This window comes from Thamnophis elegans, chromosome 2, assembly GCF_009769535.1.
Source record: "Thamnophis elegans isolate rThaEle1 chromosome 2, rThaEle1.pri, whole genome shotgun sequence".
In the NCBI taxonomy this organism is placed as follows: Eukaryota; Metazoa; Chordata; class Lepidosauria; order Squamata; family Colubridae; genus Thamnophis; species Thamnophis elegans.
Genome location: NC_045542.1, coordinates 86727656 through 86787253, shown reverse-complemented (window position 1 = coordinate 86787253; position 59598 = coordinate 86727656). Strand labels below are relative to the sequence as shown.

Here is a 59598-nt window from a genome sequence, read left to right as displayed (position 1 = left end):
ACTGAAAGTAGGTGCAACCTTAAGGAAATAGAGTATTTCATATTTAGATAACAAACATCTGACAAGTCCACATATCTAAAAATTCCATTTTATTTCTACCCATGCAAATTTTATAAGGCGAAGCAATATTAGATGTGTCATGATTTATGATGGGGAGTGTTGGTCTTTTAGGATCAGCTATCAACAATAAGGGAACAGTAGTCAAGCAATATCCTACAAACTAACACTAGAGTAGAAATAAAGTAATGGCAAAAAAAGAAGCCGGTGAATGGGTCTTTGGAACTAATGTCCCCATTCATTTAACTAAAATTCTGATCAAGCATCTTATTGATACTGTATATGTATATCCTACTGATATAGTTTGATACATCACATCATATAGTACATTACAATTCAGTATGATTCCTCCCCTTACATTTGAAGTTGGGAAAGGATCAATCTGTAACAGCCTACCATGTATTTAGGAAAAACAAGGAATTTCTCAGAAGTAAGAAGTGAAAATTGATTAGTAAGAACCTCAACTACAATGTATGAAACTTTCAGTTCACTTTTCACCCTCATTTGATTGTCAACTTTTTGTTCAATTTAAAAAGGAGTGTGAAAATCTTAGTAAATTCTTATCTAGCATATAGACAACATAGAGATCCCTTAGGTAGCACTCAGAATTCAGGATTGCTGCCTGGTCTGGCCCAGAGTTTTTAATTATTATTCTAATCAAGCTGGAGAAACATCTCAATATTATACTGTGGGAACAGAGAAGCTATTGCAACTCACTAAGCAAGGTTGTGAGCTGTCTACTTTGACAGCTCATAGTTTCTGTGTTGTAACAGCCTGAGGCTAAAGTTCACTTGCCAATTCAGACTTGGTGTATATTTAAAACTTTCTCATCCTATTGCCCAGGGCATCTAATCACTCTATCTGTGACAGAGAAATATTTGTAATGGACATTGACACTCTGACCAAAGTAGGACTTGTGGTGACTTGTGGTCTTTTCCAGGTTGAACCACTTCATTCTGGGTTCCACCCTTCCCTCAGGTTGGGAAGCCATCAAGCAGCAGCTTCTGAGGTCTAGCACCCCTACAGCTCTCTGATATCTCCTTCATGTACTTCACATGCCTCAACATGCACATTAAATAGAAGCATAGGATTTTCATTTAGTTTTTTACTTAATGAATTTATACCCTGTCTTTCTATTTATATAAACAGGTAAGTCAAACAAATGGAAAAGCCCATAATATAACCCATAATTTTTAAAATAACACAATTAAAATCAGTGAGTGAGTTTGGGGTAGTGGTTAAAGTGCAGGACTAAAAACCAGAAGAGCACGAGTTTTAATCCTGTCTTAGGTACCAAACCAACGGAGTCACATTGGGCCAGTCAGCTTCTCTTAGTCCTAGGAAGGTGGCAAGGAAAAATGTTGCCAAGAAATGTTGTCCAGGCAATTGCCTGGACTAAAAAATTCACCTGAAGGCATAAATATATAAACAAGAAAAGAAAAACATAATTTAATTATGATATCATTCCATTAATTCCTCACAAAAAGCTGGGTGAAGGAGAATTTTGCCATTTTTCCAAAATAGACAAGGGAGGCCAAACAAGTTTATCAATTTGCTTATTGGTTTATTAGATTTATAGTCCATGTTTTGTGCAGAAACTGTACTAGAGGTCTACAAGGGCTGCCCCAAGATGACAGAAGGCATTTCTTTTTCTAGGTAAAGTCATAATTAGCACAATTGGCTGGTCATGGCTAAGTCTCTAATGACCAAATGTCTGCCTACTTTTTCTGCAGTGCTATTGGTTTAAAATTACTGCTATTCCTTGGGGAGCACTGCCATATCAAGGGCCAAAGGAAGTATAACCCGAGATTCAGTGAATCTCCTCTGAACATGTTTTACCCTAACAGCTTCAAGACATGAGGTCAGTACTTCCATTGCTTTTCTCATTCAGCTCAAAATAGAGGGATAAACATGAATATCATCCGCTTGTTGATTGTTTGGTGAGATGACCTCACTAAATGGCTTTAGATAGTTATGAGACAGTGCAAGTTTCTAAATCTATCTATTTGTATCCATTTCTGTATTTTTATTTCTTATTGATAAATCTACACCAATAATCTATACATACTGTAGAGTCCTATAAACTATTTCTAAAAACTTAATTTTATTAGCTATACTTACTTAAAAACTAAAATTATGAGTTGCTTACTGGTGACTACTCTTATGAATTAGTTCCTTATTCCCTGTTCCTTTTTCCAGCACATCTTTGCACTGCCCTTTGCTGAAACTCTTCTAAACTTTAGACATAATGAGTAACTGAGTTAAAAGGTCATTTCCTGGCCATTTTAACTGCTGGACCTACTCTTGTGATTCACCTCAACCACAACTTCCAAGCTAACTTTTTCGTTGGTAGCACGAATAGACCCAAGTATCTACTTTACAAAATGACTTTCTTCCTTCCACATTAACCCCACACATATAATGTTTTTGCAGTAGATAAGACAAGATGTAACTAAGGAACAAATAATTATTGACTCAGGAAATAGTGTTCATTTGTTACTTGCTACTATCACCACCTCTGAATACAACACTACCTTGAGGAGCGTAAATTGAAAAAAGTGTGGTGCATTTGGGAGAGTAGAAACTGTGTTCATTCAACTGTTTCCTTACCATCGGCATTTAATTTCAGCTTCTTCTCCCTTGTCATCCCATTAAGCAGTATTTAAGAACACAATATGTGATTAGATGATAAGGAGTGGTAAAGATGTTTGTCATCAGTATACAGTGTATATCTAGACCTGCAAATGATCTCCCCTAGGAGTTTCATCAAATTTGAAACCACATAGGAGACATCACAAGTCAACAACATAGGAGTTGAACAGTATCTACCAGCATTACATACATTACATATATTTTCTCTGTTCTGAAAGAAAGGACTGAAACCACCATGTAGTAGTACCAACAATAGAATGCCAGATGGAATTTCTGATCAATGAGATGGCATTTTTATAGACTAATGCTACAAGAAACTGGGATATGCTTTTTTTCTCTTCCCTGGCCTCTTCAGACCTAAAAGACAAATCAAGATAAATCTAGGTATGTACCATATTTTTGGAGTATAAGACACACCTTTTTCCCTCAAAAAAGAGGCTGAAATTCTGGGTGCATCTTATACACTAAATACAGCATTTTTTGCCTCATGAAACCCTGCCCCCTTCCCCAAAATGGCCGTATATAGCCAGAAATGAGCAAAAAAAGGTCTGTTTTTTGCTCAATTTTAACCCCTCCCCCCAGCCCTCAGGAGCACTCTATAAGCTTCCTAAAGGCTATCCATGCCCCTTTTTTTAAACAAAAAACGGGCCCATTTTCACAAAAAACAGGCTGTTTTTTTGCTTGTTTTTGCCCCCCCCCCCCGGAACATTCTGCAAGCCTCCTAAAGGCTATTCATGCCTTTGGGGGGGTGAAGGGCCCATTTTCGGGAAAAACGGCCCATTTTTGGGAGGTTTGCAGAGTGCAAAACCTTTTTTTTGTTTGCCTCTTCAAAACCTCTGAAAAATACAGTACTAAAAATTGAAATATGTGAAACTTTTATTTCACTTCAGTGGATTACTTATTCTTCAAGAACCACGAATAGAAGTTAAAATAATCCCGTCTAACCTATCTCACTGATTTCAGTTGGTGTCACTAACTCTTAGTTAGTACCAATTTATTAAATGTTTTCACAGTACTATTATGTTTATTTTAAACTAATTGAGAAACAATCCTAACTCTAATACGAGAGACAGCTTGGGGTAGTGTTAAGGCACCAGGAGACCATGAGGAGTAATCCGGCTCTGGCCAAAAATCTAACTAGGTGACCTTGAGCCATTCACTCTCTCTCTCATCCCAAGGAAACCCAAATGTGCTTTTTTTTTTCAAGAGGTAACTGGACTTTTTGGTTTTTCTTTGAAGATGTTTTGTTCTCCTCTAAGAAGCTTCTTCAGCTCTGTGGGACAACCATGACCTGGACAACTGAGAATCTCCATAGACATCCCAAGGAAAGAGGCAAGAGCGAACCACTTCTGAAATTTTGCCAAGAAAACTGCAGGAACTTTTCCAGGCAGTCACTATGAGTCAACACTGACTTGAAGGTCACCCACATCGACTTGAAGGCACATCCCAAAGCTGCTATACTAATTCCAGCCATAGTCTTAGATTGTTACCTAGTGAACAGAGATGGGGGAGGTTGACTCTCCCCTTTTCTTAGCCAGCTTCTCCATTATATATGCCAGGACAGCAATTTACATCCTGGATGAGTAGCAACTTATTTAACATTTTTAAAAAGCCAGACCTTTAGAATATAGGGACCAGCTAAGAAATCATCTATGATACTTTAATTGAACTACAACTGAAATTAAAAAAAGACCAGACATTATTGTGTCATCTCTTCACGGCACCCACAATTTGATCGTGTTTCTAAACTGCACATGGATATGGAGAATGGAACAACTTATAGCTTCACTACCCCTTCCTCCATTGGATGATGAAACATGCATTGTGGCACAAAACCTTCTCCTTACATTCTTGAATGAGGCAGAAAAGGGTAGGGCTTGCTTTGTGACATTACAATGCATTGTTCAGGATTGGCAGGATCATTCAGAGGTTAAACATAGGCATTTACCACAATGGGTTAAGGCTATCACAATAGCTTGCTGAATCAGATCAGTCAAGATTCTTTTCTCATCCTAACAAGCCAGCTGCTGTAAATATATAAAACCACTGTCCTACTTACGTCCCCAGAAACTTGCCTTACAAGATACATTGCTTCTTTTGGCTAGCACTTAAGTCACTTGATTGAGCTAACCAAATGCTGGTTCTTTCTATACACAATATACTGAATGTGTGTTGGTATGTGTTTATATAAGAATTCTTTCCTTCCTTGTCTTTTGCGCTGCCTAAGGCCAGGCAACAAATTATTTCCACTTAAAAGGACAGAATGGGCAATTGATTCACCAAGATTATTTTTGGAAAGTGAACACTTGATGACCCAATGTGGGTTTTCACTTGAGTCTTCTCATGGCCAAGAAACGAAAGGAAACTGATTAGCATCAGGCCTTGTTATGGGGTGTGTTAACTCTCCTAACTGGCCATATTTCAACCATTTCTCCATTTCCGCTATTTCTACCTGGCCTCTCTTCCATGAACTCAAAACAGCAGACACAGAACTTCCTCCTGCAGCATTCCCTCACAGCAATCCATGTGTAAGTAGATTGGGCTGAAAATGTGACTGGCCCAAAGTCACCCAGCAAAGATCTATGCTTTCCGAGCAGGGGTGGGTTCCTGAACTGGTTAGTACTGGTTCGCTGTGCGTGTGCGCCTGCTACATGTTGCATGTGCATTGGACTAAAAATTGCTCTATGTATGTGCAGAACCATGCCGGCAATGGCAGAAAACACCAGAGAACTGGTTTGGGGGCATGTCAGGCCTGTCGGTTCTGCGACCCAGGCCTGAATTCTATTACTGGTTCAGCTGAACTGAGCCGAACTGGCAGCAACCTACCTCTGTCCCAGAGTGAACTAAAGAGTATTGCCTTACTTTATTGAAAAGGAGCACAATGATTTCATGATCAGTAGTCACAAAGAAGATTGTATTCTGAGCTGATGGAAGAATAAAGTTTAACGCTTATTTCAAATATATAAATACCTGCTCCTTTTTCAAAAGTCCTTCTTTCAGTTCCCATAAGAGCTGTGCACTGAATTTTGTCCTGCTAGATCTTCTTGTGGTTTCTTAAGCCTGGCTGAGGCAATAAGGCTTTTCATTCCAATTGTACAGCAAAGGTCTTTGGCAATCCTGCTTTTGGACAATAACCTTACCCAACCGGCTATTGCTATCCTGACATTCTTTGGCTCTTTAAAGGTCTATTTACCCATTTGTGCATTTGTTTTCTAAATTACTTAATTGCACATCTGTTTCTGCTTCTTGGATTGCATAGAAGAAATTATAGTCTCTAGTTCACTTATTTTTTTTTGTGGAAGAAAGTTCAAGTAATTAAACCATGTAGAAGTAGCTGTAGAGTTCAAAATTTACCTTTATCTGTAGTGAAAGAAATTTTGCTATACGTTTTAGCTTAAGCTGACTGGTGTTAAACCTTCAGGTGAGGAGAAAGGTGTTTGAGTGTTTCCCAGGTGATGGAGAAGGAATTGGTACCTGGCCCAAATTACATGTCAAGATGAAGGATTCACTTTTATATATACATAGTGCTGGTTCATTTTCAATCAAGGAAAAGCAGTTGGATATCACCGGATATTGTATGAGATTGTAATAATAAAGAAATGAGTCATCCTTCTACATTAGGTAAGGAAATTGTTCTCCTGAGAAATGAGCCATTCCTCTCTTATCAATGGAGTTAGGAGAAAGTAATGTCAACCTGCACCTGGGGCTGGTTGGACAAGGCTCAAGAGGACAGCATTCACATTTAGCAAGATAATAATTTTATTATCTTAAAAAGTTTTTTTAAAAAGCAACAACAACTATTTCCGGCCAAGTATAAGAGATACTGAAATTTGGGCCAAGAGATCTAAAAATAAAAATGTGGCCACTGGTATTTATTTTGAGAAAGTATATCCCTCGTGGTGACTATTTTTCACTCCAATTCATCTTATAAAGTTGTTGGTGTAATATAAAGGGGAAACCTTGAGCTCCTTGTGATATATTTGTGATACTAATGAAATTATATGACAAACCAGTAATTTTATTACATGTTATATTTCCAAAGTTTCCCCCCAAAAGTATGGAAGGTATAATTCTCTAGATTTCTTTGAATTCTAATCACTATCAACCTCAAAGAGGCTAGCCAGTTATTAGAGATATAGGAACTTGGGAGCTAAACAATAACTGTGGAATCTACAGATGTTTCCTCCTTATTCTAAATATATCAATACACCAAAATGAAGAGTGTGAAGTCTATATGTGGAGTTTCTTCCCCTCACCAACCTATCACTTTCCTAGTTTTCACATGTAAATTCACTTGTTTGAATTTGAACATTCATAAGTACGAATTCAATTTCTTTTACTTAGGTCAAGGTTTCCTGGTGATTTAGGGAAGAAAGTAAAGGCTGTAGCTTCATTATTATAAAGACAATGGTGTTGTTACATATGTCTAAAATAAAAATCTTTATGTCCTCAAACTCCAAAACATGCTGGAATCATCTGTAATAATTATGAACCAACCACATCCACATCGCCAAGAAAATTACATGGCTGTGTTCAAAGGTCAAGTTTGTCTTGAAAGAAATTTTACCTTATCTATTTAAGTTCAAACTCAAATTTTATTACAGATTGATTGTTGACTCCAAGGTTTTTAATGAGGGAGAACTCCATGGCTTTTTTAAAAAAAATGTGAGGGTGTATTTTCACATGTGGAAAGAACAAAGGGTATTAAAGTTAGAACCATATGTGTAAATCAAAGCTAATCAGCAGCACTGATCAAATTGTGGCTTGCATCATGCAAAGTTCCTAATTGTAACAGGAGAGAATATGTAGCTGAGAGTTGAACTGTGGAATCATTGGTGATCTCTGAGATTGGTTGTTTTGCTTGCACTGATTATGTTTTTTGGTTGTCTGCAGGCAAACAACGAAGCTCAGAGAGCACTAAAAATTCCCTGATATCAACAATGGATATTTTATTTTTTTTAAAAAAGTTAAAATGCAGAATTGCATGGAACATTTTCAAAGCACCAGGAAGAAATTAAAAACCACATATTCTTGCTAAAGAACTTGCTTATGGTTATCATACAGTATAAGATTATAGACCATCTTTCAGAATGCTTATGTCGAAATATGCAACACCTTGTGCCTGCCAAAGTGGCTTTGGATAACAGCCCCTCACATGACATCACAAAAGCATTTTGAATTCTAATCTTTTTAAAAGGGTTGTTGTTTTTTAAATCAGATCTGGAGATGGCACACTATGAGAGAGAGAGCAGAAAGAAACCCAGATTTGGATTGTCACTGACAGAGCCACATTCAATTGACAAAATTCAATTTTACTTTGCATAAAATATGTCTATACAAATGTAATTCCAAGTTATTGCAACTGAGAAGAAAAGGGTATGATTATCATCATGAAGTTTCAGGCTTCCTTTTCATAACATAACTAGGGCTGAAAATTCAAATGATCCCTTGGAACGGCACAAAGAGGGTCATTGAGATCCTCTACCACAGTCAATGGCAAAACTGTTATGAAATGTGTGTAAGGTATGTAAGACAAAACCCATGAGTTGTGCATCATCAGGTCATAATGCACATTTTGTCATTTTTGCCCCTCTTGCCTCCCTTCCCCTATCCAGACACCTATGAAGAAGGTCAAATTGTAGAGATGGGAAGATTGTGAGCCTCAAACCAGAAATAGAGATAGAATCTTAAACCCAAAGTTTATTCTACAGTATTTTTGTTTAAAAAGAGTGCAATTTTAAAAAGAGCATTACAATTTAAAGATTCCCAATATGTAAAGAGAAAGTAATGATTCCGCCAGTATACAGTAAATGTACATGAATGGCTCTCTGACTCTATCCAAAAATATTCCTTGACAAAACTATATAGAAGCAAAATCCTATTGTTTGAACCTTACAAAAAAAAAAGACCATTCACCCCATTGGACTTAAGAACATAAAAATAGTTTAGGCTCTTGATCTCTAGCAATTGTTTTAGAAGTGAATATGAAAGTATAGTTTTAAGGATTGCAATTTAGTCTCCAGAGAGAATATAGACAAACAAAATGGAAGCCAACCTGAGAATTATTTAGACCAAGTGCTCAATGTCTTCATTTTCTCAGCTAAAGTCCAAATAAATCGTAGAAACCACTGAAAAAAATAATTTATGGAGGAAACCTATTCACTGGAACTGAGCAAGGTTATATACATAAGATCTAAGGCACTGACACTAGTTCTATCAGAAAACACAGGGAAGCTGTTCCTTTGAAAACTAGGGCAACTTTTGTCCAGTGAAGCAAAAGGCATTGGACTAATAGTTTAATGGATGAGCTTAGTATATGATACCTGGTTTCTTTTCTTGATAGCACCTACATATACTAGGGTTTTTGCTTAAGCTCATATGACCTAAATAATTTTGGAATAGATATTTCCTAAATTATCCGCTACTATTGAGGACAAAGTAATCTTATAAAGTGATGGGTGTGTTTGGCTGTGTCTGGCTATATGGCTTTTATTTTCTTTCTTTTATTTCACTTCAAAAAGAAGATAACCTCTGTATTAAGATACATCCCACCTACATGGTGGCGTTTTGTTCCGTTTAAATTTAGGCTTTGCTTTCCACAGTAAAAATCAACTGAACCCTTGATTGTGCTTGACATGTAGATTTGCTGTCACTTTACTGTTTCATCCTGGCTAACAATCTGGAATACGCAGGAGCTGAAAAAAGAGACAGAAAAGCAGAAGCAGCTTTACAACACAAGCCACAAGTTATTTGCACAAAAATTAAAATCAGCATTCAGGTATTGTCTCTGTTCCAGGCAAATTGATACTTCTAATGCAATAAATCGAAGCTCCCATAATTCTCTAACATAGACTATGTTGTTAAGAACATGTAATGGGCTGTGAGGATAACCTTGAGGGAGACAGGAGGAATTGCCCTGAGCCTAGACAAACAAAATCTGAGTGAAAAGGAAAGCTGAGGGTAGAATAAACATCTTAGAAAGAACAACCCCTCAACTATCTGGAATTTAAAGGGCAGGGAAGGAAGTACAGTCAGATGTACAAGATTCTGTTACTATAACCTTATAATAAAGTAGTATTAGTATTTATAATGTGAGTTTCCTTGTCTGCACTATCTTGAAGAGTTAACAGGGCATATGGAAGTTGTAAGCTTGCAATAAGGTTTTTTTTTAGTTTAGCTTGTCTATTTATTCAGAAAACTATTCAGCTATAATGATATCCAATGATCAACAGAATGTTCACCGATCCACATTTTAGATCAGGTTTAGACATGGAATAGAATTAGGAAGGAATAAAATTACAGAATCAATTATACTTACTACAAGTGCAAGTGGGGGAAATATATGTTTTTTTTTTAAAAAAAATCTAAATGAGTTTAGAGCTGGTTTCCTTGATGTAGCTTTTAAACAGCTTTTTAAATAGCAAAGTCAGAACAATATACATACTGAAACTTCTTGTTAGTGCTTCTATGAAAATGTATCTGGCGAATGTTTTTTTTTTCTCTATCAAGAAAATGGTGGTAGTATTCAAACTAGGATGTTTATTTTATTTACTATTGATAGTATTTATAACCTGCCCCAATCCCAAAACTCTGGGCAATGTCTAAATTCTACAAAACAACATTGCAGGACAAGTTATCAAGTCAATAGGTGTGATAAGAGCAATGGAAGCTTCACTAAAATAATATAGCTTATGTTTGTTTATTGAAAGTTTGCTGATGCTTAGGGAGCAGAAAAGAAGTTTCCAAGAATGAGAGGCTGCTATCCTCTATGCTGCCCATGAAGGCTGGTGTCCAATCCATCTGTGTCCTTGTGGGCATGGGGAAGACATTGTGTGTGTGTTTATGTAAGAGAGTATGTCTAATGAGATTCTCAGTCATCTGGGTCATGGCTGCCCCAAAGGTGCTTTTTCAAGAGGCAATTGGACTTTAAGAAGAGCATTATATTAGCTTATCTTTTATCATTGTATTGCGTTTCCTGATTTAACAGAATTCTGAGCAGACTGAAGAATGTAAACTCTTCCAAATAATAGTTTAAGAAAGGTGTCAAGTAGCCGCAGTCTGAAATAACATAATCCATTTGGCTATTTAACAATTCTACTCTTTCATTCAGGTACATCGCTAAATCAAGTTTACTCTTAGGTTCTGGCAGACGAAAGAAACAAATTTGTTAAAAGTTTGGATAGGGAGAATCTCATCACTGAATGACAGTGAAGATTAAGACTAATGATTAAGTCATATAGATAATTAATTTATAGTTATGATATTTGGCCTCAGGCAGTTATTGTCATTCCTTTCTTTATGACTGTGGATTCAAATTCTATTGGGAATCCTTTTATTCTTTCATCAGATGCTGTCTAACTAATCAGAGAGGGATTTTGTTAACAGCAGTGAATGAAAACCTGTCAGGTTATGCAATGTGGAGCTAATTGGTGGAGGTGAGAGAGAGGAAATGATACTTGAACATAAACAAATCTATTTTTATAAATTATGACAAACAACTATTTTGAAATTTGGGTAATGCATTCTATATCTACTTTCTTGGCACACTACATTCATTTGCAGATATTCATGCCAGTGTGATATGATCATGATTGGTCTTTGCCCCAACTTTCCTTGAATATATTTACCAAGTTGTATTTGACAAAAAGAGAATTAATAGTGTATTATCTCTACAACACAAGCTAATGCTGAGATTTTACTTTTTGCTGATTGCACCAGAGGCAAAAGTCTGCATGTATTCCTGTTTGTGTAAAAATTATGCAAGACTATAAAGAAGATCCATGTTGAACCCGACTGAAGGTGAATTTAGTCCAGCTTCTGTCTTCACAATGGTCAGTTGAATAGCAATAGCACTTAGACTTATATACTGATTCACAGTGCTTTTCAGCCCTGTCTAAGCGGTTTAGAGAGTCAGCATATTGCCCCCAAGAATCTGGGTCTTCATCTTACTGACCTCAGAGGGATGGAAGGCTGAGACAACCTTGAACCAATGGGAATCGAACTGCTGACCTACTGGCAGTAGCCTGCAGTACTTCATTCTAACCACTGGACCACCACAGCTCTTTCATGCAAAATAATGCCTCTAGCAAGAACATAAATTGCATAAAATAAGCACCATCCTACTTATGTTTCCTAGCACATGAATTTGAGACCATTCAGCTCTGATAGAATTATTATTTTGCTTAGGCATCTATTCATTATCTTTCATCAGCTTACAAATTGAAATATAAAATCATCTCAATCAGTGCCCCTTCTTTCCGATATACACTGTTTATAAATACAGCCAAACTTTGGGCTACCATGTGCCAATATGTCTCAGAAATTATTGCATATCTCAATCTAAGGTTAATGAGGATTAAATGAAGGCTCTGGTGCTGTATACAGAAGGATTTGTGTTGTTGTAGAGATAGCAACTTCCTAACACAGTGTTTCTCAGTGAGTCTTCTGAGCTAAACCCCATTCCAGTCATTTCTTAGAAGATTTCCATCTGGCTGCACAATTAACGGCGATAAATATTGTTGTACAAATTATTGTAGCACAAACTGTGATTATTATTTTTTTAAAAGATAAAATCTGTGTTGAAGTATTGTGACACAGACCACATTATAGCCATAAGTTTTTGTTTTGTTTTCACTTCAAAAACATAGGGTTTTTTTTTTTTTTCATTCCTCTGGGGATTCCTGTGTTTGTACATCCAAGAAGAAAGTCCATTATCTTATTTCATATTATAAAAGTACATTTAAAGAATCCAGAATATGTCACGTACCGAGTCGAGCATCCATTAGCGAAATCTGTCAGGAACAAAAGAGAAAAATATCAGTGAAGAAATAGAGTCTTCTTCACTCAACTCTCAAACAAATTCAGACTGTTAGGAAAACTTTCAGTGACGCTCTGAGCTACACAGAGCTTCCATTAGAAAAGAATTCTTGCAGAACAACAGAGCATCCAGGGGGGATATTTTGGATTACAGGCTCCATAGCTCTTGAAAGTAAGGTTGGAATGTATTTAATTGAAATTTTAGCCTGCTACAATCCAGCAATTCTCAGAAGCATACTAACATAAAACATCCATGGCACAATTAGTCAGTATATAATAAAGCAATTATAAGGATTACAGGCTATCTCTAAAACCAGTTCCTGTAATATTCTTCAACTAACAAAGCTCTCTGAAATAATTTGGCTTCTGAAGGGCAGGAAGTGGTCCAGTCAATCTGATTACTCAAGGAAGACTTGGACACTACAAATGTTCCACTCGGCAGAAGTCCTTCCTCTCAGCCTCAGCCCCCCCCCCCCCCAATGTTGCAAGAGGGGGAGGATAGAATCTGTCTCTGATGCTGTATATAGCCCAACTCAAATCTCGGGGTTGTCACAAGGAAGACAGAAGGAAAAAGCATTATTTAGCCTGTGAAAAGTGAGATATAAATCTAGCAAAGGAGACAAACAGGCTGGATGGTTTCCTCGAAAGCTACAGTGACCTTCTGATCTATGAAGAAGCCAGTTCACTTACAAGTTTAAGACTGAGATTGTAGATAAAGACTAAAACAGATAGGCAACAGGCTATATCTTGGACATGAAAGCTGAATGGATGCCTTTGGGCCAGTCACTCTCTCCCAGCTCAGCCTACCTCACAGGGTTGTTGTGGGGGAAACAAAAGGAGGAAGGAGCATTAAGATATGTTGAAGAAAAAGGTGTAAATAAATAAATAGTCACAGTGTAATAATAAATGTTCTATATGCAGAAAAATTAAAACTGAATCTGAATTTTGCACAATTGTCCCTGATATCCTCACAATGCATATGTGTATGTAGGTGTGAGGCTGTATGTCTGGACACACAGATGAGGGAAATTGCATTTATCGGTTTTATCAAAAAAAAACAAGCCTTGATCAAATAACCATAACATCAAATGACTATTAAAAAATGGTTATATGATGATTTAAGCATTATGAATACCTTGGATAATGCAGAAGCATGCTTGAAGATTTCAAGAGAAGGATCTGCGGGTTCATCACCTCTTTCATTATGCCTAGAAGCTGAAAGGACAACATTCAAATATATTTAGTTTTTTTAAAAACCCTGTATTCTCTAATTCACAGATCAGAACTTTTATTTTATTTTATTATTGTAATGGTTGTTTTTTTTTTTTTGGAATTTCTGCAATGTGCAGTGTTGACCAATGCATATTTTTACAATAAAATTAATGGAACAGAGGCAAAAAAAAAAAATCAACAATGCTCCTGGATCAGTACCCTGCTTGGGCTAGCAAACACCAGGTTAGCAAAATTGTCCACACAGATTACATAATAGCTGCACCCTGATGTCTGCCTTTTAGCAGTATTTCTGAGTAGCCACTCAGCAAGGCCTGCCATTATAACAACTTGTTCCCAGGGTTTTAGCTGGAAGTCTTCTCCAGATGTATCCTGCTGATTTGGGACAGATAGAAAAGGCAGATAACTTTTTCCTAACCTGATGCCTATCCTTCAGAGGAAGCTACAATTCCATTAATGTCAGCCTGTTGGCTGCAGAAAGCTGTAATCCCAATATCATAGATTTTCATTAGTGAACATAAATATGATCACTCTGTTCAAGAATTTGCATTTTTTAGTCTACTTATTCAACAAATGAAAGGTTTGCAGCTTTACAGCTTGATGGAGTATCAAAAGGTGCTGGCAGTTTTGAGGGCAGGAAAAGGGATTGTCACAAAGTAGATAAGAGCAACATTAGAGTTTGAATAGCTAATAATATTTTTTACAAGTTAACCTCTGATCCTTTCGTTGCCCTTTTCTTCCATCAAACATGTATAGGACCCACAAATCAGCAGAGGTACAACAGTAACTCAGGGGTGTCAAACTCATGTCATCACTGCAACGTTACACGGAGTCCTTCGGGAGTGGGCGGCATACAAGACCAATAAAACCAAACCAAACGATGTATCAGGACTTTTTTCCTCTTCGCTAAACCAGGAGTGTGCGTGGCCAGCGTGTGACACATCCGGCCCACGGGCCAGGAGTTTGACAGCCCTGCTGTAACTAAAGCCATATTAGAATCCATATAAAATAAGCTACAAGCCAAGCAGAGAGCTTTCAAGAGAGAATTTGCTAAAGGCCATTATGAAAACAGATGCAGTGTATAAAATGTGCTTTGGGAGGGAGGAGAATCACCGATAAGCTGCATGGAATTGCTTCATAGTAAAGTGACTGATCAAGGGAAAGGTTTCTCTTTCTTTTTCTAATCAATTAATTTCTGTCTGACAAGATTGTTTGTTTCAAATGAGCCTACAGGAATTGGTACAGATCAGTGGTGGGTTGCAGGCAGTAAGCCCCAGTACGGGCGTACCGGAGCACCGGGTACCATTCCGGTACGGTGCTCTGGAGGCCCCACCCACGGAGGCATCGCGGAGGCATCGCGGAGGCGTCGTGAGGGTAAGGACACATGCACACACTGCATGCGTGTGCACATGTGCTGTGTGTGTGCTTGTGGGAGATGCCGGGCCCCGTTGCACTGTACTGGTTGCAACGGGATCCGGAACCCACCACTGGTGTAGACAATGTATATAACCAACTTGAGCAAATTACTTGCTTGCTTGTAAACTTTTGTATACACCCTGTGATCAAACAGTTTTAGAGCCCTCTTCAGCTGATGTTTTGCAGTTAATTAGGCTTAAGAAAAAGTTCCCTATGCTTGACTGTCCTTTTTGAAGAATGATGGAGGTAGCTTCTGAGCAACTTCTGTGTGAGATTCTAGACTCACAAGCTTCTTAAGTTTGAAAGCCTTGTACTAGTCTCAACCTTACCACCCAATGAGTGATAGCAGAGACCGAATGTAAGGATGTTATTGTGAATTGCAAGCCCAATTTTGGCATATTGTACTTCTGCCAGGGACAAATGCTGAATGGAAAAAGGAAATAATTTCTGAACGATATGTGAAATCACTTTTTCCTCCTAAATGTGTTCTTCTGATCCACATGAAAGAGATTCCAAGAAGCAGACATAATCTGCCCACGTTCCACCATATCCAACCTCTATAGAGACCAATACAAACAAAGTAGGCACCTCTTGATTCTGAACCTAACAACGACAGCAAGACTGTTGGTGGCGCAGTACTGGAAGAACTACTATTCAAGAATGGACATTAAAAGTAACAAACTTAGCAGAGTTGGTAAAATATCAGCATATCTCAGGGATCATTCAGATGAGAAATATAAGCTGGAATGGAGAAGATGGATTGATTATATTCAAAATAAATATGGGACTAAGAAACTCCAGATAGCTTATGACTGAATGAGCAAGGAATGATATAACTTGTTTAAAGTTAGCTTTACAAAAGGGGAGTTAAAGCACAAGTGAGGGATGATGCTAAAGTCTGTTAGTTTATTTTAGAATATGATTATTAAATGTTTATATCCTGTATTTGCTCTGGGAGGTTGGGGGGGAGGTGGGTTTGGGTGGGGGAGGGGAGGTATATATTTGTAAAAAAAAATTAAAACTTTTAATAAAAAAAGTAGACACCTCCATCCAGTACTGACCTGGAGAATACCTCTGCGCATCCACAGAAGAATATACAAATGTTGTCAAAGGAAATGATTCACCATATTTTGTGAGCCCGTCATTCCCCTTTTCCTCCCAAAGCACCAAGAATTTATTATCTTGCTCTGAGAAAAGCCAGCACACAGTTTAAAATGCATATGCTTTGTTTGCGTGCCTTTAAAAAACAACAACACACAATGCTAATGTTTCTCTGGAAGATGAGGAACACCTGCTCGTTTCCTTCTGTGCAGGAAATGAACTTCCTTTCTGCGTAGAGATTCACTGGTGTTCCATAATAATAGCGTGCCTTTAACTACTAAAGCAAATCTAAGGCAAAATATGTTCTGCTTGAACTTCAGCTGACCTACCTGGGGGTTGTAAGATACTATTGACTGCATAAATCACACCATTGGTGGCCATAATATCGGCTTCAGCAACAGGCATCTTGTTGATGTTTATTATGTGGTTTCTCTGAAGCAGAAAAAGAAGAGATAATTTTGTAAAAACGTATGAAGAACTGAGTTGACAGAAGATAAACTAACTTGCAAAAATCTAATATAGAAGTAAATATTTTAGTATTCATATGGGCAGCTTTTTAAAAAAAAAAATGTAAGATTGCTTGTGCTATTGACTGGTTTCCGATAGTTTGATCTCACAAATAAAAGCTGGCACAGGCTATCCTTCAAAGAAGTAAAGTGTCAGTTGTACGAATGTTTTCTTTGCACAGATGCTGGGTAAGGCTGTGGAAGCTTGGCCGGAAGTAGGCACTCAGTGACAGCTCTCTGGATGATTCTGGGCCAATCACAATCTACCGATAGAGGCAGAGCCTGGGGTTAAAATGAGGGGTCCTTGGTGCACTCTGAGCTTCGTTGTTTTCTAGCAGATGTTTCATTACCCAATCTTACCCATCAGTGTACTGGTGGTGTTACCTAGTTTGGGTAATGAAATGTCTGCAAGAAAACAACCACCTCAGTGAACACCAAGGAACTCCCAATCACAGTCTCTTAACACAACTTAAGAAAATGAGAGCAAAAATATCACTGTTTTTGCCTTGAGCTCTAAAGGGAAAGGGAAAGTAAAATACAGTAATAACACTTCTCAAGAAAAGTTCTGCTTTGCCACACCATTATAAACCCATGCTGAAGCCCTTGCTTAAACTGAGAAATGGAGTAATTAGTGTTTATATAATGTGCATGCACACACACACACACACACACACACACACCTTGATTGGGCTGTGGTACATGCTAGTTATAACTCATTGGTCTTTCTCTGTAAGGCAGATTCTGGTTTTCAAGCATCTGTCTTTGGCTAGTCAGATGAACTAATTAAATTTTCAAGTAACACTACCTTGATGTGCTTTCAAGCAAGTTTTTTTTAATTGTTGAACTACTTTTTCTCAAACACAGAATTTACAAAAACATTAAAAAGTGCAGAGCGGCTTAACGTCTCTGGAACTGTGTGGGAGAATCTTATTTTATTTTCATTTTCCATAACATACAAATAAAGGTTTGCCTAAACCTTAAATAATTAATACAATATAAAAAATAGTTTTCATTCCCAACCATCCAGCAGGATTTGCTTTGAGACTACATAGCAGGAAGGATGAAAACAGTGGCAGGGTAAATCAATGCTAATCTTCAATAATAAAGACAAAGTCCACTGGGAAAGAAACAACATTAGACCTCCAGTCTGCTAAATCCTAGTGGCCATTTTAAAAAAAATTAAAGGTGATATAAATTTAGTAGCTGTTCTTTGAACTGCATTAGGACAGATTGAGCTACAATTAAAACAAAAAATCTTTTTTTTAAAAAAGGGAGGGAGAGATCATAAACTTACAGAGCTGACTTCCAGTTTATCACCCTGCAGAGACTTGATTCTTACAGCAGCACCAACTGCTCCACTCACTAAAATTTCATCCCCAATGTGGTACTTCAGGATGTTGGCAAGTTCTTGTGCATTACCTAGGACAGGAAGGGAAGGCAAGAGGAGACCAATAATATTTCAGGGTTATAGCTTATTTCCCATGTTCCATGGCTATTAAGAAAGGGAAAAAAAAATCATACTGTCAGTGTTCATAAGGAGAAAAAAAAAGATCAGAAGTGTTCCCTTTACAGTAAACCAAGCAGCTGTTTCCCCATCTAGTATTTCTATCAAGATTCCCCTAGACAATCATAGCAATTCCTTCCACCTAATAAACTTTTTCACACACTGCAGCTGGAGCACTTTGTGCAACAGCAGGAGGGATACAGTGCCCCGAACAGAAACACATTTCTTCACGTTAGCTGCAAAAAGTGCAAAAAGACTTGAATTTTGGGAAACCTATAAAAGAGGCCAAATTGTGCTCTCTTTTTAGATCAAATGCTGGCTTGGTGTAACACCTTCTTTTCCATTTTGTTTTTGTCACATTGACATAACTGGCTTCTCTTTCCTCTTCCTTGCCTATTTTTAAATAAAAGAGAATGGCGGCACATATTGACACCGAGTCCTTACATCTGGTGTGTAAAATTGCTTTCTGGCAAAAGTTTCTAAATGTGGCCAAAAATAGCTGGAAGACTAAGAGCAAACACTATTCCTTTTCTGAAAAGGTAAAACTGAATCTCAAATGGAAGTTGATAAAGTGTGTGTGTGTGTGTCTGTGTGTGTGTTGTATTTGTGCTGATAAATAAATAAAAGGAGACTAGTATAGATCTATTTCAAGCTATTTAGCTCTCATCAGCTAGCCATACCCTTACTGGGATTCGAACCTGTGCTGTATTACATCTTAGGCAGGTTAGCACAGGTTCGAATCCCAGTAAGGGTATGGCTAGCTGATGAAAGCTAAATAGCTTGAAATAGATCTATACTAGTCTCCCTTTATTTATTTATCAGCACAAATACAACACAAATGTAACAAAGGCAACAGTAAAAATATTGGGTTTCTGTCTGGATGGTCTCTTGTGACGAGCCGATGGACAGAGAATGGAAGCAATTAGCTTCCTCCCATAATTGGGGCACACCAGGGGTTGTGACACTAAATATATATATTTCAGTCCCTTTGGCCCAAAAACTGGTAGACATGGAATTATATTTAGCATAAAGAGCAGAATTCATCTTTGATCTCTGGGAAAATGTTGGGCTCAGAAGTAATGATTGAATTATCTAATGTATCATTATTGAAATATCTGGGCACTGTGAATTTGAGGATAATGATAGCTTAGATTTCCTGAAGATAAAATGTTGAGATCTTTAGATACAGAAGCAATAAGAGGCAGGTATTTTACAATACCATCTACATCACTTTTACATTGCTAATATGTTTAGCTCTGATTATCAGATTAGTCAAAATCCAGTCGCCCCAACTCCACTCAAATTATCACATGGACAGTCATTCTCTGGCCCAACTTGTTTCACAGAACTTTGCTGTCCACAGCTGAGAATGAAATCTAATTGAATGTATAGGTAATTGGATCACTGCTCTTATGTAGAATTATATAGGTAATCCTCGACTTACAACTGCAATTAGCCCAAAATTTTTGTTGCTAAGTGAGACAATTGTTAAATGAATTTTGCCCCATTTTACAACCTTTCTTGACACAGTTGTTAAGTGAATTACTGCAATTGTTAAGTTAGTAAGATGGTTGTTAAGTGAGTCTGGCTTCCCCCACTGACTTTACTCATCGGAAGGTCGCAAAACGTGATGACATGACCTCAGGACACTGCAACTGTCATAAATATGAATCGGTTGCCAAGCATTTGAATTTTGATCATGTGATCATGGGGATGCTGTAATAGTAGTGAGTGTAAAAAATGACCGTAAGTTACTTTTTTCAGTGTCATTGTAACTTCAAGCAGTCACTGTTAACTTTTTGCCCTCTTACACAAGTCTTGTTTGTCTTCTGTATTTAAATCAATACAGTACAATACAATAGCAGAGTTGAAAGGGACCTTGGAGGTCTTCTAGTCCACCCCCTTGCCCAGGCAGGAAACCCTATACCGTTTAGACAAATGGCTATTCAACATCTTCTTAAAGACTTGCAGTGTTGGGGCATTCACAACTTCTGGAGGCAAGCTGTTCCACTGATTAATTATTCTAACTGTCAGGAAATTTCCCCTCAGTTCTAAGTTGCTTCTCTCCTTGATTAGTTTCCACCCATTGCTTCTTGTTCTTGTTCTCAGTTGCTTTGGAGAATAGTTTGACTCCCTCTTCTTTGTGGCAACCCCTGAGATATTGGAAATTTTTCTACCTATGATTGATCACTTTCAGAAAGAGTAAACTAAACATTTGCTTATAAAGCGTACAAACATTTTGACTGTTCCTGGGATGTTTCAGCATCACAACTCTTATAATAGCTACAAATCAATTTTACAGTATTTCTAAACAATAGAACAAATGTGCAGAGTGCTGCTCTAGGAATGTATAAAGGATCGTAAAGTTGATATCTGCTTTACTACGATGTCTCAAAACTAGTTTCAATAAATAAAATGTAAATTCATATTATTTCAAAGCCATAATTAGATTTCACCGCACAAGCTTGAATGCTTTATTATTTGCACAAAAGATGACTGAAATATTCATGTCATTTCCTAATATGGCTTTATATTGATTATTTTCAAGTGACCATTTCAGCTAATACGTATGTATGATGATGTATGTATGAGCCTACAGGTTTTTGACCATATTAATATTGCTGGAAACTATCTGGATAGTGGCTGGAATTTTGGATGACTTCACAATCAGCTGTGCACGTTTAGTCTATGCTTCACTGGGTGAATCAGTTCTATTAATGGATGTGGATCGGTTGCAGGAAAATCTTACTGCATATAGTCATGAGTAATTATAAAAATATAACTTTTCTAGGTCATTATTTTACTGGAATTAGTAAAAGTGCACTCTTTTCGTGTGAGAAAATGGAAAAATACATCAGATTTTATAAACTTAAATAAATACCAATGTAACAAAGACTAATAGAGTATCAACTTGTAAAAGCCTCTGTCTATGTTTTAGTCTAATAATATTTCTGAACACTATTTTTTCTCTAGTATATCAAAGGGAAGCTACATATTTTTGAGGCTGAAATAAAATACAATATTGGAAGTTTACTGAGTAGTATAAATATAATTGATCAGTAAGATCTTGGGAAGTTACCCATAAGTCTGTTCAGCTCCCTCTGAGGCATGGATTGAAAAGCTTCATTTGTCGGTGCAAACACTGTGAAGGATCTTGGCCTATTCAGTGTTTCAGTGAGGCCTGCAGATTGGATGGCAGCCACCAGGGTACTGTTAAAAAAACAACAACCCACAAATGAACAGAAATCCTTGGTTAAGAAGTTGCAAGTTTCCGAAGGCAGTATGAAATATCACAGCTACAATGCAGTCACTGCATTGCAGTGGCCCCAATCTCTACATGAAGTTCCTGAGCAAGTGACTTCTTCATTCATTTTATTGTCAGAGTTCACACACCTAAAATAAATTGTTGAACTAGAGCAAAGTGGTTAAAGAAAATTAGCAATGACTTTCAAGACTTCCCGGCAGATCGTTTTATTTTTTGAGAAGCCTGATCTACAGAGTCTTTTAGCTTTGCAGTTCCCAAACTGCTTTCATTAGAACAAAAGCATCTAAGTGGCCTAGCTGCCAAATTTGCTGGAGATGTCAGAGATCCAAAAATGATTCAATGAACATTCTTGGTTAACTCCAGGGAGTCTGCGTGAGGTTTCCAAAATAAAAATAAAAAAACTAATATGGCAGTTGTAGCTCCAATATCAAAGTCCTGTTTTTTAATCTATGCTGTTGTACATAATTATGGGTTTAGATCATGTGGTTGTGACCACTATCTTGACTTCTTGACCGCTTGTAAAGATGTCACTGGTTGACTTCCTGTCTAAACACTGTGAAAATATTTTTTTAAAAGTCTGAATGTAAATCTGTAAGACCACCCAACATATTTTAAAAAGCAAAGTTTAAAAAGCAAAAAAGGAACTTCTAAGAGACCCAACTTCCATGGATCTTCTCTTAGCATAGGTCTATGAATGCAACAGGGAGAAAAGGAAGGTGGAATTATTGTATGTTTCATATTTCTTTCCAACTGTAGCCCTCCCTGCGTGCTCATGCATAGACACTCACTCACACACCCACTTGCAAAAGCTAACACAAGGGTAAAAGCTTCTTTATGTTAATCAGTTTGAAGAGGTGGGGCATAGGAAGATGTAGGAACTGTACACAGCTATCCTATTCTCTTTTGCTCTCATAGGACACAGATTGTATGTAAGTTTTAACAGGTAGCAACAGGCTTGGTAAGCTTACAGTTATCTTTCTGCAAATATCCATCCTCAAACAGAGAAGGAGTACAACTTTTGGTTGTAAGTTGTGTGCCAATATTTTAACACAACAAATGCCATTTAGGACTGCATTAGGCGCATTAGAAGAGATGAAACAGATTCCTCTCAGAAACCTTGGAGTGTTACTACCAGTCAATAGAGAAAATAATGAATCAGATGAGCCAGTAATCTTACATAGTTAAAAATAACTTATGTTGCCTACTTTTTTTTTTAATACGTGACAGGAACACATGCAGGTAGTCCTCAACTTACAATCGTAATTGAGCCCAATATAGAAATATTGCTAAGTGAGACATTTGTTAAGTGAATTGTTAAGCCCCATTTTACAACCTTTCTTGCCACATTTGTTAAGCGAATCACTGCAGTTAAGTTAGTAATACGGTAGTAAATGAATCTGGCTTCCCCATTGACTTTGCTTGTCCGAAGATTGCAAAAGGGGATCACATGACCCTGGGGCTCTGCTACTGTCATAATATTAATTAGTTGCCAAGCGCCTTGAATTTTGAACATGTGACCATGGGGATGTCGCAACAGTGATAAGTGTGAAAAACGATCATAAGTCACTTTTTTGAACGATCACCAAATCGACTGTTGTAAGTCGAGGACTATCTATATTTAAAACATAAGTTATATGTTTGTACATACAGAAGCATTTGTATGTTTTAAAATATAGAAACAGCTTCTCCAAACAATCCTTACAGAAGCGAAAATGTTTTTCCGACTCTGCTGCTTGTACAATAATAGTAAGAAGGAAAACTCTTACCTGAAGCGGTCATCTGCTTTGAGCACATCCATCACAGTTCCCATAGGGGGACTTAGCATTTTGTCCATAGCAAACACGGTACCAAATCTTCCTCTCTTGTCATGAGCAGCAATGCAGGCATTTTCTATGCAGAGATTCTACAAGAGGGATTGCATAATAAAAATCTGGAATTTGTGACATTTTACTAAGTTTGGTTCCTAATCGGGACCTATTATTTATCTAAATCATATGAATAAATGAAGATAAACATCCCACTCTACTTGCACTTCATTATGGCTTTCAAAATATGCTGTGAGGAAGCCACATTTTTTAAAGGAAAAATGACGAAGGGTCCCTAAAAGTTACAGTGAAACAAAAAAAAAGGAAGTGCAGTTAAGTTTCCTCTCTTGAGAAAGAGGTTTGATATACATTTGTTCTGGTTGTATTCTGCTGATCAGTGTTACATTGTTTGAAAAAGCTTCCCAGTGAAAAGGAAAGAGAAATATAAGTAGCTCTTCTTTTCTGAATAAGGAACAGAATATGTCTTACTACAGATAAATTATTGGAGGTGGAATAGGAAGATTGATATCAAAATCCTTGCTCTGCTACAAAATCCCCAGATGAAACCAATCTTTGAGAACTGTTCAAAAGATAAACAAGGAATATCTTTATATATGTTGCCAAGAGTTATTTGGGAGAAAGTTGTAGTCTGCAGGCTGCAGACATATTAGCATGAAATATAATAGTGATCTCTCAGTTGGGTACTGTATATGTTTAAAAATGTATGACTTAAATATCAAACTAGCAGTAATTATCAAAGAGAAACATACATTGCGGTACACAAATACTCTCAGTTCTTTGCCACCCAAAGTTTCTAGCTTCTGCCCATGGAAAAGGTATTTAGAAGAAAGCTGCTCTTTGATTATATGATTTTGGAGCAAATTTCTGTTTGGTGAAGGACTGTGATCTGCAGAAAAAAAAATATAAAGCCATTGTCCATACATTCAGATCAGCGCACAGTCAATTGCTTTCATTTTAAAATACATCCAGATAGAAGCATTGGTAGGAGATGACAAATGGGGCAAATTATAAAAGCCGTGCTGCAATGCAAGCTCTGCTCTTTTACACATGCATCGAGACTTTGCACACACATATCAAAGGTCATATGTTGTGACATTGCAATAGTGCTTTCATCATTTTGACCAATCCTGTGGATGCCTCTGCATGGAAAGGTCATAGAAATAAAATCAGCATTTCCCCCATATTCCCCCTCCCTTCTCTGAGCAATGACCAACAACTGCATTTTTCAACCTGTTTACAGCAGAAATCTCACAATTTTCCATCTACTCCTCCCCACCCACTTTCACTTCCTCCTGTGTTGTTACCAGACAGATATTCTTAAAAGAAAGAAAAATCAATCTGGGTTTTGGCAGGCATGGTGATGGTGGTATGAAAACCCAAATACTGGGGACTTTCCATTGGTATGGCCTCCAGATATGTTGAATTGACATTCTCCAATCTACCACTCAATTTATTTTATTTATTGTTTACTTATAGTACTTGTATACTACCCAATTCAGCCATGAAAGCTTACAGTTTAATCTAATAGTTTAGAGACCATATCTATTCTGTCTGGAAGTGTTTGCTGTCATGTAAATTTGCATGCACTAAAACCCACTTTGATATGATATAATTATATGCTGAGGATATTTAGGATGCTCTATGCACTATTTTATCCTCTTTCCCCCAGTTTTCTGCCCCACTGCTCCAACAATTGATCAGCAATCTGTTTTACAATCATAGATCTATGCTGGATCATTTAAAAATCTTTAACAATTTAAGTTTAACATTTTGCCTCTCTTAGGTATATATGAGATCTTGTTTTAGCTAGCTAAAAATCAGCTTTAAGAAAGTGTGGGGGGGGGATTTAGAACTATTATAAATGCTGAATTCCAGCAAAAAAGAGTAGGATTGGATATGGTTTTGTAATGCAATCCTACTAATTAAAAATTATTCTTAGCAGTTAATTCAAGCAGAAGGCACATCCAACGGCACAATTCCAGGCACAGGAAGGGGGATGTGCTTTCCTCCTCTCCCTCCATTTCAGCTTGTTGATTGGACATGAGGCAGTAATGACAAACAGATCCCACTGTATAAGAGTTCAAGTATACAAACCTTTGTAGAAAGAATTGATAGGAGCCAGGACTGTCAAACGCTCATTCCCAGTAAGATGTGAACCGAGACCAACTTGTCTAAAAAGGTCAATAGATGTTGAAACATCGGATTCCTTTCCCAACTCCAGCAGAGTTTTAGCTTCAATTAAAATAACAACAACAGATGTCAAAATGGATTTCATCATTATTATACATATTAAAACAGTACCTGATGAAGGAGCAGAATGGCATTTGTTAAAACTAAAATATTAAGCGTGCTTAGTGAATTCAACAGGGCATTGGTTTTTTGTTTGTTTGTTTCTTTATTCAATTTCTATGACTTCTCCTCTCAATCAATGAGCCTGGGTATCTTATATTTCAGAAAATACTACATTACAATTAAAAATTCTAGAAAAATTTAAAGCACTAAAAATATCCCAATATATGGGAACAAGATATTTGGCCAGTTAGAAATACAAACAAGAAACACACATTCAGCAACCCAGGCATGGGAACATAGCCAGTTTTTTAGGGCCTTACAAAACTTACAAAATTAAGGTTGGGACCACTCTAATCTCCAAAGGGGAGATATTCCATAGAGCAAGAGTCACTGTGGAAAAAGCTCATTTTTTTGGTCCCTGTCAGCTGACGCTCTTTGGCTGATAATATTTGCAACATGCCCATTCTACTTGATCTTGTTGGGTGAATGGAGATTCTTGGAAAAAGGCAGTCCCTCAAGGACTCCTTTTACTCATTTGTCGTGACTAATTCCACTGGTTTCAATGAGTGTAATCTAGGCTTAATTAAATTAGGATCAAAACAGTTTCTATTTATTTATTCAAAAACAAGCATTTCTTCATTTTTTTAGTTTATTCCATGTTTTGTTTAAACAGAAAGAATTACTATTGCCATTCCCTATTTTCCCAAATGTTTAACTTCATTTTAGAAGTTGAAAATGATAATTTTTTAATGAAGTAAATCATCTTCCTAATCATATACCAGAGGTGGTATTCAGCGGGTTCTGACCAGTTCTGGAGAACCAGTAGCAGAAAGTTTGAGCAGTTCATAAAACTGGTAAATACCACCTCTGACTGGCCCCTCCCCCATCCATTTTCTGCCTCCCGAGTCCCAGCTGATTGGGAGGAAATGGGGATTTTGCAGTATCCTTCCCCTGCCACACCCACCAAGCCATGCGCACCAAGCCACACCCACATAACCAATAGTAAAAAAATTCTGAATCCCACCACTGTCATGCACAACCCTTGTCAGGGGGAAAATATCTAGTTTTAGTCTGATTGCCTCTTGCCCATTTTCATAGTTGTGTCTGCCTATTTTTCGGAGTATAAGATGCACCAAGATTTTGAAAAGGCAAATTAAAAAAAAAGTTTTGCACTCTCCAGACCACCCAAAAACGGCCCATTTTTCGCTAAAATGGGCCCGTTTGTTTTTCAAAAAAAGGGCATGAATACCCTTTAGGAGGCTTATAGAGTGCTCCTGGGGAGTGGCCCAAGAACGAGCAAAAAAGTCCCATTTTTTGTCAAAAAAAGGGAATGCATAGCCTTTAGGAGGCTTATAGAGTGCTCCTGGGGGCTGTGGGGGAATTGAGCAAAAACCAGCCTGTTTTTCTATCATTTCTGCTCTCCCCAGCTCCCAGGAACACTCTGGAAGCCTCCTGAAGGCTATGCATGGCCATTTTGGTGAAGGGGGCGGGGTTTCGGGAGGCAAAAAATGCTGTATTCAGTGTATAAGACACAGATTTTCAGCCTCTTTTCTGAGAGAAAAAGGTGCATCTTATACTCTGAAAAATACGGTAATTTGCAGTTTTTTAAAAAATAATACCAATCACTTCTCAAAAGTGTAGGGAACATACAAGAATCAGAATCTCTATGAACAAGGAAGCTTACATTATAGCATGGACTATGTGCAATTTCCATGTTCCCATTTCACACATTGATTTTAAATGGGCATAAACCATGTTGGAGGAGGAGGAGGAGGAGGAGGAGGAGGAGGTTGTTTACCAGAGTCTGGGATAAGAAGCTCATTGACCATGTGTATCACTCCATTTGTGGCCATTTCATCCTTGTCGGCAATGATCGACTTTCCATTGAGAATCAGCTGATTGCCAATACAGCTTACTTCCAACATATTACCCTCTAGGGTTTCCATGGATAAACCGGCAATAATAGCTTCAGCACACATAGCTGTTTTTAAAATGTGGTTGTTCAGTAGTGCTATAGAGGAAATAGAAGACAGTAAGTGGAATATTTTTCTAAGTAGCTTGTACATCTCTTCTAGTGATTGATAAGATATGGAGTGAAAATTAAATAGTATTTCAGAACAATGGCAAGCTGACGCGCTTAACATTTTTGTCTATAAATAGGCAAAATAGTCAAACGAAAACAAATCTTGCTAATTGCTCAGTGCAGTTTTCTCCAATCTGATGCCCTCCTGATATTTTGAGTCTACAACTCCTAGAATTATATCTGGAGGACAGGCTGAGGAAGGTGGGCTCATTGTTTTAGTTCATTGCATATAAAAAAAAAGAGTTGCTTGTAGCCTCCAGCCTGCCTGGTCATATAGGCAAATCAATTGTAAATACAATACTTAAGGACAAGGAAGGTGTTCTACTAGTCTGAACAAGGAGGAATAGGTTGTTTGTTCCAAGCCCAACCTCCTTATCACCATCATCATCCATAAATGGATTATTTGCAGAGAATAATCTGTAGCCACATGTCTAAGAGAACCCTGTTCAGTAGAGGTGAAATTCCTTTGTTGGAACAATTGTTGGAACTATTGGAACAAGAATAGTGAGGGATAGAAATAATAGTAATAATATAATTATGTAGCCAGAGACTCCAATACAGGCAGTCTCCAGATTAAGAACATCTTGATTTAGGAACATCCCATACTTACTAATGTGCTGCCTATCACTAAAAATGGCAGACAGTGTTGTCCTTCCTTGAGCCAATGAACCTCTGACGCTGCACAATGTTTTTGTAAACCCCTGTAGTTGTGCATTTGTTAATATGCTGCCTTTTTTTTAGCACTTCTTGTAAACACTGCATAGCATCAGCAGTTTGTTGGCTGAAGGAAGGGAAATGGCATATGTCATTTTTAGTAATAGGCATATAAACAACTTGATATCACAGAGGTTTTTGAGGCCCAGCTGGTGTCATCAAATACATCATTTAACATGCTGATTGCTATTATTCATCTTCCACACACACACACACCCGTAGAAAGTGTTGACCAGCTTGCCCAGTTCCCCCTGCATCTGCCTTCTTGGTAATGAGTCAATGCTGACACAGCTTTCTCATGGTTTCCTCTCTCTAGTCCTGCCTTAAAGTCAGCACAAGGGTTGAAGAAAGCTCATCGCCAAAGCAGTGACTCATGTAAACACCATATACCAAAAGAGGAAAAAGAATTCGGAAGAGCCACCACTGTAGTACGGAGATATGCAAACACTGCAAACTGTTACTCCAGTCAGGTTCCCTTCTGTTCATATATAATTTGTTGATACAACAGAGAGAGAAAGAGGCAACGCTATCAAAGTTTTTGCCTTTCTTAGCTCTAGATGGTGAGAACAGACATCATGATTAGAATTTTATTAGATTTCAAAATAGGTGGCCCAATTCTTTATTTAGAACCTCTCGTTAAAACCCAAAGGCAATTTCATTTGTCTGAATGAGTAAGTCTAGGGATTAGGTTCAGACCATTTTTAAATAGGGAATGTTGCCTTAGGTCCGTGATGGCAAAACTATGGCACGCATGGCATAAGTGGCACGCGGAGCCATATTTGCCAGCACGGCAGCCCTCAGCTCTAGCACACATGCGTATGCTGGCCAGTTGATTTTTGGCCTTACAGAGGGCCAGGGGAGGCTGTTTTCCCTCTACCCAGGCTTCAGGAAAGCCTTGGGAGGACGAAAAACAGGCCCAATGGGCAAACTGGAATTTTGTTCCTGTTTTTTGCCTTCCCAAGGCTTCAGGAAAGCCTCTGCGTGGTGGGAGGGTCACACACATATGTGCAGGTGGGCGGTCCGCACATGTGCAGGTGGGGGGCACGTGTGCATGCACAATAGCACATGCACGCACAGTTTTGGTACACCTTTAGAAAAAGATTAGCCATCACTGCCTTAGGTTATGGGTGATATGCACATGTGTGTTTTTAAATTCACATGTACTATGTTTACCCAAGTATACATTGCTTTCACAAAGTAGAAATAAAATGCAATTTCATTAGAAGTTTAAATAAGGTTTTCACCATAAAATTTTAAAAAAAACCTTTGGATTTCATAACTGAGAAAGATCAGCATCCTCCATGAATGGTACATCAGATAAACTGATCTCATACTATACCTGTCTTTATAAGTTAATATTAATGCTTGCGACATTTAAAAACTTGATTAATTCTCCCATACAAATATTTATTTCATATGAAAATAAGAACGTGATTCAAGGAAAGATTCAGTTTTGCCAAGAGAATGTTTAAATGTGATTTCTATATTTCTGAAAGGATGAATTATAATGAAAGCTAAATGGCCATCCATAACCCTCAGGATAGTGTGTTATACCTCAATAAGGTTCCTATCACTTGTAACCATCATTTACTGTCTCACTATAACTCAAGAGAATAAAGAGGATTGAATAGTAATAAATTTCAAAAATACATTTAGCTTCCATATAGACTCAAATCTCTGGTGAAAGCAATAGACTTTCTATTATTATTACGGTTAGATTATGACTATTTACCTTTCAAAGCTTCTGGGTCTCCCAGAATCCTGTTAAGCATTTCTTTAGGAATCTTCTCAAAAGCTTCATTGGTTGGCGCTAATAATGTAAATTGACCTTCATTGTCTAAAAGATTATTGAGACCAGCCGCTGCCACAGCAGCCTTTAAGTAAATGGAAAAGAAAGAAAATTGGTTATGTTACAGTAAGTCTACAGGTAATAAGGTTGCCGATTATATACATTTTCAAGAAGGTGGTCTCAGTTTCCATTGGTGCAAGGAAATGACTGAGATCATTTGAGATGAACTTACCCTAAGAGTTTCAAGACTTTCTTCAATCTCTATAAATTGCAGGATACTGTTGGAAGTTGTAGAAATGACTTTGTCTATCAGATGGACTACTCCATTGGTAGCATGATGGTCAGCCTTCAGTAATCTAGCACAGTTCACAGTCACAATCTGGAATGAGCAGGACAGGAATAAATGGAAACAAATATATTATTGGAATTAAATGCCTCGGTTGATTTGAAGGATGACACAACACAGGAGGGGTATTGTTAAGAGAGAATGCATCTAGTGATAGCTTGTGTAGATCTGACAGAATATTTTGAAGAATCCTATAGATTTTACAAATAGCTATTTTAAAATGAATAATACTGTTACGTTCCCCCCAAAGGTGGTCCCTATTTTTCTACTTGCATTTTTTATATGCTTTCAAACTGCTAGGTTGGCAGAAGCTGGGACAAGTAACGGGAGCTCACTCCATTATGCGGCGCTAGGGATTCAAACCGCCAAACTGCTGACCTTTCTGATCAACAAGCTCAGTGTCTTAGCCACTGAGCCACCACGTCCCACATAGAAATAGGCATAAAGAAAAACTCATAAAGACCAATAACTGAAAGAATGTCTTTTTACTCAAACTTTTTTTACTCAAACACAAATATCTAAACACAAGGCACTATAAAAATGGATGCATACATATTTCACTGATTTCCTTCATAGAATTTGTATTATATTCACTCTACACCAATGTAGACTAGACATCCCCCTGCTTCTCTTTCAATATAATTTAATAGTCTAATTTTAAATTATATATTATAATGAAAATATTATATGGCTGTAGGGAAATGTGAATAAAGGCAACTGTACTCAGTTTTTAAATCTTTGTATTCCTAAAAATATGCTAAGCTGCATATATTCATCATAATGGGTATGATAGCATCTCTTTAAAGTGTTTCTTCATTGTAAAAACTCCAGATAAAGACAATTTTAAAAAGCTAGTTTTCTATATTTTTTGGCTATCATATTATAGAAAGCAGTGGTGAAATTCATTTTTTTTTACTACTGGTTCTGTAGGCGTGGCTTGGTGGATGGTGCAGGGGAAGTACACTGCAAAATCCCCATTCCCACCCCACTCTGTGGCCAACCAGAGGTGGTATTTACTGGTTCTCCAAACTACTCAAAATTTCCGCTACCGGTTCTCCAGAACCGGTCAGAACCTGCTGAATTTCACCCCGATAGAATTTATATTAATATAACTGGCTATATTATTAAGCCATCCAAAGTAGGAACGAAATAATCTTATCTTCATCCAGACTGAAGTTAAGTCCAGACTAAGTTAAGTCTCTGCCCAGCTATGTTTGCAAATTTACCAGATACTTACTCCGTTTGGGTAATGATGAATCTTGATGTCAATATTCTGGTACATTGAAGGGAGAGAAAGTCCGTGTTTTAGCTCATCAGTTAGGATTCGTTTATTCACCATGTGATATCGCAGAGCATTTAGCAGCTCAATATTGACATTGCTCACCAACGAATCCAACACTTCCTAAGATCAAGAAATCATATTAAAGAGCTGGCTGTTCTGAGCATCCTATCCCAGATCTGGGTCTATGTATTTTACGTGACAATTTCTATCTGCTTTCTGCCTGGTAGGAGGTGGAGAACTGTACTAGTTTCCCTAGAGTGGAAATTGAGAGCGTTGCCAGAAAAACAGCAGCTGCTATCTCAACATTTTCCTTAACAGAATTTTTCCTTACTTCTGCTTCCTTTTCAAACCCAATGCATTAAAGTACAACTACCCTAATTCCCAGTTATCATGGCTATTAACAGAATGATCTGGAGGCACTATGTTGAGGTGGCTTACCCTTGAGAAAAGAAATTTTGCCTTTCCAAGTAGGAAACCAAGCTAATGAAAAGGTACAGTAATAACTATATATTCAGCTCAATGCAACAATATCCACAGAATTCTGTTGCTTTCGTTAGATTGATGAAAGGACTGAATAGCAGCATTATGCCACAAGCTCTTTCATTTTGAAGCAGATGTGCAACATTGCAACAGGTGTAGGAAAGGGGATACCACAACACTGCTTTAATTAGTCTGAGGTCCTTGTCTCCCTGTAAAAGATACGGGGTCAAAATAAAGAAAAGGAACTGACTTTTGGATTGCCAATCTGATAGTCATCTCCTACATTCTAACAGTCTAACTTGTTTTTTTGGCTTTAATGAGCCTAGAGTGGATATAATTTGCAGCACATTCCGCCTAATGTCATATTTTTCAAAATATGTCAAGCATATATAATATTTCTGATAAAGACAAGACAAATGTTTCCTTTTACAAGCATAACTCTGGATCTAACTTCTTCACATTCTATTTATGCTTGATTCATAATGATTGGTTAAAACCAAGCTTAGTGATCTATCACATCAGGAATTCCACCCACATTGAGCAAAATATAGGTGCCCTAGACTTACAGCAGGCAATGACGCCCAGGCCTCATTGGTGGGGGCAAAGATTGTGTAGCTGCCAGGCCCTGTGATTTCAGCACTCAGGTTAGAGCTGGCAGAATAGATCTGAGTGGTGGTGGCTCCGACAACTCCAAGTGTCTCATAAAGATTGGCAAGTGGCAAAGCTGTTAAAAATAAAGGCATTTCTCTTTAATAAAGTCATAGTCAATTCAGAACAAAATCTTTTCTCCCGCCCACCCTCCCTGTCCCTCTCTCTTTCCCTTCTCCCTCCCTGTCCGTTTCCTTCTCTCTCTCTCTCCCTCCCTCCCTCCCTCCCTCCCTCCCTCCCTCTCTCCTTTTTTCTCTTTCTATGGTGTGATCAAATCAGTATCGACTCCTGATGACCACCTAGACAAGTCATTGTAGTTTTTCTGACAAAATGTCAGAAGTGGCTTAGCACTGGCTTTGTGCCTAAGGTGGAACTAGAACTCCCAGTTTTTCTCTCATGCTTTAATTACTGTATTAAACTGGCTCTCTGATTAGGGTTAGAGTTATTTCTCAATTATAATAAAATAATTAAGCAATAAGGTGGTGCTGAGAGTTAGTGAGGCCAATTGAAATCAATGAGATAGATTAGACAGAATTATTTAAATCCTGTTCTTGGTTCTTGAAAAACAATTAAGTCTAAATCCAACCTACTGAATGGACACAATTTTTTCACATTACTAACTTAGACCTAGACCTAGAATTATCTTGATTGCTGTTTTAAATCTGAAGAAGACAGAAAAGAGAAACAAAAGTGGCAAATGGTATTTTGCGTGGACATGGGCAGAATTGCGTAGGGATACCGTATCTGCTGTGCAGAAAGCCAGATAACCATTAAGAGGACAATACAGAAATCTCTCTTCTTCTATCTAGTGGTTATCTGGATTTTTGAGGACCAGATATTGTTAAAAATATTACTTTGTAGGTGGAGAAGCAGCGAGGGGAATGAGACTTCACTCTTTCTCATTCCATCATTTTCCTACAATTTTTTACTCTTTAGGCATCCATTTGCAACTGTAGACACATTTGAAATTCTACAGAAAACATGGGGTGGGAGGTGGGGAAGAGTAATTTATAGAAAGCAATTTTCAGGTTTCATTTTTTACACTCCAGGCAGCTCTTTTGTGCCATCAACGCAGAATTGAAGTTAAGAAATAAAGATAGATAGATAGATAGATAGATAGATAGATAGATAGATAGATAGATAGGGTAGGGTAGGGTAGGGTAGGGTAGGGTAGGGTAGGGTAGGGTAGGGTAGGGTAGGGTAGGGTAGGGTAGGGTAAGGTAAGGTAAGGTAAGGTAAGGTAAAGATAAAGATAAAGAGATATCAGATATATATTATACACTAAAGAATATGTAGGTTTTACCTAACACACTATATATGCCTTGTCTGTGTGTCAGTTGTACTGAACTCATGAATGTAATGGTGCTGCATAGGCAGGCAGATAAAGTGAAGTGAGACTGGTTTATGAACAGTTTGCTAGGGAAGGGAAGGGAACGGAAGGGAACGGAAGGGAACGGAAGGGAACGGAAGGGAACGGAAGGGAAGGGAATGATAGGAAAGAGAGTTGAAAACAGGCAGAAATAAAAGAAATCTGCTCTACTAAGAGAAAGCAACAAAATGGAAACTCGAAAGAGGTAACTGAAGAAGATAAATGGTAGCATTGCTGTATCAGACAAAGTGTTTAGTTCAGTTCTGTTTCTAGAAAATGCCTGCTAAGAACTTCTTTGTCATATTTCCTAAGGCAGCTTATTTCTCCTTACATTCCACGCACACCCCTGACACATTACTCTTGAAATTTAAGTTTCCTTTAGCCATCATAATTAATAACCATTGACAGACAAAAATAGTGTGTCTTATGGAAATGCTGAGGAAAGAAAATTCACTATAATCTCCCATTTGCCTGTGTAACAAAAGCCAAAATATGTGACAGAAAATAGGGATAAATAAAATTAGGACTGAAAGGTTTTACTCTGAGATGCCAGATGAGAACCTGCTTGCTTTGTATATGTGTTAACTAATTAAATCCCGCACATAGGTAATACTGTACTTGCCTTGCTAACTATTTAATATTGTATATACTTTGAAAACAGAAAGCATAATGACTGGTTTTAAATGTTAAAAAGAAGCTGCCACTTTTTATATCACTCTGTTTAGAACAGATATTAGAAAAATTCTTATTATAACTTGCTTTTTTTCCTTATTGTTTTATTGCTCATTGGTCAAATCAAGAGATACATATCAATGCATTGGTCACTACAAATTTATATGGTTCAAATTGGGGAACCTGTAAGTGTCACTTAATAATCTTATTTACCAGCTGGGCAGCCTTTTTCTCCGGGAACTTCTTCATATCCAGGGCAACATTCATAAGCGACAACTCTGTAGTGAGAAATATGCACAGCATAATAAGATAAATCAACCAAAATGTCAGTTACCATCTGGCATAATTGATACAGTGAAAGTTGACTGAAATTAAGTTATATCAGTCTGCATTGACCTATCATTCTGTAATTTGTGAACACCAACCAGTGGTAGGATCCTGCCAGTTTAACAACTGGTTCAGTAATTGTGCACTTGGCGCGCACACGTGTGTGCAGCTTTAAGAAAACTTACCTTCTGCATTGCTGCTGGGAAGTAACACAGCTGAGGCGTGGCAATCCACTGTGCTGTGCGAATCAGCTGAGAAGGTATAGATCAGTAAAGTGCAGGGGATGGGTGGGCCCACCTGATCGTCGGAGCAAATTGGTTCACTCCCAGGTGACCATCAGAGCTGCCGGTTTGCCCAAACCGGTTTGAACTGGTCAAATCCCACCCCTGCCATCAATCTTCCTGAAAAGTCATATAGAACAACTGGAAAGATGATTCGTAAGTTGAGAAATATCCCCATGGTGAAGTTAATTGAAAAATGATAGAGTAGTCAGGGGAGGGATTCTAAAGATGAACTGGAAAATCAATGTGTTTTACTATAAAAGGAGTGGCAGAACCAAGTCAAAAGGTGAATCAGTCTAGAGTTCTCCATCTAGCCACAAATGAAGTAAGTCCAACCTCTCTTGAATTTCATTTATCCTTATCTAATGCTAAGATGGTGCTAACCATTAATGAGTAGTTTTCTGTGCACAGGATTGATTAGCAATAAATCAGTTTAATTGGAGCTTCATGTGTAGTCCTGATCTTTTGCGCCATTTTGGGGAGCAAGATCTACTAAGGGGGTATCACTTTAGCAAAATGTGCATAAAATATATTCATTGAAGCCAACATCATATATTGTTTTCTAACTGTTAAACATATATCCATTCTTTGCATCTTTCTAAAGCTTAAAAAGTTTTAATTCTTCTATGTATATCAGGGTGATCAACTGTAATCTACATTAAAAGTAACAAAGTGATTTTTTTTAGCAGATTAAGCTACTTTGGTATCTACATTGCATTTAGTCACTGTTTGGATGATATCCATAATTCCATTATGTTTATTATCTTAACAAGCTATCTAACGTTTTTTCTCATCAAGCTCCAATACTAGAATAACACATCTCTCCTTGGGAGATAATTTTTGCTTTCTTTGACCAGCATACTTGATTAGGAATTGATTTAAATATTTTTTTTCATTCTCTTGTACCAACTTATATGAACTCATGGCTCAATTTATATGAACTCATATCCCAACTGTATTATGATCAATCAGGTAAATAAACCAGCCAATGAATGTATCTCTGTGTTGTAAATAAACATCCAGGCCAATTAGTTATGTTCTAAGGTTTATTTTTTTAAAAAATGATCAGTGCTCAAATTAATGAGTTGCCTTTGACAAATTTAACAGCTGCTGGTGAGTTGTCTTTTCTCTGCCTTCTAGCAGAAGACTAGATAGAATATATAGAAATAAAAGTCAGCATTAAAAAACACTCCATTTTATTATTATTTTTAAAGAACAAAATAAAAGCTATGGTTTTCTTTTTTATAAGGAAAAAAGCTTCATATTTCCCCAATATTGGTTAACTTCTAAATATGCTACTTTTACAAAAGCAGACAATGTAATCTAAGTGTCAAAACAGCAAAGTGGATAATGTATTTGCCTGTGGATTTAACCTATAGAATTGACTCAAAAGCAAGTAAGCCATGTTCGATTAAAATGTTATGAAATATATAGGAATGTATCTGTATATGAAATAGGAGAGAATCATTGGATGGCAGCAAGTTAAAACTATTTGGCATTTTATGATTTCATCTTTAGTGTGTTACAGGATGAAAAAAATTCTTTAATATAATTACATTTTAAACTGTGCAACAAATACAAATACATTTATAAAAACAGATTCTGTTCTGCAATTTCCAAGAAAAATTACCTAGGAAAACCCTGACTCATTGTCTAGACTTTATATATATATATTCCATATGGGAAATGTTTTCCTTAAAATAATTTGCTTTCTTTGATGCTTGGAGCTCTCAACACCCCACTGGTACACTTTCCAATCTCACACTAACTTTTTTCTTTAGTACAGATATACACATTTATATGGCCAATTTGGTAACCAAATAAACTCACCCTTAATAGTCTAGACAGATTTTTAGTTCAAACCAGAATTAAACACACACACACACACACACACAAGATTAATGGATAATTCAGACACAGTTCAGCATCAAGAATTCCCAAGATAGAATGTTGTTTCTCAAAGGCTTATTTATAGAGAAATGAGTGTTAATGACTGCTACTAACTGGCCAGAAACCTAATGTATACAAACTTAGAAGGGCAGTCCGAACTCTTCAGTAGAAGTGTTTGCTTGATTTGGTGGATCAACTGCAAATTAATGAGTACAGAGCCTAAGGGAATAAATGACTAAAAAGAAATTGCTTGTCTTTAAGTTGATGTCAGCAGGGTTCCACATATTATGGAGAAATAAATCTGAGGGAAATATACACAAAATAGACAGTTGTAGCTCAACATTATTATTCTATACCATCTTTATGGGTCACTACTTAGCCTAGGTAAATACCTCTTTCATGAAAAACAGAGGTAGTAGAAAGAAAAATGTTGAGTTTGAAGAGCCTCATATGTGTGCAATAGCACTGAAAGCATAGCAGATTTACTTATGACACCTAATTATTTATTCCACCACTGCTTGAACCATTATCCTAGTTATATCATTGGCTGGATGAATAGTAACCAGAAGCCATTCCCAACATCTGCTTCTCCAGGTGGTATTATCTTGTGGTTAATAGTTTTATTAAGTTTGTTTTCTATGAAAGAAAAAAATAAACATGTCCTTTTAAACAGTAAGAACTGTCAGACGGGAGGGCTGCAAAGCACTATATACGGTAAGACTAAATAATATTGCGATTATTGTTCAGGTGCAGAATAAGCAGCCTGAAAAAAAAAGACACTGCCTATCTTTATGCTAAGCTGCAATTAAAAACCAAGAAGGCTTTTGGATTCCTAGTTCTAGTTATGTTACACAGAGATAGAAGAGGAATTTTTATGGGCTAAGTTCTTAGCTTAGCTTCTATGGTAAGTCCCTCATGTCAAATTAAAAACTGAGTTTCACATATTTTGTTCCTAATGAAGGAACTGAAGAAGGATGTGATGGCACACATATTACATATTTGGGTCAGAATCAACTGGCTTCCTGCTCCATTTTCCTGTTTGGTTTTTCTGTTGGAATGGTACATGGGAATGACCTTGAGGGAAGAGAGGAAGTGATGTGTCCGAGGGAACAATCAGACAAGAGAGGGTGGATCCCACAGTTGCTTAATGGTCAGAGAAAAAAACTTAGGAAGGACCCACCCTAATTGATCAGGCTAATAAGAGAAAGCAGGAAATCTGCAGTTTCAGACTTGCAAGATTCTGTTAATGTAGTTTTAGAATAAAATAAAGGTAGCTTAACTGATCATGTTTCCTTTCTGGTTTGCTTTGGCATATTGATACCTGCTTTCTTTCCCAGTTTGTAACTAAGCAATGATGTTCTCCTGGCTTCCAATGTCCTGTATGCTTTAGTAATATATAACTCAGATCCAAGTGTTGTCTATGATTATCCTTATTAATGCAAAAGTTATTGACCAGCCCTCCTTTACCAAACACAAACCGGAGAAATTGGATGAAATAGAATACAGATAGTCATGGCAACTATCCTGTACATTGGAAGTATGGAATATTGTGTCCGGCAATTGTTTTAGACTTCAAGCCCATAATCTCTTGCTAATAGGCATGCTGGCTAAAGCTGACACAAGTTGACATTCAAAACCTCTAGAAATTTCTTAATTGCTTACCTGCTACATTTCTCTCTCAAATCATTACTTTTTAAAGTCTCTTTTATAGTGACCTAGGAGTAAAGGTATTCTTGTTTGCATTCATGTGGGATGGAATTCTTACAGACTTATGCCATTCCTGGTAAACTAAATCATTCTGTTACAGTCATGAGTAAAATAAAAAATAAAAATGTAAGGATGCTATCAGGGAAAATAATTCTTTGCTTCAACATCTATCTTTGAAAAACTATCTAATTAATTAAACAGAGTTCTTCTTTCACTGTGCAGTTAATAAAATATTGTGATATCACTTTAGTTGCCATTGCTCTTAAACCAACATCTTATCCAAACATATACTGACAGTTATACAACCTACTTCTCCATGCAGTCTAATTCCAAATCAAACATACGTTCTAAAACTGGGAATAAAAATTACAAATTAATGAGGTCAGTAGTCTATAAGGAAAATATGTATAAAATGTTTTACAGATGGCACTTTCCCCCAATGAGGTTGGCTAAAATGTACCTGAATACACCACCAGACTGCTGGAAATATAGACAAAAATCATACTACCCAGGGGTGGGTTCCTGCCAGTTCTAATCTCTTCTGTAGAAGAGGTTCCACAAATCTACAGTGCCGTTTAGAACCGGTTCCAGCTCCCCCCCCCCCCCCGTCTGTCTGCTCATCATCAATATGAAGAGCGAGAGGAGGAATTCTGGGAGTTAAAGTCCACAAGTCTTAAAGCTGTCAATTTTAAACACCCCTGGGGTTTTTTTCTAAATGATTAGGGGTGCAAGGGTCTTGTAACTTGATAGCTTTAAGACTTGCATGATTCAAATGCCAGAGTTTCTGAGCCAACATTTTGGTTGCTAAGCAAGACCATTGTTAAGTGAGTTTCACCACATTTTGTAAGTTGGCCATGCCCACCCAGTCACATGACTGCCAAGCCACTCCCACTCAGTCACATGGCTGGCAAGCCACTCCCACCCAGTCACATGGCCATCAAGCCACTCCCACAAAGCAGGCTACACCTACAGAAGAGTTTCTAAAAAAATTGAAACCCACCACTGATACTACCATATGTGGTGGACGTGTCCATAAGCAAAACAATATTGGAATAGAATAAGAAAATGGCTAGAAAAAAAAACCAAACAGTAAATAGACATGAAACCGGAATTATTTTTATTGGGAAAATTTACAGGGAAGTATGATAGGAAAACACAATATTTAATTTTACATATTACAACAGCAGCAAGAATAATGTATGCACAAAATTGGAAGAATAACAATATACTGTCAGAGGAAAATGTGATAAGGAACGTTTTACAGTGTGCAGAGATGGATAGATTCACAAAAGAAATTAAAGATAAAGGAGAAACAGATTACTATATAGTATGGAATTATTGGTATAAATGGTTAGAGGATAGGTGTAATGGTTAAGGATAAAATGAAGAAGATATGGGAGTTAGAAATTAGTAATAAACTTGTATTAATGGAAATGACACATAATGATTGATTGTATAAAATTTATCTACATGTATAGATAAAAATAGATTGAGGGAGGAGGGATATATAATGGATGTATACCAATGTGGAAACATATAGAAGGAAAATGTCAATTTTTTTTAAAAAAAACTTGTTTAATAAAAATTATTTAAAATAAAACTAGGAATATCGCAGGAATTCCATGTTCTTTATGAAAGTAACAGGACTATGCTACTGTTCACTTTTTATGTATATTTTCACATCAGATTTCTGATGCTGTCCTGCTCCACTCCCACCCCCATAGGCCTTGGAAGCTGGTTTTTTAAAAATAGCAACAACCAAAATAACCAAAAACAGTCCCTGAGTAAAAATAGTTGCTATGTCCACCCACCCACCCCCCACCCCCAGTCTAGTCCACCCCAGTCTAGTCCATTGAATTCATAAAACTCAAGGATTCCTTTTCAAACTGATTTAGCATAACTCTTCGGGCATAATAACAACCAGCGCAAGGAAACTTTGTTCAGGCAAGAAAGAAGGAATGTGGAACAAAGGAAAGCTCAATTATTTTCCATTACTGATGGCATTTATACGAGCACAAGAGCACAGCAACTAGTAGACCTTTATCAGAGAAAGACAAACGATGGCTGAGCATCAAAGAACTCTGAGAAAACCTTCAAATAGCAAAATGATTGCTCACCTTACAAAATAAAAACACACCAGAGATAACTCTGAACTGTCATGTGAACCAGAGGACACATAGATTTTTGAGAAGTTTTATAATGACATTTACCCATCAGGTTTCCTCAGGTCTATGGGCTAATAAAGAGAGACCACTCTCTGGTGATAGAAGGGAGAAATGCAGTGACATTAAATCAGAGGTTTGGAAGAAGAACAAGATCAGTTCATCTTCCTTTGATGTTATGAACAAACATTATAGTTCTATCTTTGCCTTGGAAACACATTTTGGGAAACAGCCTAAAGGCATTCAGTATTAAAGAATTGTACATTTACCTCCTTTTCTATCACAGTCCAAGACCATCTTGTAAATAATAATATCCCTTATTTTATTATCGTGGCAGTTCTTCAAGATAGTTTAACTAACAGCAGTTAAAGTGCTTTGTGGCAGAAGAGATTTAAACCCACATTCCCTTATACTTATTCCCATAACTTTTTATACGGCTTATGATTTAATCATCAATATACATATAAATTAGTGGTGGCATTCAAATTTTTTTACTACCAGTTCTAGGGGCATGGCTTGGTGGACGTGGTGTGGCTTTCTTGGCGTGACTTGGTGGGCAAGGCAAGGCAAGGATACTGTAAAGTCTCCATTCCCTCCCCACTCCAGGGGAAATAAACTGTAAAACCTCCATTCTCTCCCCACTCTAGGGGAAGATTATTGCAAAATCTCCATTTCCTTCCGATGAGCTGGGACTTGGGAGGCAGAGAATAGATGAGGGCAGGGCCAGTCAGAGGTTCTCTGAACTACTCAACAATTCCGCTACCGGTTCTCCAGAACTGGTCAGAACCTGCTAAATATCACCTCTGATATAAATTCTCCTTTGCAGAGGTTTAAAACTGCTTCTATGTTAACCTTTTATAATCAGATTTGGTTTTTCCCACAGGCAAAACTGGGAAGGTAGCCTCATGGTGGCAAACATTTCTATTCATATCAGTTGTATTTGTGCCAATGAACCAGCACTTGACTCAATGGGGACTTAAACAGAAGACCACATATATGAATCTCTGGATACTGAAGTCAGCTTTCTGTATTAGAGCAAAAGGAAGGTAGTGAAAGATTATATATCAGAAACCAGGATTGCAATTTTTAGATAAAAACAAATACATCACCTACCAAATAATTAATTACATTCTAATATTTGGGATAAGGTTTCTTCCTTTTTGTTTTGAAGAATTAGTTCTCTAAAAACAAAGCAATCAAGCAGCATTAACTGGACCCTAATTTTTAAATCCAAAGTGCTCTACTTTTTTCAAAGAGTGACCTTGGATTTTCAATCCTTCCTGAGGGACCCATACATGATTTATGTCTTTTCAAGAACCAAGTGAGTTAAATTATATTTGAATCAAGCTAAGAGAATTCAGCCACTGCAAATACAGCAAGGAAGTGGAATTTAGTGGGGATTTAGATATCAGTAAATTAAATGTTAGAAGCTTTGAAATTTCTAGAAACCTGATGCCAGAAGCTTGATGGGGCAGATGTAGGATTAAAAATATCTCTCCATCTGACACCCTAAAAACAGTAAGAAGAAAATCAGAACAATTCTAACAGCATAATATTCACATCCTCTTCCATTAAATCCCTTGATACATTTTTGCTATTGGCAATTCCTATCAATAATTATTAATATAATACTTTACTTATTTATAACATTGTGTTTCATTGTAGCTGAAAAAGTCATAGAGGTGGAACAAGTTATCTCTGTAAAATTCAGGAAGAGAGGAATCAATATTTTGAGGCTGGAAATCCACAATCAGACTTTCTTTTTACAATCAGAAAAGAATCTTTTATGGGCAATAGTAGGTTCAAATGATAAAGTATAATTAACATACTTAAAGGGATGATAAGGAGAGTAGTAGTCAAGGCATCGGCTAGAAATCTCAGAAGACAGTGAGTTTTACTCTTGTCTTAGGCACAAAGCCAGTTGGGTGATCTCGAACCAGTCATTCTCTCTTAGCCCCAGGAAAGAGGTAATGGCAAACCACTTCCAAAAATCCTTCCTAAATTTGCGACCAATTTAAAAAGGGAATTATAGTAACTATTGTCATAGTAATCTGAAAAAATGGTTTATGACATAATATAGAAATGAGTTAGAAAAGCTTCCTTTGCTTTTTCTATTGACTTTATTTCTACCTGTTCCTTCCAGATGGTGAATTATATCTCCTTTTTGGAAGATAGCAAGTACCTTCTGAGACTTCCATACAATGTCTTTTTGTTGTTGAAATCAGAGAATGGTTTGTACTCCTCACACAAATGTGGTTTTCTAGTAAAGATGAGCACAAGGAAGTAAGAAAAACCTACATCTGTGTTTAAAATAGAATAACGATCTAATCCCTTCTATACACTGTTTACATGTCTTATTATGTATGTATTCTTTTCAACATACATATTTTAATTATAGAATGTAGAATGTGAAAATCTGTCTTGAAAAACTTGCTTTAATCGGAGTCTGCTGGCCTGTTACAAGTGTCACAAGCTATTCATGTTTGGACTTGAACAGGATAGTAGCAATTGCACATAGAATCATAGCTTCTATGGAAGGAGCTGTTTCAGCCAACAACACGGAAGTCTACAAGATAAAGCATCCCTACTAGATAGTAGTCCATGTCCTTAAAATAAAAGATGAACCCATCATTCTTCTGAATAATTGATTCTATTTAAGTATCTCCCATTTCAGTGCCAAAAAGCTTTTAGCTGTCTGTCGTCTCTGTCTGTCCAAACTTAGTATATTGCTATCACTAAAGTCTCCCAATACAGCAGTGTTTCTCAACCTTCACAGTTTAAAGATGGGTGGATTTCAGTTCCCAGGATTCCTCAACCAGCTTGCTGGCTGGGGAATACTAGGAACTGAAGTCCACACATCTTCAGACCGCCAAGGTTGGGAAACACTGGTTTACAGTCATCTTCATCTTTGGTTAAAAAGTTTTTACCATTCATAAACCATATATAATGAGCCATGGTGGCACAGTGGTTAGAATGCAGTTTTGCAGGCTAATTCTGCTCACTTTGTTCAATCCTGACTGGCTCAAGGTTGACTCAGTCTTCCATCCTTCTGAGATAGGTAAAATGAGGACCCAGATTGCTGGGGGCAATATGCTCACGCTGTAAACTGCTTAGGGAGGGCTATAAAACACTGTGTATATAAGTCTAAGTGCTATTGCTATGGCTATATAACACTCATGTACCAATTCTTAATACTTAGCTAAAACTCATAACTACAGTTGTTTTTTAAAAAAATCCTCACATTTTTGTTCTGTAAAATAAAGATTTATTGTCCAGGACCAGGGGACAATGCCTGGGGAATTCTGGAAGTTGAAGTCCTCCAGGCTTAAAGTTGCCAGGTTTGGAGACTCCTGGTCTCGGGGATCAGTTTACTAAAAATCTGCTAGAGGGTAGAAATTTTGATTAATAACTGCGTAAAATTGGCAGTGGAACAGGAAATAAATGGTCCAGAAATGTTTTTTTTTAATATATTGGTGATTAGGTGCTTTAATAAATGTACTGTTATTATTAATTGTTACAGCCCAAGTAAGAATTTTCCAGATATATCGATTTTTGAATATCTTTTTACAATGGCTGTGGATCATATTGAATTGGTTAATAATTGGAAAAGAGATGCTGCTGCTGCTGCATTTGGTCATGTTCCAGTAACTTTATCAATTACAAGAGTTATTCCACTTTTTTCAAGATGGTATTTAAATGCATCATTCCCGACCATCTACTTTTTATAAAACAGATATAACAAAAAAAAGTTTTTTTTCTTAGAATGAAGTATTCTGTGAATGTCTCAGTTGTTTGGGATATATATATGATCATGTCATTGCTAGTGTTTCATAGGGGAAAAAACACCATCAAATCATGAAATAAGAAAATGGAAGGTGTGGGGGATGAATGCAAAGAGATTAAGACTAGAATTACATAAATCTCTGCCATCCAGAACAACAAGTTCCATCTTTTGCATAAAATATGCAAGCCACCCCTTATTAATATGTTCTTCAGACTAAAGATACCCAGGTTCCTTCAGTCACTCCTTACAGCAACTTCCCGGGACATTTACCAATTTTTAATTGCACTTTTTCAAATGTAACATCCATGAACAGTTAAGTACTCAAGGTAAGTTTTGACAAATGTAACATAAAAGCTGAGAATCTACTTCTCATGATCTCACCAGTCTTACTCTGTTCCTATAATCTATGATTGCATTTCCTTTTTTTTTTACCCTGCTGGCTCACATTCAAGCTACAACAAGGCACTCAAATCCTTTTCACGTATATTTTTGCCAAGTTTGCTCTCACCCTTCCCACCTGCTTTTTATCCTTTTGTTGCTGAATGTTGGACTTAAAATTTATTTCTGTTGAATTTCATCTTGTTAGTTTAGACCTGTCAAGATCATTTGAATTTTGATTATGTATTCCCTAGTACTGATAACCCTTGCCAACTTTCTGTCTGCTACCAATTTGATAAGCCAACCACCTCTCTTGCATTCAAATTCTGTGATCAAATAATGGAAAGGCAGGGCCTAACTTAAGCCAATGGGACATCTTTTCAAAATCTCCTTGCAGGATGGCACAAAGCCATAAATAAGCACTTGTGTGGTCATTGTTTAACCAATTATGATCCACCCAACAACAGTCCTTTCCAAGTTACATCTGGTCATTTTGTCAAGCTTCACTTTACATTTTTGGCAAACCATTTCTGAGTGGTAGCCTCACCACGAAGACCAGACCATGGCTAGGAAGGCTAAGACTACTTTTATTGAGAGTAGCTATAATAACAGAATCTGGCAAATCTGATTGTGCTTTTACCTCCTCCTCATCTAATACCAATATGAATTAGGGAGATGTCTATTTGAGACATTTCTGTATTCTTCCTGCTTGTTTTGAATTCAGGTTTTTCTCCCTTGTTGCTTTGGTAATGGATCTCATCTATCTATTATACATTAAGATTATGTCCTTTACTCTCTACACTGAACATTGGAAATAATAAGTGTCAATTTTTATAGCATTCTTTGATACTGTATGTTACCAATCAACCTCCTCTTATAACTCTTCTGATCTAGGAAAAAAAAAAAGGAATAGGGTCGCTATTTCTTTCCAGAGAAAAGTACTACATTTTGGGATTCAAAACCTCCCATAATGCCATGGTGCTGAGGCTTCATTATAAAAGTGCATCTCAAATACAGAAGGGCATAATTAAAAGCTTCAAACCTTCCAGAGTTGTCGATATAGTCTATATAAGTCTCCAAACACTGCCAGCAGCAAACCGTAAATGCCCATGTGATGAATAGAGGTTATTAAATCAGTGCAGAATCAGTATCACTAAAATGACTTTATTGAACTGCAATTAATTTTTCATATATATTTTTTCATATAAATTAAATTAAGCATAATTTTATCCTGGGCCCACCACTTTGCCAGCCCTACTTACTTGCAACCATTGATGTAAAAACATGTATATGCTTTTGCTCTAAGACACTGGTTCCCTTAAAACATATTTTCCCTCTTCTAACAATTTCTGTTGATTTCATCTTCTATAGAAACATATTTATCATCACAGATGATCAACCTATAAGTTACTCAGGCCAGGTTAGCTGTCTGGTTCTTTCATGATACTTATATTTATCTCATCCCTCAAATTCCAAATTTATCCGACCTTGGGGAGGATACACCTTTCTCAGAAGCCTAGAAGACTTTAGCAGAAGACTGGCAGTCAGCCAGCCTGTATAAATTCCTAACTGAGTGCAGATTGCTTCTTCCTTCCAAGAGTATGCATCAAGGCCATTTTCCCCCCAGGAAGCTTTAAGCTAAGCTTGTTGGATTTGCCAGGGCAGACCTCAGATTGATTTGCAGATATCCCTCATGGGGCTGAAGAAGTCAGGAAGAAAACCTTACTTCATTATTCATTTGCATGCCTGTTGAGCACAAAAAGAAAAACGTTCTCCTTTTTCTTAAACCTTACTTACGTTGATTTTCCACATATTTTCTTCTGGTACCACAGTTTGCAATTCGGCATGTATTTCTTGTTGGTTCCAATGAGTTTCAGCACAGCACATACATTGGGGCTACAAATCAAAGGAGAAATATTATTGTGCATTTCTCCATTCACAGCTTGGCATTCAAACATGTCTTGAGAATACATCAGAAATAAACACTGCAAAGATTAAGAAATGTTTTATTGTTGTCATTGTTGAACTTCCAGGAGATAGAATATAAAAGAACTATTATAAACTCAACCGGGACTTGACATTAAAACAAGATCAGGGCTTGTCTTCCTCTGAATTAATAATTAAAAAATACCTTTCCCCTCTGACAATCATAACAATAATTTTAAGTGCTTAAGTTAGAACAGTATATTTTCTATCAAGGCAGCTAGCAAGTGTACCACCAAATATCATTGGTTATACTGCCTCAACTCTCTTACAACCATGATTCAAGATGTCTCATGTGTACATGGTTAAGAAAGCTATTTCAAGTCATGTCTTGATGATAAGTCTTCATGGTTTGATGATAAGGCTGGTTGTTTGATTTACGGTATATAGCCTCTTATCTCAAATTCATAACTCTGGACAAGTTACAGCAGTTAAAAGCAATATAAATACTGTATATAAAACCAGGTAACAAATTGTATAATATAATCTGCACCTGAAATATTCAAAACTATCAATATTCCACACAACAACTATGCACTTTATTCCACATCTGGTCCCCAGTTCTGGGTGACAATGTCATGTCTCTAAATCCTTGCAAAAGTTTTTAGGTTTGGAGCCAATCTGATCTTTAGGAGAATGTTTTAGCAAAGGGCAGATGTCACAATAGAACATGCTTTCTTCTTTGACCCTACCAGCTGACATTTCCTAAAAGACAGGATTCTCCTGTCAAACCTAATGCAATGTCAAATCCATACTTTTGCATGCATGTTATCATGCTGTAACAACACATTGCATATGGATATGCTACTGCCAATATTCCTTGAAATGTTTTGTGTATAAATATAAAAGTATATAAAGCTGAATTCATAGTTAGCTGAGCTCCCTTTGGGGTAGCACCAAGAGAAAACAATATATTAAGTAGTATAGAAGAAGAAATAAAAGAAATGTTGAGATGGCAATGAGTTATGGCCAACAACCTCTACTTTTGAAAGAAAAGTAATAATGTATTTTTCACAGTCTGTTTCAGCTTATGCATAATAATAGGACAGGTAGACATGAAGAGAACTATAGAAAAGAATAGAATAGGAATAGGAACCTATCAATTATCTTCCAGCTCCAACATTATCTTTTTATTTAGTTCTACCATTAAACAATGAAAATGAACTCATGAGAAACTCAACTAACTCAATATTCAATAATAAGAATAAGTAAATCATAAAATATAAAAATCTGCAAATAGAAGCAGAATGCTTCTGGCAAAAGAAAGCAAAAATATTATCAATATTAATAGGTGCCTTGAATGTCATTCCATCTGAACACTATAAGCATTGAAAAAATCAGCATCAGTCAATTGCAAAAGGCAGCTTTATTTGGAACAGCTTACAACCTGAGATGGTTATACAACAATATCTGCCTATCTTAGGTCCTTGGGAAGCACTTGATAGGGGGCAAAAATTTAAATTCCAGTCTAAAAATCTGGTGGACTGTGAAATGGGAAGGTAAATCAAATGCTGCTGGAAGTGAACAGTATTTTATGTGCTCTCCCAATGAAGATCAAATGATGGTATGGATACTCCTTAGAGTTGGATTTTGATGTGGGAGTCCCCATTTAAATGATCGCTTAGCAGCCAAGCTCTTTCATTAACCTTGGGGAATCATTTTTCCCAAGATGCCTTCAATCAAAAGGTAAGGTTGAGGAAAGATAACAGGCTACCCTCAACTTCTTAAATTTTTAAAAGAAATTAACAATACCCAGGAACAAACCCATTAACTAGTCTGTGCAACTGATGTTCCAGTTACTAATACCAGACCTACTTGTTTAAAAAAAAATACTAGTGGACATCCCACATCTTGTAGCAGTCAATCTAAGTTAGCTAAACAGCCTAGGAATTGGCATATTCATTTCTTATGAATCTGGTCCTATATTTAACTGGAAATGTTACTGAGATTGACATGAGCCACCATTGGGTTAGAATGGTTTTTATAAGCTAAATAAGAGGGGGGGGGTTAGTTTCTATTTGCAAGGAGATAATATCACAACAGTAGACCAATAAAATTGTTGGGCAGCCTTCCACAATCTAATTCACTCTGGGAGGTTGGAGTATAACTCACATCATCTCAACACTTCCATTGTTTGGAAGAGTGGGAATTATGATCCAGCAACTCTGTCTATAGTTCACGAGATAAAAATCTCAATGCAATTCTTAGATAAACAGGCCATTGAAAGGATTAACTTAATTTGCTTGAATTACATTCAAAGCCTTCTAAAAGCCTTTTATCTTTGGCATATATCAACTTGATTTGTTTCATCTTTGAGTTCAACATGCCTCTTGAACTTTAATGCTATCTGTTCCATATGATTCACGAGAACACACATCTCAAGGGGGGAAATGAAACCAGAGGTTCTTTCTTATGTAGGGTAGGCCAGCTGATAAAATTAGGTAGAATGGCTGCTTCAAACATCTGGTTCTGTGTGGCAAGGAAGAGCAACCCAGAATTATTTTTGTTGTACAACATTGTTACACTGTGATGGGTGACCAGTTGCTTTGAGACTTTGTCCCTCAGATGCCAAAATAATTTAACTAAGAGATCTGGATTTCACTTTGACACAGGAAACAAACATATCTTGTGCCAGGCCTGACAACAAGCCAAGTAACACAGATACACATGTATAGATTGATGGCATCTGGACCTTTGGTTTGTTTCTCCATGGCATTAAATAAAAGGTTGACACCTATGACTTTAATGTATAAAATCAATAAACTCCAAGTCTTCAAGCTCTATCTCAGAACAGCACCTCTCAGCAAAAAGCAGAAATTCACATAATTTGGGCAGATAATACAAGCCTATGAATGGACAAATAATCACTATGATTATCAAAGTTAAGAGGAGTAGAAGGAAAAGAGAAACAGAGAAGGTGATGAATTAAGAAAAGATCTCTGAATTATCTTTGGAAGAGCCACGAGCTTTTTGAAAGGCCTGTCAAAAGTGTTGATATAGTTACCAGAAGACAAACTCAATTGGATAGTATATCCCCTAACTATTAAGTTCTACTTTCCACCTATATGGTATATCTTGAGTGAGTGAGAATAAGTTAATACCATGTGGCTCATTATCCAGAGACAGGAGACAATTCATTCTAAAATAGGAAACTTGGCAAAAATTAATGATAAAGATGACAGTGAGGATTATGTGTACACATACAAATGTATACATACATGAAGTTTGCCTTAAACATCTGGTTTGACAAGCAAGTGCCTGTTTAAGTTGAAGAAAGGTTACTGAGGCTCTGAAATTCCACTGAAAGGGAACACCCTTCTTGGAAAGCCAAGTCAGTGGTTTGGCTAGACTTGCAAATTTGGATAATAATAATTGGAGAAACCCAAGAAATGCTATACAATTCTGATAGTGCAGAAATATACAAATGACAAAATGGATTAGCTGGATCCATTTGACTTCCTAGAAAGAAAATATAGTAGCCCAAATCGTTGAACAGTGGCAGGTTATAAAGAACATATCCACTAGTTTAACCTAGAGGCTTCTATCACATAAACACTGAAGTTCTGCTCAGATTTTTATTATTATAGAGGCAGAATCCTTGGAGTATATCTGGAAATATTTGTGACAATGGTCCACCTTATCAAATATTTTTTATCTCTGCAATGTATATAATGAATTTCTTTAGCCATAATCCAAATATCTGGAAAGTAAGGCAAGAAAGTTTACTCCTTATAAAATGCTGATGTCTTGCAGATTATGAGTTTTCTCTTTTAAGGTATTTTCCATTTCATGGATGCAAAGGTGATTATCATCATAACAAATGAATATGGGGATTTTGAATCTATAGACAGGAAATTGGCTGGAAAACGTAAGAGGGAAGTATACACAGTACAAGAACTCTTAATTATTACCAGAGATTAAGTGCAGATATTTACTACATTCTGTGATGGGACCAGGATGTAGAGGTTAGCCAGCAGTAGTCTCAACCATAGTGCCAGCATTTATATTCCTGCAGTATACGTCATTTCTTAAAGTCAACATACTTTCAGGCCACACTGGAATTTCATCTGGACAATATAAGGTCTCTGATTTGAAAGCTTTCCAATCTAACTAACTATCTTAAACTTCTTGATGTCTATGGAGATTCTCAGTCATCCAGGTCATGGTTGTCCCAAAGGTGCTTTTTCAAGAGGCAGCTGGACTTTATTTGTTTTTACTTGAAGATGTTTTTCTTCTCACCCAAGAAGCTTCTTCAGTTCTGAGAAAGTTTCTTGGATAGCAAGCAAAACATTTGCAAGGAGTTTGTTTCAGGAGTTTGTGCCTAATTCCTGTGTTTAGGTTGTTTAACTTCCCATTAAGGAAGAACCAGCACCAAAAGTTCTGCCTGAGTGCTTGATCAGTGAGTTTCACATTTTGCTGATAAAATGTGGGTGTTCAAGCATCAGGAGAGGTGAGGGGGTTCAAAGTCCTTTGAAAACCTTTCCCCCCAGTGGAAATCATATTATTATCTCAATTTAACTACCTTTTTTAGATTTAGATAGCAGTGTTCCAATATTTCAGGGGCTGCCACAGATAGGAGGGGGTCAAGCTATTTTCCAAAGCACCTGAAGGCCAGATAAGGAATAATGGATGGAAACTGAGTGATTCAACCTAGAGATAAGGAGGAATTTTCTGACAGTGAGAACAATCAACCAATGGAACAGTTTGCCTTCAGAGGTTCTGGGAGCTTCATCACTTGAGACTTTCAAGAAGAGATTGGACTGCCATTTGTCAGAAATGGTGTAGGGTCTCCTGCTTGAGTGGGGGGTTGGACTAGATGATCTATGTTAATCTAAGAATCCCCCCTGTGGAAATCATATTATTATCTCAATTATTATCTACCTTCTAAAAAGTATATTAAAATGGAGCACTTCTAGAAGAAATTTGGATTGTGATCTCATCTTGGTTGAAGTTTATTGCTGCTTATTGAAGTGTTCATGTTTTACATGTGCACATATTATGCTTTAAAATTTAATCTGACCATGCCTAGTTTAATTGTATTGTATATCTGTGAATTATGAAGAGTTCTTTGGCATTGTGGCAGGATATACATGTATGTATATATGTATGTACATACATACATACATACATACTTACATACATACATACATACATACATACATACATACATCCTTGCATGCCTGTTGGGCAGGAGCAGTATTGGGTAAAGAAAAACAGTTACTTTTGTGTAGAAGCTGTCATCTGCCTAATTACATTCTTTGTATCATGAGCCAAACATTTGTCTCATAAGGCAGCCCTATGGAAATCACTGTCACCTTATCTCCAATGTTTTTCCCATTGCTCAAAGAAAGATAAGGGACGCAATCAATCACATTTGAACCACAAAAATGTTTGGCTTTTGATTTAAGGATTCCTGTGTCCTGTCCAAAAGGCCAAGGCCAAGACTTGCTCTTCTGAAACTGCTCCTTCTTGTTTCAGTCTTTTGGAACAGACATGGTACTTTAAAAGGAAGAAGAGGGGAGGAAAACCTTATTTCTTTTTATTATGGGGCAAAAGACACTTTCTATTGAACAAGGACCTCAATCAGCAATACAGATTCTCTTAAAGCTTTCTCAGGGCTTTGTTTTAAACATTAACCCTCTCATAGGACTTGTGGAATTAAAAAAGAATCAGCTATTGATATACTATGTGGATAATGGTAAAACATTGAGCCAAGTCATCTCTGAAATTGACATTAAATTCGGTAATCCATCGGGAAAGTATAAACAAAGGCTTTCCATCCTATAGTGTTGGAAGATATGCTCCAACCACAGAATGCTTCAATCCAGCCATGAGTCACCTCCAGGAAATCCTTTTACACCTTTGTGCAGATGTCCTAACACTTTGTGCCGCTATCCATCCTCCTCCTCCTATTCACTGCGCTAGGGCTTCCTATGCCTAGTCAATGGGAGGGCACAAACATTGGTAGCCAGTTAGAAAACTTTATCCAGTGTGTGATTTTTGCAATCTTAAATAAATGGGAAGGAATTGGGGAATGGGGAGAGGGAAGAGAGAGGTATTGCCAAAGCACAGCAAAGCAAAGTACACCATTAGTCTGACTGGGGAGGAAGGAATAATGGTGGTAGAGTATTCAAAGAGTATTTGAAAGAAATTGTAGCATTTGGGAAGAAATGGCAAGTAGGCTAGTGTAACACCAATAGGAAATACCCATCTCTCAGGTCCAGAAGCTACACTACAGAAACCAAGATAGTAGTTACTTGGCTCCATTTCTCAAGATCTGTCCATGCCCCATGGCATCATTGAACACCAAAAGAACATACAGTAATTCTCCCTCTGGGTCTTACAGATAGGAGCTCTGCAGGCATGATAGATTTACAGTTACCAGCATCTGCAGTCAATGCATTCAGGTCAGAGGTGGGTTGCTGCCGATTCGGCCTGGTTTGGCCAAACCGGTAGTGCCACAGAGCAGCTGAGAGCGAACCGGTACGGTGGCTCCTATGGCCCGCCCGCGCGCGCTCTATACTTGTTTTTATGGCAAAAGGCAAACTGTGCCTGCGTGCACAGCAGCAGTGCCTGCACGAACCCCAACAATCACCTGGTTGTCGCAGGGTAGTAGATTGTGCACACGTGTGCAGCATGAGTCAGGCACACGTACAAACATAACACACACACACACACACACACACGATCAGCGAACTGGTAGTGAAGGTAAGTACCACCCATCACCCATCCAGGTTATATGAAACGCAATCGAATAATTCTCAAGGAGATCAGGTGGTTCTCTGTTTATGGTAGAGAGATGAGAGCTTCCAAAAGCAAGTTAGCAATTGGAAAATAGTCTGCAAATGCACACATGTCACAAACACCCTGTCGCTGTTCTTAGTGGGATCAGTTTGTAGAGGGTGGCATGAAGTTATAGCAGAAAGACTTAAAGGAATAGAAGTGCTTCCCATTACTGCAAATGAATAATCAGGATGTTGCCATCCTGCTACCATTTTTTTTCTGGCAGGATAGTTAGATCTGTTAGACAAGTTCAGTTGGTGAATCTTTTCTCATCCCTACACCTATAATCGCTAACAAAAAGAAAAGAGCCTTGGGAAAAATGTTGAAATTCAACCCCGTTTTGACCCTTGGGGGGGGGAAATCCATGTTAGGGATCTGGCTGTGATTTTGAATGTTTGCATTGGGAAGAAAAGGAAAAGGAATGTAGAAAACACCATCTTTATTCTTACTTACTAGGAGACAAGTGAAGAGATCCTTTCTTCAGGACCAAACCGTTTGACATATTTTATACTAAGAATTGTGCTTTCATATAAATCAAAGATAGACGACCTTCTAGGCTTTTTTGAATTACAAGTTTCATGATTCTTTACCCCAAACCCACAGTCTTCAAAAAATATCTGAAGGACTTCAAGTTGACCAAGATGTCTGCCCCTTAGATAGGCTTTTGTGATTCACAGTACATAGATTTGAACAAAGATCCATTCATCACATCTGGGGAGAACAAAACCAGTGCTGTGTTCTGAGAAAAGTTTTAAAAAGTGACAGGAATAGGAAAAGCCCTGGAATCATTGTGCTAAGCAACCTTTGGTGCAAGACAAATCTTACTTACAAGCCTGGCTGATTGTGTTACACAAGAATACCTTAAAAAAGAGAGAGAGAGAGGGAGGGAGGGAGATAGAGATAGAAAGAGACAGACAGACAGACAGACAGACAGATAGATAGATAGATAGATAGATAGATAGATAGATAGATAGATAGATAGATAGATAGATATAGATAGATAGATAGAGAGAGAGAGAGAGAGAGAGATAGATCACAGGCTCAGACAGTAAAAGGTACATGGGACAGCATTTACTTTCCTACTGTTAAATTTACTTTCCTACGCTTAAGCACTATGTCTCAAAATCAGTAACCTTTCAAGCCACACTGGCCTTTCATTCTGGGCACATCAGCTCTTTGACCTGATCTCTCCTCCCCCCCTTCAATCCATGTTACCAGTTTGGCTCAATAAAGGATATCATTTGAGTGATTTGGGGGGGCATGTCTGTTGGGGAGGGACTGTATTTGGCAAAGAAAATGCCTTTGTTTCCTCAGTGGCCTTTGACTTCTCTGTACCAGGACCCAAACAATCAGCCCTATCGACCATTTGCTAGCTTTTCCCTCATTGGCCAGAAGGAAAGAAGGAAAGAAAGAAAGAAAGAAAGAAAGAAAGAAAGAAAGAAAGAAAGAAAGAAAGAAAGAAAGAAAGACCGTCCCTGGGGAGAGGTCGAGCATTTTTGAACTACTGAAGGATTTGGCTGCTTGAACTGGAACAAAGCGATGGGGCTGCCAGGTTTCTTCCTCTTTCCTCTAGAAAATCAATGGCAACTAACTAAACTTAGAAAACCACTCTGTCTCTCACTCGCTCTCACAGAAACGAACTCTGGCTTGTAACCACCCCGTCCGTCCCATCCATTCCAAGAGAGCTGTCCTGAGACCCTCCCCCCCCCCCAGACTCCCCCTCCCCAGGAGGCATGAGTTGGGTTGAATGGCTCGCCCCACGGCCAGAGCACTCCCGGTCCCTTCGCTGTCTCCCTACTCGGTAGTCTTACCCTTGATGCCTGCCCCGGATTCGGCTGTGCTGCAAGATCTGTTGGTAGGGGGCTCGGCTGGCCGCCCAGGCATTGGTGAGCCACAGAGACAGCGCCAAGGAGAAAAGCAGCCCGGTGCGCATCGCGAAGGAGTCCCGAAGCTGAGAGATCGGCGACTGATTCTTCACTCCCAGGCGAGCAACGGGGCAGCGCCGGACGGGGAAACAGCAGGCTGTAAGAAAGGAAAGAGCCGCCGTTAAATAAGAGCGTGAGCGAGGAGGCTGGACATTTGGGGGGGGGGGGGTAGAGACAGGCCCTATTTGGGCGGCACGGGGCTGGACGGGGCGCGGCTGACTTCCCGACCCAACTGAGCAACCTTGCCCGCAAGGCACAACAAGGAATGAAGAGGGAGACGGAGAAAGCAGGACTTGGGAGTCACCTGAAGCTCTCGGAGGGGCTGAAGCTGAACAGGGACTTCGGGAACTAGGACGAGAAGACTGGAGGGAGTGGGTGGGGGCTCGGAAGAAATCCATACTTAGATATACCATGCACTTTGTACCACTTATCTGGCAGGAGAGTTGATCTGTCCGGGAAATGCAGCTGGTGACTCTTTCCCGCTCTCTACATCAGGCATTAAAAGAACGTGAGTCTGCAGACTCAAATGAGATGGTGACTGCAAGGGGGGGGAAAGTATACTGTTAATCCACAAGGAAACCACTATTCCCATTTTAGGAAAGGGGAACTGAAGACACAATAGTGACTCACTCCATACATTCATGAGATCATAATTGAATCTGGGTCTTCCTAATACAGTTCTGCTGATTTTACTGTACATCCTAGTCAATGCCTTTATTTATGGCTCTACAGTTCCATGGGGCTGTAAATGAGATTACACAACTGGTGAAATAAAGAAGGCAGTTGCCACAACAAAAGGAAGCGTATTCCTAAAACCATTAGGCTTTCAACTGCAACTCAAACAGAAGAACCACCAGGGTAAAGTTGGGGTGGCTAGATGATAAGAGAATGAAAAGCTGAATGAAAGGAATATAAGGAGAAAGCAGACAGCAATGAATGAAAACACTGCAGGCATCTTCAAAGTAGAAAGAGTTTCCACTTGTGTAAATTGAGTTCAGCTCCTGATGACACCATTGATAGGCCCATGTTGTCTTATTGACAACAATATGGTAGCAGTTTGCCATGATCTTCTGGCCAATGTCTGTTACATATTATAGGTATTACCAAGTGCATAAAATAACATATCTTTGTTGTAAAGTTTATGTATTGCACCTCAATAGGCCTGAACGGATAGCAACTGCAATAGGTGTGAACTAGTCAAAGTGTAGCAAAGATCAACCTGTTGAGGAACATCTGGGAGAAAGATTAATTTCAGATTATCCAATGTTAGGAAAGGAACTAAAAATGAAGCCCTCTGGACCAACTTTTCAAAAAGCTTCTGAATGGGTGGGGGAAGACTATTTGCCTTCCTCTCCTCCTGCAGGAGAAACCCATGAATGGAATTCAGTTCAGAAACTTAGAGCAAGGCCATGAATATTGTCCCATAGTCCTATATCTAAATGACTTTAATATGAAGTTAAAAAGAAAAATAGCTGCAATTGAGATTAGGGTAGACCTGGGATAAAAGTACAGTTTAGTCATTACGCTGGATGATGACTCAAAGCCACAACAAGGACTGAGATTCACAGACTGCAAATGTCTAACCCATAAATTGGCTAGTTGCTCAGTGAGTTGGGTTTGTTTCTTTTCTTGCTTGCTTAAAAAAATTAAAATCCACAAAGGATCTTATGGCATTTAAAGGCTGACAGTTATTATTTCATGGGTATGTGAGGTAAATGTGTTAGTCTTTAAGGTGCAGTAAGATTCTTGTTTTTGTTAAAATGATTTACAGAAATCTACCTTATTCATTGTTTTGTGTCTACAAATTTACTGGAAATATTGACTACAAGATATCAACAGAAAAATGCTATTATACTTATTTTCAAACTAAGCAGCCAAGAAATGACAGCTGCTGTACTATAAATCAGGAAATGAATTTCTCCCAAAGGTATCACAGAACCTAACAGAAGAAGCCTGTAGCTTGACAAAGATGTGAGTTTGTAAAATGTAACCACAGGCTTCTCATGCATAACCCATATTTCCTGATGATGAACTAATTATAGTTCACAGTATTATTGCAAGCTTTATCTATTGAAAACTCACTGCAAGCAGTAAATACTATAGCAGGGGACTTGTAAACAGATAAATGTCCTTCTTGTAAAAAGTGAAGTTTTCATTTGCAACTTGAGGAGACACAGGTTCTTTGGTAGATTTTTATGAAATAAGAACCATTACATCAACCTATGTCTGGACAATATAAAATAACCCACAGCCTGGCTGAGTTGTTTGCTTATTTAAAAATAATATTTCCCTAGGTTTTGTAATGGGGATTTATAATTATTCTAGGGCTATCCCACCCTATTCAGCTTAATAAATGCTAGATTAACTAATGGTTAATTTCATCTCAAAATAATCACTTTTTAAAGGTATATCCTCAAAAATAAAAAAAATAAATGCAAATTCCTTGTGTGAGACAAATTCCTTGTGTTTCCAATCACACTTGGTCAATAAAAACTAGAGAATCAAGAATAAACAGAAAAAAATTAACTGTATTTTTACTACAGCTAATGTTCAGATAGACCCAATGAGAAAGTAAGTATGCCTTTTCTATTGAATGACTGCCTTTTCTATTCAAAAATGTATTCTATAAAGAATACATTCAGATAGGAAACATCATCCTGTAGTTTTATGATCTAGAAAGATGCCCTTTTTATATTAAAAAAGGGAAGCAAGCAATCAAGCAGCTGTTTTTACATTATAATGTTTCATGTGACAGTTTATCCTAAGAAAACAGTTTTTATTCTAGGTTATTGTAGTTTGTGAAAGACACGGACACACATCTGCTACATAATAATGACTGATTGCACATATCTTACAGATGTTTACACCCAAATGTGAAAACTGACTGCTTTCATGTGGCCAGTCTGCCTTGGATGCCTCTTAGCAAATTGGGCATAATGTTGGCTAGGGCATCTACTATGGCAGATAGCAATAGCAATGCAGTTAGACTTATATACCGCTTCATAGGGCTTTCAGCCCTCTCTAAGCGGTTTACAGAGTCAGCATATTGCCCCCACAGTCTGGGTCCTCATTTCACCCACCTCGGAAGGATGGAAAGCTGAGTCAACCTTGAGCCGGTGAGATTTGAACCGCTGAACTGCAGATAACAGTCAGCTGAAGTGGCCTGCAGTACTGCACCCTAACCACTGCGCCACCTCGGCTCATCAGCAGCTGTTTACGGAGAGTGACAATATCACTTTGATAGGCTTCTGTGAGAAGCGTATTAAAATCAGATGATATAGAAACTTTTAATATGCTTACATTAGTATTCCTTGCGAAGTTACTAAGGAA

At 37.6% G+C, this 59598-nt stretch overlaps 1 protein-coding gene across 1 annotated transcript; it reads right to left on the bottom strand.

The window, feature by feature from the left end:
- Positions 1–6450: 6450 nt before the first annotated feature.
- TGFBI (transforming growth factor beta induced) lies at positions 6451–56399 on the bottom strand. The gene is made up of 17 exons (XM_032211222.1): positions 56155–56399; positions 47375–47473; positions 35262–35326; positions 32926–33083; positions 31835–31999; positions 30484–30630; positions 30195–30336; positions 27464–27676; positions 25468–25605; positions 24123–24259; positions 23314–23450; positions 21362–21492; positions 18073–18197; positions 16602–16704; positions 13661–13740; positions 12476–12500; positions 6451–9404 (listed from the first exon to the last, which is right to left on the bottom strand). The coding sequence occupies exons 1-17, from the start codon at positions 56274–56276 to the stop codon at positions 9364–9366; spliced, it is 2028 nt and encodes a 675-aa protein (XP_032067113.1). The 5' UTR covers positions 56277–56399; the 3' UTR covers positions 6451–9363.
- Positions 56400–59598: the final 3199 nt, after the last annotated feature.

Coding starts and splice junctions, on each gene's coding strand:
- TGFBI (XM_032211222.1), bottom strand. CDS start 56,276: ATGCGCACCGGGCTGCTTTTCTCCTTGGCGCTGTCTCTGTGGCTCACC. Junction 27,677..30,194: donor AGACCCAGAAGCTTTGAAAG/GTAAATAGTCAT, acceptor TTTCCTCTATAG/CACTACTGAACAACCACATT. Junction 23,451..24,122: donor GAGTATTTGTGTACCGCAAT/GTATGTTTCTCT, acceptor TCCCTCTTGTAG/AATCTCTGCATAGAAAATGC.